This window comes from Mus caroli, chromosome 2, assembly GCF_900094665.2.
Source record: "Mus caroli chromosome 2, CAROLI_EIJ_v1.1, whole genome shotgun sequence".
NCBI classification, from domain to species: Eukaryota; Metazoa; Chordata; class Mammalia; order Rodentia; family Muridae; genus Mus; species Mus caroli.
Window position 1 is genome coordinate 115,577,070 of NC_034571.1, and position 67,943 is coordinate 115,645,012.

The 67,943-nt window shown below is 42.4% G+C and overlaps 1 protein-coding gene across 2 annotated transcripts; it reads left to right on the forward strand.

The window, feature by feature from the left end:
- The first annotated feature begins 15,306 nt into the window (after positions 1–15,306).
- Sqor (sulfide quinone oxidoreductase) lies at positions 15,307–56,821 on the forward strand. 2 transcript variants are annotated; one of them, XM_021186216.2, is made up of 10 exons: positions 15,307–15,400; positions 34,002–34,252; positions 36,462–36,632; positions 40,984–41,037; positions 45,556–45,750; positions 47,206–47,415; positions 51,660–51,843; positions 54,828–54,895; positions 55,198–55,376; positions 56,533–56,821. In XM_021186216.2, exons 2-10 carry the CDS (start codon positions 34,019–34,021, stop codon positions 56,588–56,590), a joined length of 1,353 nt encoding a protein of 450 aa, XP_021041875.1. In that variant the 5' UTR covers positions 15,307–15,400; positions 34,002–34,018; the 3' UTR covers positions 56,591–56,821. The 2 variants fall into 2 exon arrangements, with proteins under 2 accessions (XP_021041875.1, XP_021041885.1); XM_021186226.1 differs by lacking the exon at positions 15,307–15,400 and adding an exon at positions 20,872–20,931.
- Positions 56,822–67,943: the final 11,122 nt, after the last annotated feature.

Genomic DNA, 67,943 nt, shown 5'->3' on the forward strand with positions numbered 1-67,943 from the left:
GAAGTGCCATCCAAGGCTGGTTGGAGTATCCAACTCCATGAAGTTAGCTTTTCTTTGAGAGTAAATATAACTATGAGCTGGGCATGAGCACAGCCATGGGTAATGGCTGGAGAGTTGAATGTTTGAGGATAGCCTGGGCTACATACAACCCGAGACCCGTCAAGAAACCTGAAAGCCATCACTTTAGTGGTTTGGTAGGAAGTACTTTAAACCGTAACTGCCTGTGTAAATGCTGCCTTTAAATAGGAGAGTCCCAGCAGTAGAGTATTGTAGGTTGCATTCAAGGGTGATTGTCTTTGGAGAAGGCAGAACTTGGAACTTTCTCTCTATATATCTGTCAGTGTTGGCTCTATAGCTCTCATCAAATTCATTATATACTTAATACACATCATATATTTTACCATAGCATATATACTTTATTCCAAAGCCATGAGTTTTAAAATTGAGCCTCCAAACATAATTGTCCATATATTAAAAGTTGTTCAGCTTCTACATTTTCTTTGAAGAGAGTTCATGTGTCTTCTGTTATTCAGATCAGGTGGATGGGTGGGTAGCATTTCTGTTAGTTTATTCTTGCTCTTCCTGCGTGTGTGTGGCCAGATTCCATCTGGTAGGCAAGGCAGAAACTCTAAGTCAAAATTCATTCAGTTAAAACAAACAACAACAACAACTGGCTGGCAAGATGGCTCAGTGGATAAGAGCACTGACTGCTCTTCCGAAGGTCTTGAGTTCAAATCCCAGCAATCACCTGTAATGAGATCTGACACCCTCTTCTGGTGTGTCTGAAGTCAGCTACAGTGTACTTATGTGTAATAATAAATAAATCTTTGGGCTTGAGTGAGCAGGGTTGACCTGAGTGAGCAGGGCCGACTGGAGCAAGCAGAGGTCCTAAAAATTCAATTTCCAGCAACCACACGATGGCTCACACCATCTGTACAGCTACAGTGTACTCATAAATAAATAAATCTTTTTAAAAAAACAAACCTCAAAACCTCATGTCACCAAACAGCAGTTTGGAAAAACAAAACATTTTAATGCAACAACCCAATGACAAACTAACTTGGTATGTACTGAAGAAAGTTGGTAGGGAAATATTACAAGCCATCATTTTCTATAATTGAGCTATTACGTTTCTGTAGGAAGGAAAAGCTTTAGTGTGCACAGTAAAATCTCTGCAGCTTACAACATATAGTGATCTCGAGTCTCAGCCGAAGCATCTCAGGCAGCGTTACCTCTGTGCTGTGACAGTTTGTGTAGCGCAGACTATCTGTTGGGTGTTGAGTACCAAGGCTGCTATGAAGGATCACAGTGTTGGTAAACTCTGCAGAAACACTTTGGGTTCCTTATCTGCTGGATTTTTTTTTCTTTTCTTTTTTTTTTTTTTTTTTTTTAAATTTTTTTTTTTTTTTTTTTTAAAATTTTTTTTTTTTTTTTTTTTTAAGTACACTGTAGCTGTCTTCAGACATTCCAGAAGAGGGCGCCAGATCTCGTTGCGGATGGTTGTGAGCCACCATGTGGTTGCTGGGATTTGAACTCTGGACCTTCGGAAGAGCAGTCGGGTGCTCTTACCCACTGAGCCATCTCACCAGCCCATCTGCTGGATTTTTAATTAATTTTCGATTATTGCACATTCAAAGATATTTTACTGTTGCCAAATGTTTCATGGTCCCTACATTTAGTTATATGACTTCATCATACAGGTTCACAACTCACAGTTTAAGAAGATGAGGTTTCCACCGCTGCTTTTTGAGTTGTTGGCCAATTGGGCCACATAGACTCCCACACCCAAGCATTCCAGGCTATTGTCTATATTCTTGACTCCCCTCCATAACTTCATGGTAAGACCTTATTGTGAAGACATCACACACTTGATCACAGAACATGGAGAAATCATGCTAGCACTCACCAGGAACTTTGATCCCTTTGGCTACCATCCATGGTTTTGAATGGTGCCATGCAGGATGCTGGAGGAGCATCACTCTGCTGTGAAACCTCGAGCCTCAATGGTGACTTGCCTGACAGATCTGCCCACTGGTGTCATAGTAGCATGACCAACCACTCTGTGACTGGATCTCAGGTCCCCTTATGTGGGGTGACCAATGTCTAGCACTGTTAAAGATGCTCGTGGTTAGACAGGTAGGTCATAGGCCTTGGGAGAATCTGAAATTATTATCCTGCTAAATCAACATAGTATTGAATGACTCCTAATCATTTACATGGATGAGAGCATCTCTCGAGCTTCATCAGAGGAGTTTCTAGCAGTAGATGACAATTAACAGATAGATGCGCCACCGCCCCCCCCCCATGCCACCAAAAACATCAATGTGCGGAGAACAAGAGACTGTGGCATAGTTAGGCATCAATGGGGGCACATATATCACATACCCCCTCCCCAAGTGCTCTGGGACCTTTGTGGAAGAAAGGACAAAAAAGGTTGTAAGAACTGGAGGAGTTAATAGCATCAAAAAGTGCTTTCCAGGCACAACAAGGCGTTGTCCTCACAGTAATCATGATAGCATGCACAAGAATTGCACATGCTCCAGCCTGGAAGAAAAATCTCTGCACAGAGGGCAGAAGGTAGGTATGCTAATCCCACCACTAGCTGAAGAGCCATTGGTATTTGATAGCTGCTGAAAGAGTCCTAGTTCAAAGATGGGTAGAAGACCCTCTTCTTCCGGACCTTTCTCAAGAGAAATCCCCTTGGTGGCTAAGCCCTTCACCTCACTCTGCATTCTGGAGGGCGATCTGCTTCTTGAAAAAGGTATGCTCTGCTATCGAGGGAATCCACTGGGTGACATCTGAATAGGGCTGGGAAATTTCTTGTGATTGCTGAGACTCTGTGATACATTTTGCATGGATTCAGCACCAACACTGATGTGGGCTGTGCAGTTCTTGCCACCCAGGGGGCATGGCAAAGATGGGCTCCTCTGCTAAGGGAAGCAAACACCAACCTTCCCGAAGGGTCAGGAGAACTGGCTGAGTGGCAGGGTGGAACCCATGCCAGCAGGTCACAAATGGATGTGTGTGTCTGTGTATGTGTGCATGCTGAAGTCATACATGTTAGCCAGATTCACCACTAAACTACACCTCTGGTCACTCAGACTGGTTCTCTAATACAGAAGGGAGTAAAGCATGGAAAGGACATCTAGGCTCTGGCCAGTGCTATGGACAAACAGGTCTATGAAGATCTGTAGCTCTGGACGGAGATGAGGAACCAAGGTCAGCCACACTGGGTCCCCTGTATTCCAGACCAGCAAGCCAGGAGCATGAGTGATAAGTCTCTATTATGTTGTGTTCCCAAGGAAATATCTATAGGCCTACTCTGGTTATAGTTAATATATCTTTAAAAGTGTACTTACACATTTTAGTCTCATTTAAAAACATCTTCAGAGCACAGTCTAGACTAATATTTGACCAAATAACTGGGTACCATGACCTAATCAGGCTACCATGTAAAACTCACCATCACAGTTGGATTTTGGTGTATATTTGAGTATATATAATTGACTCTAACATCTGTCTGTCTGTCTGTCTGCCTGTCTGCCTGCCTGCCTGCCTGCCTGTCTGTCTATCCATCCATGTCTATAATAAAATGGATTCCATACATATAAAGAAAAGAGTATTACAATATAGTTCTTCAAACTTGGAGATAGGTAGGAGGCTTCTAATCCCTGGATAACCAATGATACTCTTTTCATGCCTAATTACATATATAATTAAGCCAACTAGGTTCCAAGATCTTGGGTATCAAATAAATTCAAAGACAACAAATGGATTAAAATGTAAAAAAATACCTGTCATATGTACTGTTTAGCATTATATCTTTTCATCAACAGAGGTCTTCTCAGATCTCTCAAGGATCAGCTTGAAGATGATCTGGGCAATTACATACTAAGCCCAGGTGAAACATTTTTAACAACTGACTAGACCACACATGGAGCAATGCTGCCATCTTCTGGTAGTTTGCAGTATTCCACGTCCCTAGAACAGACTGTAATAACTTCACTTGCTTTGATGACATTAGGTTAAGCCTTTTTGAAAGTTTTTTATATTACTATTAATTGTTTTATTTATTTACATCTCACTCTGCAAACCTCCCATCCCATACCCTTCCTCCTTGCCTCTAAGAGGGTGCTCCCCACCCACCCATTTGATTGTAGAAGAATGCAAATTAGTCCATTTTTACCTTCTTGTACAAAGCTCAAGTACAAGTGGATCAAGGACCTCCACATAAAACCAGATATGATGAAGAAAAAGTGAGAAGGAGCTTCGAACACATCAGCACAGGGGAAAATTTCCTGAACAGAACATCAATGGCTCATGCTCTAAGATCAACAATTGACAAATGGGACCTCATGAAACTGAAGGCAAAGGACACTGTCAATAGGACAAAACAGCACATCTGATAGAGGACTAATATCCAAAAATATACAAAGAACTCAAGAAGTTAGAATTTAGAAAATCAAATAACCCAATTAAAAATGGGTTATAGAGCTAAACAAAGAATTCTCAACTGAGGAATCTCAAATGGGCAAGACACACCTTAAGAAATATTCAACATCTTTAGTTATCAGGGAAATGCAAATCAATACCCCCCTCCCCCCCAGATTCCTCACACCTATCAGAAAGGCTAAAATAAAAAACTCAAGTGACTGCACATGCTGGCAAGGATGTGGAGAAAGAGGAACACTCTTCCATTGCTGGAGGAATTAGACGCTGCTACAACCACTCTGGAAATCAGTCTGGCGGTTTCTCAGAAAACTGGAATTATTTCTATCTCAAGACCCAGCTATATCACTACTGGGCATATACCCAAATGTTCCAACAAATAATAAGGACATGTGCTCCACTCTGTTCACAGAAGCCTTATTTATAACAGCCAGGAGCTGGAAAGAACCCAGATGTTTTTCAATAGAAGAGTAGATACAGAAAATGTGGTACATTCACACAATGGAATACTACTTGGCTATTGTTTGTTTGTTTTGATGCAGTCTTATGAACTCTATGATGGCTGCAAACTCGATGGTGTGGATGGTGCATGTGTCAGGGAGCACATGTGGAGGTCAGAGGAAACTTTGTAAACTTATCTCTTTCCTTTCATCTTTATGTGAGATCTGGGAATTGAATTCAGGACATTAAGCTTGCATGGCAAGTGACATTATGAATGAAGCCACCTCAAATGCAGTTTCTTAACATGAGATTTTGTTTAAACAGTGAGATATTTAAAGTATCCGTAACATAATTTAAAGCTACATTTTTCTCTAAATTTTTGAGTTTTCTGGTTTGATGTTGGACTTGAGGGCTTAATTTTTCCCCTCTTGAAATCATGACCAATTGATTTATTATCATACATCTATCCATTTATCTTTCTATAATCAATTCAGTTAGCTACCATCTATCTGTTTCATCACAGTCATTGATTATGCTTAGAATCCTTTCCTAAGAAAAGCACTGAGTGCCCGCTGTGGAGAAAGATCTGGAAAGCCTGTATCTTTTCATCTGCCTGGGTTGATTGGGCCTGGGGTGAGCACTTGGCTCAAGGGCAAGCAAACTGTGGGCTCATCAGTAAAGTACTGGCCTGGCAGAAGAAGTTCTGTCTACATGGAACCCAGAGTGACTCAACTTGTGGGGGACAACTCCTTTGGGGGTCAAATGACCCTTTCACAGGCATTACCTAAGACCACTGGAAAACACAGATAGTTACATTACAATTCATAACAGCAGCAAAATTACAGTTGTGAAGTATCAAGCAAAATAATGTTATGGTTGGGGGTCACCACAACATGAGGAACTAGAATAAAGGGTCACAGCATTAGGAAGGTTGAGAACCACCGGCTTAGAGGATTCCCTTTATTAACTGGAAAAGAGTGGAGACATAGAAGCTGAGTGTTAAGTGGGGACTGTTTTGCAATCCATGAATTTGTATTTCTTTTGAAGTGAACAAAGTAACACAGTGTCTCAAGATGCTTGGAATTCTGCCTAGCTTCTGTGAAACCTGGTACCAGGCTTCTTCTAGGAGTTAGATACTGGGCTGTTTCCTGTTTTCTGCATTTCCACATTTTAAAAATAACATATAATATTTCATATCCTGTTCCATTTATAAGATAACATTATCAATTATCTATTCGATATAGCCACAACCCACAAACACTTTTTCATTGTCTTTGGTAGCTTTAGCATTGTGATGGCCAGAGAGTGGCACTATTACGAGATGTGGTCTTGTTGGAGTAGCTGTGTCACTGTGGGTGTGGTCTTAAGACCCTCACCCTAGTTGCCTGGATGTATTCGGCTAGCAGCCTTCAGATGAAGATGTAGAACTCTCAGCTTCTCCTGCACCATGCCTGCCTGGATGCTGCTATGTTCCTGCCTTGATGATAATGGACTGAACCTCTGAATCTGTAAGCCAGCTCCAACTAAATGTTGTTTTTATAAGAGTTGCCTTGGTCATGGTGTCTGTTCATAGCAGTAAAACCCTAACTAAGGCAAGCATGTTACAGTTTTCAAAGAATTGTACTTGTATTGTTTAATAATAAAGGGGCTGCCTAGGGGATTGTGTATCTCTACACTCTTAAATTCAAGAATTCATAGAAAAATATACCAGTGACCAGGATCTTGATTCAGTCCTGCAGTCTTTATTATTTGTATGGCGTTTTACTGCCTTTATCTAATTTCATATTTGTATCTCTGGGCAGATTTAGATTTCTTAGATCTACTTCCAGCCGATCTGTAGATCTGCCCCAAGCCAGGGTTGCTTGGCTCTTATTACCTTCTAACAACAACAGGAAGGCATAGAAATAGAAGTGGGGTGCAAAAGTTGAAGCACACATGTGGAAGCAGTGGGGCTAGGAACTGATTCTGGGAAAAGCCCAACACTACTGCACCACAGCAGAATTTTCTTAAGTGGGAGCCTTAGGAGCAGGGGAGAAAATATATAAATATAAATTCCATCTGCTAATTTTATAGATTCAGTCTGGCACTAAGGAAGAACAAGGGTGGAGAGGGTGTGAGCTTCTCTTCCACAGAGAACTCAGCAGCAAGGCTGCTTTAACCCTGGACAACACCCCCTGTAGATATGCAACAACCAGACAAGCTGTGGAAGAGACTGGCTCTGGAGACTTCTTTTGGGATCATAATGTGACTCAGCCTGGCTCATTTTGCCCACTGTGTGGTATGCGTGTCATCCAAAACAACCAGTTCTGCGAAAGAGAAATTATATCAGGTGACCACATGTGGAGCTGGGAGAGCAAGTCTCAAATCCACCTTTCTGAGGGAGGATTTCATGTTTATTTCTCTATCCTAAGGGTATGAAAGGTGATGGGAAGGTGATTAAGAGGAGGCGTTGGGGGATTACATCTGAATGCTTTTTTCCCCTAATGCTTTGTCTTCTGTTGCCAAGACTTGACAGAGGTATATCCTAAGCACACGGGCTACCACTCACCAAGCCACTGAAGTGAGCTGATTAGGAGGGTTCCCACAGTACCAAGGAGGTCTGTAGACCATGGTTGATTGTAGAACTGGAGTTTGTGAACATCCATGGACATCAGATGGGCAGTCAGCAGGATTCATTTGCTGAGGGGCAGGAAAATGATCGGTGGCGTGCAGTGTCTTCTTTGAATCAGGGGGAAAAAAAGAAACATTCACAAACATTCACTAACATTCATCATCAACAGTAAGAGTTATCACATTATTAGGTAAGGAGTTAGATTGTAAATTCTTTAGGCGTTGTGGGGTCATAGGCCCCCAGTATAGCTGCTAAAATCAGCTGTTGTAGCATAAAAATAAACACAGAATATATTAAGTGGGCATGGCTACGTTTTAATATGATTTTGCTGATAAAAATAGGTGGGAGGCAGGCTTTGGCTCGTGGGCTATTAGTTGATGATCCTTGATCTATCTATATCTATATATTGATGTCTGGGAGAGAGATGCATGATAATGAAAGACAATGTGAGAAAATCCACATCAGCCAGAAGTCACGATGCTTTGCTCAACTCTCAAATGATTCAGCTTTAAGATCTGGAGCCCACCAACTGAAGAGGTGGATGAAGGAAGTTCACTGCCACATGGGCAGTAGACCCACGATGACTTCCCAGGCCTTCGTCAAAGGGATCTGTGCCATTGGTTTTCATAACACTATACTGGGGAAAAGGGGATAATTAGACATTTTCAGGACTATTGGATAGAGGATCTGAGCTAGCATTGATACTGATAGCAAATACATATTGCCTTTTTTTTTTTCTTTCTAGAGAGCCTTATGTGGCCCTTTTATTCATTAGCTTAGGGAATGGTGCAGAGCACCATTTATGTAGCAGAGCAGCACATTAGGGCACATTAGGGCTTCAACTTCAAATGAAGGAGGTGTGGACCATGGGAACTTCTAGTTGTCACAAATTACACCACCTTCCAGAGATAACTGGAGCTAATGTGCACAGTCACAGCTGAAACACTAGCTCGGAGGAGAGCTGGAAGATTACTGCCATTTTCCGGGACACACTGTACTTAGTACGTTGGTGATGGGTTTCCAGAAGCAAGGATACAAGGGTCTGGAACCCAGGCGTTGTGATGTAGATTGGCCTTATCACCACCACCACCACCAGTGGCTCTTACGAAGGATCCATGACAGTACTGGAGACCTACCCAGAATGATGGTTTGCGTTATAACACTAGGTAGGCCACCAGCACCTCCTATGCTGATATTTGAGAGCAAAGTAAATAGAGGAGAAGGTGGGTACTCATTATGGCCCAAGGACAAAATGTGATCATAAAGGACTATAATTCAGCTTCCTTTTTGAGTGGCATCCCAGGAAGGAGTAGGCTACAAGGGCTATGGAGGTGTTATTATTCTCTGGCCCTGTGAGAAGTAGATGTTTTGTGGCCCAAAAGGTGTAATATAGTGGTCACGAGAATATACTCTATAGACTTTCAATAACAGGGTGCCTATCTGACCACATAGCCTAGTAGTGTCTTTTCTCTGAGACCCTCTACTGCATTTGTGTTGAGGTGTGGTTACTGACTCCTGAGCTCAGTAGGGATGCTGAAGCAGGTTCAGCCCTGAGAGGAGTGTTAGCTACAGTGTTTGTGTAGAAGACGAGGTAGAACCAGAAGCAAGACTTCTGGATCACATATTACTAAGAATTTCAAAATGGCAGCCCCAGTGCATGAGTCAAGTGGAGGCCCCATGTGGCTTCTCATTAATCTGCTTTTACTTGGAAACCATGCATTCGGCTTCAGCTTTTCTGCATTAGCTGGGGTGATCTGTGTTTCTCCTCTTCATTCATTAATATTGTATATTACACTGATCAGCTTTTGTAAGGGAACTCTTCTTTGCATACCAAGAATAAACCTTACTTAATATTCATGGTGTATAATCCTATTGACTATGCTGTTGAATTTAGTTTGCTAGTATTGAGATGTTAATTATCAGAAACAGTATAACTTTTCTCATACCTTTGAGTGAGTTAAGAATTTAGTCCTTCCCATTTGGTTTTTGGGGAGAGTTTGAGAAAACTTGGAGTTAGCTCTTCAAATGTTTGGTAGACTTCATCTGGGAAGGCTTCGAGTCCAGGGCCTTTCTCTGCTGATAGATGTATAAATTACTGATTCAACCTGATTACTTGTTATTAGCCTATTTGGATCATCTATGCTCTCATGGTTTATGTTCTCTTGACTTAGTCTTGGTGAGTTTTGTGATTTTTTCTGAATTTGTCTATTTCATGTAGATTATCAAATTTATTACTTTATAATTATTCATTCTTAGAATCGTTTGCATTTTGGTAGAGTTGGTAGTTATGTTTCTCTCTATTAGTTTTCTCATTGCTGTCGCAAAGTATCTGGCAAGAAGCAACTTAAAGCAGGGTTTGTCTTCCTGTTCTGTTCTAGGAGACACAATCTGTCAGAGCAGGGCAAGCATAGCGGGTGGCAGATGTCGGGGGTAGGGAGGCTGCTGGTCAACCTTGCAACTGCAGTCAAGAAGCCAAGAGTGAGCAGAAGGCTTGACGACCTTCTGAAACAGTGCCACCATCTGGGGACCAAGTGCTAACATATGAGCCTACTGGAAGCAGCTCACAGTCCAACTACAATAATCCACATATACATTTTTATTGTAATAACTTCAGTGTTCCTTCTCTATATCTTCTTATGAGATGGGGAAGCCACTATGCTGCTCAAACTAGCCTTGACATTTTAATTCTGCCTCAGTTTTCCAAGTAACTTGAATCACAGGTGTTCTGCCTCAGTTTCACAGGTGTGCATCATTGTGCTGTGTCCTCTTTATAGCTGGAGAAAGATTTGTCAATTTCACTATCCTTTTCATTTTATTATTTTTCTGTATTCCTTTTAGATTATGTTTACTTTTGTTTTAAGTTTTGTTGTTTTTCTACTTCTGGTAATTTAAGGTTTGTTTTTTTTTTTTTTTTTTCCTAATTGCTGGAGTTATAAAAGTAACTTGTCAATTTGAGTACTTGGGGCTGAAATGCAAGAGTCACTTAGGGAAGAGTCACAGAAACAATAGTATTACAGGCTTCTTCAGTATCTAGATATTGGATCAGACATTGAAGGCTAGGGACAACCTGTCTCTATCACCTTTGAATGGCAGTTTTGATGGACATAGGATTGTTGGTGCATACTTTGAGTATATTGGCTAACTACATTATGATCTCTGATTTCTGGTGAGAAGCCTCATGACATTATTGTGGACCCCTTGTATGTGGTGAGCCATTTCAGTCTTGCTGATGACTTCAGGAGGCCTGGCTTATGCACCAACACATGCTTTTACCCATGGCTTCTAGAACATAGTCTTATATAATGCCTTCAGCCCTACCTATGAATGTGTAGTCCTCTTATCACAATCACCTCAAAGGTCTCACCTCTTATTACAGTTACAATGGCAATAAAATTCCAACATGAGGTTTGGAGGGGGCAAACATTTAAATCACAGTAATAACATAATAACACAGGAACTATAAAAAAATCAAGCAGTAACCATCAACTGGATACCTTTTCTATGCCAGGTACAGTGCCAGTCAGCTTTAAATATTAACTTGTTAACATTTTACAAGGATCATATGAGGCAGGAACTTTAGAAACAATCTATGTGCTGATGCAGTTAACTGAAGACAATTGGTACATTCTCCTAGAGAAAGGTGATGTGCCTAGGCCACACCCCTGCTCTGCATCATTCTAAAATGCCAGCTTTTCTGCATTAGCTGGGGTGACCCAGCAGAACCTGTTGTGGATGAAGGGCTTAGACCGATGGTAAATCATGTGCGGACAAAGACCTTGTATTTGCAAAGCCTATAAGAGACGTTGTTCTCTATCCCTATTATCTAGTATGCAACCCCTTCCCCATTTGAAATAGAACATCCATTATGGTAGTACTGGTGTGAGCACAGGACCAAGCATGCTCTCCTCCTGTCCTTACAGTGAGACCAAGCATGCTATCTTCCTGTACTGGCAATGAGACCAAGCATATTCTCCTCCTGCCCTGGCAGCTATGATGCTAGTCCTTCATGTACAGTCAGCCAAGTGAACACTTCCTTTAAACACTTGAATTCTTGATTCTTTTATATTTGTGGCACTCAATCATTCATGGTGGTGTTGGGAGTATCCTGGGAGTGGCCAGCTGCTTCTGGTAATGAGCGACATGATAAGATATACACAAAGATGCAATAGTGGCAGTCTTATCTTGGGGTCAACCAACTGTTGTCTAATCAAACTTAAGAATTACTTAATAGGATGGAATACATGATTGGTCCCGTGAACCTAGTCCCCAACTACCAATGGCTGGTGAGGCCATGAACCCTAGAGAAAAACCTACTACTGACGCTTTCCTGGAAGAGTAACACTCCTAACTCAATTCTAAATATTTACCTTTATGTTCACAAATAAGTATAATTCTCACCCCTCACCAAAGAAGCTTCCATTTGCAGCAGGTGGAGACCATCACAGAAAGCCACGTAAGGCTCAGGACACATCATGGAAGAGGGGGTGAAAAGATTGTGAGTCAGAGGACTAGGGTGTCTGCTGTGAGATAGTGTCTTTCATATATGATAGGAGCTGCACCCATGCAATTTCAACAATACAGTTGGTTACCTAAGCACGACGTACACAATGACAACACCAGTTGACATCCCAATGTGGATGGAGGAAATCTCATAGATCTTAGCATAAATGAAGAACTGCAGGCAATGAATGGCTGCTGAGAGAAGGGAAATCAGCTTTCTTCCGGGGTGATAATGCTATATGTAGATATAGTATCAATAATAAAGAGAAGAAGTCATGAATTTGAGGGATATATTCAAGGAGTTGGAGTGAGGAGAAGGTAGCATGGAAATGATGTAAATATAATACTAACGTACAAAAGTCTCAAAAAGAAAATAATTTTTTTTAAGGAGAAGAAAAATAATACCAGCAAAAAGAAGTTGTTTGGTCTCTGCCTTAGTTAGGGTTTTACTTCTGTGAACAGACACCATGACCAAGGTAAGACCTATAAGGACAACATTTAATTGGGGCTGGCTTACAGGTTCAGAGGTTCAGTCCATTATCATCAAGGCAAGAGCATGGCAGCATCCAGGCAGGCACGGTGCAGGAGGAGCTGAGAGTTCTACATCTTCATCTGAAGGCACCTAACAGAATACTGACTTTCAGGCAGCTAGGGTGAGGATCTTAAGCTCATACCCATAGTGGCACACCTACTCAAACAAGGTCACACCTCCTAATAGTGCCACTCTCTGGGCCAAGTATATACAAACTATCACAGGCTCTTTGACGCCTTAGAACTTTCCTAAGTCAGGTTTGTGTCCCTGGCCACTATCACTCCAGCATTTGATGGAAGCCTTCTCCCAATCTCTCTTGAGGTGTCCATAGCTGGCTTGTGCTGATTGGGATAGAGCTCTTTGTATTTGAAGCACCTGTGTATACATTAGTGCTTTCTGATTGGAATATAACTTGCTCTTCTGTGATACAGATGAAGAAACTGTAACTGCGCTGTAGCTTGATACAATTTTGGTTATTTTATAAGCAGTTTGGCTGGGAGGAATGCAGCAATCTGGGAGAGATTGGAACTGCCTATTGGAGGCCACATATGAAAAGATAATATACTCTCCGTATTTCTGCTCACTTCCCTTCTGGTTAGGAGACTTCCTGTTGGTCTGTCAGGAGGGACAGTGTGTGCTGCTTGCTCCAGAAATCCCCACCCCCAACTTCCCAATGAGTCTCATAGTAGTTCGTGAGGATTGGTGTCTCTCTGGATGAGTGGCTATCACAGGTAGGAAGGTTTACTGGGGCAGAATAAACCACTTCTCTAGCTACACATTCACCCAAGGAAGCATTTGCTTCAGGGATGAGGGTGGGGCTTGTTTAATGGGCTCCAAGCAGGTGCATTTAAAGCAGCATGCCTGGAGAATCCCTCTGCCTTGTCCTTACTCCAGTGTCTTTGCTTTCGACAGTCTTCCTTTTCCTTTCCACTCTCTACTGCTGCTCATTCCTGCTAGTGCCCTTCCTAGTATGGGTCTTCATGGCTTCCTGGGGGTCGCCAGTCTATATTTCATTATGCCTGGATCTTCTTGGATAGGTATTTGTTCCTCACCATCATGCCCCCTCCCCCACTACACCCCTTCCCCCACCATGCTCCCCCCCCACATGCTTTCTTGCCATCCTTTAATATTTCTCTTAGTTTCCCATTTCCCTGTCTGCACACTCACTACTCTGGAAACCTCATATGGATGGGAATCAAGTGTAGGTCCAGGCAGCAGCAGCCACAGGGCTCACTTGACACTCAGCGGACAAGGTAGAGGATAACCATCTGAGGAAAGAATGAACTGGGCTGGTGAGATGGGTCAGCAGGTAAAGATGCCTGCCTGGTTCTAAGCCCGATGGTCTGGGATCCATCTGTTGGAGGACAGAATTGACTTTGGGAAGTTGACCTTTAACTTCCACCTGTGCCTCATGACACACATGCACATGTGCACACATGCACACAAAATAAGTAAATAAAATATTATAAAAAGAAAAAGGGGAATGCCAATGGAGTAAATTCTCAGTCTTAATGTCTGATGGGCAAGGCACTGATGGAAAGAAGGGACTTCAGTGGGGTAATAGAACGATACATAGATGCCCCAGCGTGTGGGAACTATTCAGGACACGGCCTTTAACTCGATTCTCCAGCCATAGACCTCCAAACACCCTGCAAGCAGACTGCCCTCGATTCCTTCACAGGAACCAGGACTTCTTAATGAGGATGGAGAGGAAGGAGAGATGAAGAATAGCACGAATTGGTTTGGAAACATGCGTGTAAAGTTTTGTTTTTGTCAAAACTTTGGGCTGCAATTGTTGGCACTTAGAGGGTGGAAATCAGGGTTATGTTCAGCACCATATAACAATTAACTGTTCTGAGGCCTGAACATTTTTTTTCTGGTGCCCCTTGCCTCAACTCTCAAGTATGTGAAACATTTTATTGATAAAATAAAGTCAGTTTTAGTTTAGAGTATGGCAAACATTAAGGGTTATTTTTACATAGTCTTAATATGCTGTTTCCAGCAATAGATTTATCAGTAAATACAGATTACATTTGGTTTTGTCTCCAAGTTCTTTACTAGACTTACCTGTTGCTGCACAAAGTCACAGAAAATTACTAGGGAGACAGTGTTGCAGGTGCAGGTGCCAGCAAGTGCCACCAGGCTTATCATCACACCCGTAGTCCCTGTTTGCGACCAAGCAATTTTTCTATAGATTCTTCAGAGTGAAGACAGAAAGTTTGAAATAGGTGATTCAAAAACTATTAAAATGCATACAATCAAACAAGTGCGAAAGAAACTTAGTTATGCTTTTAAAAAAAGTTGGTGGCATTTGCGTGTTCTTTGAGTTTTTTTTTTTTTTTTTTAAAGTTGAGACCTTAGCAACTTTTGGGGACTGTATTTGTTTTAACACATGAAGCCATAAAGCCGCGGTCTCTGGCTTGTGCCTTCAAACAGTCAGTCCACCTTAGAAGGGGCAGAATGGTGACTTGTCAGGCACCAAAAGAACAACTCCTAGGAGCCAGCAGGTTCCAGGGGAAGGTGCCGCGCGGTTCTGAGTAGAGGTGGCCTTGTCTGCACCCCAGGTAAGAAAAGCGTCTAGGCTGCGTGGGGACAGTCGCGAGGCATGGGGAGCAAGGGCCACCCATACCACCCACGCCTCCTCCGGTGTCCGTGCCTGCCCCAAGGTGCGCATTTCCCTCCGGGTTTGTTGTTGGGCAGCGCCTTTCCTCCTAGGGAGGTTAGGGGTGTGGGGGTGGTGGCTGTCCCCGCCCCTGGCCTCCGCCTCCCCGCCCCGGCGGCCAGGCGGGGCTTTGCGAGGCCAGCGCTCCAGCGCCACAGTAGTTTCTGCTGCGCCAGCGCTGGGGCCCACGGTGTCGCTCAGCCCGGTAAGACGCACCCCACGACGCTGTCCTCCTCCCACAGCCGCTTGCTGTCGCCTCACTCGTTTCTGTTTCCGCGCTCCCGGCCGCCCTTCTTCCTTTCCAACCCCTGACACACTCCCCTTTGGTCTGGGACTCGGTGGACTTCAATGCTTTCTCCTTAGTGGCCCAGCCTCAGCGATGCAGAGAGGATGGCCCTGGCACCCTCCCCACCCACACCGCTTGGATGTGTGGTCTCAGTGCGTGGGAATTTCAGAAACGTTAGTTCCACTTGTTGTCTGTCACTCAGCACCTTGCCCTGCCTGCCGGGTGGGTTGAGACTGGCATCGATCTGGGGGGTACCCAGGGCGCTGGGGGTGGGGGGTGGTCAGCGGAGGAGCACAGGCCAGGCTGATTGGCAGTTAGTACAAGGGAGAAAAGGCTCTTTGGTGAAACTTTTCACCTTACTGTTACTTACTTCTCTGAGAGCCACCCAGCTTCTAGGGCTCACAGACTGAAGCTGAGTCAGAGAGTTTGCACAGGCTGTAAACCTCTGTAAACACAGCGTTCTGATCCAATTTTTTTTTTTTTTCTTTAACCTGCAGATACCTCTGGCAGTTCTGAGTTTTTGGGAAAACTAAGGACTCTTTCTTAGAAGATTTTCCTTTTTGCTTTAAACTTTATTATTTTATTTCATGTGTATAGTTAGTTCATTTGCATGCATGCCTAATGCCCTGGAACTGGGGTTATAAGCTTTCATCTGGATGCTGGGAACTGAACTCTATTCCTCTGGAAGTAAGCCCTCTGTAAGAGCTCTTAACCACGGAGCCATCTCTGCAGCCCCTCTCAAGAGACTTTTAAAAACATAAAATTAAAGGCAGGCCATGATGAAAGAAAACAGCCACTAAAGTATTTAAAAGAATACCATATAATTTTAAAAAGCAAATAACTATTATAATTTTGAAAAGCGCAGAATATAGAATTCAAGATATAGGCACTACCTGTAAATACATTTCTAAAATGTCATAAATAATACTGCTAATATTGCTGTGGCCAGCTGCCTACACAGTACTTGACGAGAATGTTAAATTTCAAGTAGACATCAGTGGAAGGTGAAGATTTTTTTCTTTTATTCAGATGAATGGACCTCAATTTAGATAGAAACCCTGTTAGAAGAAAGGGTGTTGATTACTTGTTAGGCAACTTAGCTTCTTGGGTTTAACACTTTCTTGAACTACCACTATGCCCTCTATCCCCAGCTTCTTGGGGCATCTGCTTCTCCTAAGGAAGAGAAAGAGAAAAGCCCGACACTCTTCCCCCAAACCAAACAAGCCTAATGCCTTCTCACAGGTGAAATGCATCCCTACTGAACTTGATTTTCCCAACTCCTCAGATCTAAGCTGATTCTAAATCAGAGAGAGAGAGAGTGGGCTGTTACGTTTAAGAGAACTAACATGCCCACCCCTTATATTCAAATCAAACTTCTACCTTCAAAGTGACCTACCCATGGTCCTATAGGCTTCATTTTCTTATGAGAGGGGGCCAACAATTCCCTCTTCAGTGATTGCCATGAGAAATTACATACAGTACACATTGCAATAACTCCCACAAATGATCTCCATGCCCCCACACCATGCTTTTTCTGATACTTTGGAGCATGCACTTAAGCATAGATGCTTTCCGGGGAATCAGGCATAATGGTACAAGACATAGGATATCTGGTTTTTATTCTGATTATGTCACAGGTCTAAGCATTTTATCTGGCTGTTCTCTGCTACAGAAATCCCAAGGAGTCAGTAGACAAATATCCATATTGGCTGTCTGTTTGAACACCCACCTCTCCTTCCTTTACAATGAGAATTGAATGTAGTTTTAGGAAGTAAGAAATCTTTAATCCATCTAGTGGAGTCCTTTTTCCTGGTGTGAAGAAAGCATGGCATATAATGGTTAAAGATGAACCCAATTTGGTACTACTAGTCATGAAGACCTGGGTGTCCTTCAGACAAAGCTTCGTTGCAAATGGGTAACTGTGCTATTAGGTCCAACATAGGAAAGATGTGAGCTGTTATGGAACCTGACATACTTGCTACCTGTGTATTTCCTTGTGTCCTAACCATCAAAGAACTGAATTCAGCGTCTAGATTCAAACAACATATATATAATCTGTAATCAAAGAGTCTTTTGTCATTGAGACCTTATGGGCTGGATTCCAGGTTAAGGCAAGCCAAAGTAAGTGACCAGTTTGTTTATAGTGACACTCCGCCCCTCATAACTTTCCTGCTCGTACCTTTGAATCCCAGTGTCTTTTGGTCTGATGAGTAATTTTATCCTGATCATTTTAATGATTCAGGAAGCCAGGTGTGGTGGCTTGAATACCTATAATCCCAACATTTGGTAGATGGAAGTGGAAGGATTTGGAGTTCAGTGTTATCTTTACTTATGTATCATGTTAGAGACTTTCCTGGCCATCCATCCATCCATCCATCCATCCATCCATCCATCCATCCATCCATTCATCTGCCACACCACCTCCACTAGGATCTGTGTGACAAGTTCCACAGACTGAGGCGATTGATCTCAAAAGGGGGAGGCCTCCTGGAACCGGTTGTGGAACTCTTTCCCAGAGAAAAAATATTGAGCCGTACGTAGATCTCATGGCAATCTATCTGTTTTGTTTTCTCTTATTCCTTTTCTTACTTACATGTTCCTAGTAGCCTAGGCCAAAATTTTAAGTAAGAATAATGGGTAAGAAACCATCCCTAAAGATGGGGTCACTAACATGACCTTATCCCTGGGGAAACCAACGCTTTACTTTTTAAATCATTTATAAAACTTATGATAGATAAAAATGTTCCCAACAATAAAATTTCATATGGCTACACGTGTGTCATTGGAGGTGGATTTTGGTATATAGTAAAGAAAGCCTTAATTAGAAAGAATCAAAATATTTTAAATTTACATATTGAAGATTTATAAAAAATCAGGCATTATGTGTTAAATAATAATTGACCATGGGGCTGGAGAGTTAGTTCAGCGGTTAAGAGCACTGACTGTTAAAGATTTATTAATCTGCTCCTGAAAATATGCCACTAGCCTTGGACAACAGCCCCCACTGAATACATCCTTTTAGAGTTGTTATATTTTGATGATTTATAATGATGTTACCTGTTCTGTTTGTGATTCACTGAATACATAGTTTCAGAGTTGTAATGCTTGGATGATTTTTGTGCTTTACTGTGCCAAATGATTTTTGTTGGTATTTGTGATTGTTTCACTGGATATAGTTTCTAAGAGATGTAATGTTTGGTTTTTAATGTATGAAATCCCCTGCTTGAGAGCTGCAAAATACACTCAGATTCAAACTGCCTCTGTGTTTGTTTCTGTTTGTCACTGCCAAATCCTTATCCACCTAGCTTCGAGGACCCTCATTCCAGGGACCCCCATACCCGACTGGGGTGGTCTGTGGCATCTATCCATCCATCCAAAGAAACAAATGCAAGATTCATAAAATCTGGGCCTAAGCTGACCCTTGCTGTGTGACCCAGTTACTTCACTGGAGACCTCCATTTCCAGGGGGGTCTGTAGCTGGGCCAACACAGGTTTGTAGAGCTCTTGACAGGAAAGCTGACTACAAATCTACTGTGGATGAGGTAGTAGATGGGGAGTCATTTGTTTTTGTTTATAGTGAACTAGACTGTGAGGAGTCAAGTACCCCTCACAATTAGGAAATGGGAGCAAGCTTAAGACAAGGCTTATTTATTTTTTTGTGTGAGCCAGTCAAAACCCTTACCTTTCAGTTAAAACAATTAAATTCACTCATGTGCAGTATCCTTTATTAAAGGCAAAACCTTTTCCTTATGTAAATATAATTTTTGTTTTCTGCTTGGTGAAATAGTCAGTTTTATCATTATACTGTTTGTTTTGATCATGAAATAAATTATTAAGTACTTAAGCTTGGAGGGACATTCTTGGCAGCAAAGGGAGTCACTGCTTCTTTGCAAAGTCCTCATTAGTAATTTTTTTCACTTTTTCTATTTTTTTTCAAGATTTTAATTATATCACATTCCCCTTCCCTTCTCTTCCTTAAACCCTCCCATATACACCTCAGGACTTCTTTTTATTACATGCATATATATATATATATATATATATATATGAATTCCATGTATATATGAAATCTTGTTCAGCTCATGTTTAGGCAGTCAGGTTGGTGAATGTTTTATGGGTATAGCTTCTGGCATTACTAGGAGACACCATCTTACAGAAAACTTCCTGCTCCTCTGGCTTTTACAATCTTTCCATCCCTCTTTGGAAATGTTCTCTAAGCCTTTGTTTCTCTGAGTGTTTTGTAGCTGTTTCCTTTGGGACTGGGCTCCAGAATTCTGCATTTTGACTGGTTGTGATTTTTCTGTACTGGTCTCCATCTGTTGCAAAGAAAAGAGTCCTTGATGAAGGCTGAAGACAACACTTATCTGAGGGTATAAGGACAGTGTTTAGATTATTAGGGATTATGTCATTTTGGTAAAGTAGTGGTTGTTGGTTCTCCTTCAAGATTCATGACAACACTATTCTAGAATAGCTGGCTAAGTTTCCACTGCCAGGCATGGTATCCATCTTGATGATTAGGTCTTACATCCAATTAGAGAGCTGATGATGATCACCAGCATACTCGTGCTGCTACTGCACCCTTAGGGTTATTGTGCCATGTTGATTGTTGTTCTGGTTCATAAGTATCATAACTGGGTAAGACCCTTTGCACTTATTAAAAGATAATTCTTACAGGGCTCCCTGAAAAAAATTAGGGACCCAATGTGACTGCAGGCCTTGATAAAAAGCTGTATGAAATCATTCCTGTTTCTTGGACAGCTTAGTTTTGGTCCACAACTGGAGCTCTTGCTTCACAGCTTCATATTCCAGCAAGTGTTTGGGCTTGGATTGGATTCCAAATAGAGTGTCCTATCATGACTTGCAGCCCCGAGTGAAGATTGCTTCATTTCCTTTATTTGTTAACAATATAGTAATCCAGTTCCTGAATATGTGGGCAGGCGGGGCCAGCCCCACCTTATGCAAGAGAAGTTGGGCCAAAAGCAGGGGCAGGGCCTGTGTGATCCCTTCTGTTTTCAAAGGGCATAGTTTTCTTCTCACACCATACTTTGGACCGTTGCTTCTCTCTGAGTAATCTCTTAGGACTGCTTTTGTCTTTGTTACTCCAACTGAAGAAGTGGATGTAATTTCAGTGTTTGAATTTGCCCTTCTCTATCTTCCATATATGGTCTTTTCCTCTTGCATGTGTTTCACATTCACATTAGTGCCTCCCCCCTGCAGTTTTAAGAGCCACCCAATGGATCATCATACTCCTGTCTCTGCTGTGAAGGTATACCAGTTCTTCCTTTTCATCATTTCTCTGTGCCTAGCAGAGAGAACACACTTGAAAATGCTAGGTATTCCAACCCATTCTCCCAGATTCTCTGTCTAAATTCCATTCCATTAAGACCTCCCAAGGCTCTAACTTCCATGAGCAGGGCACAGAAGCTGAAATCCAAGCCATGGAACAACAGGTAACTTACATGACTCACCCAGGCTAGGTGGGGCAGTGAGTTAGAACATTTTGTAGGGTGGAGATGGCCCTGACTACATAGCTCTAGCTGAGTGTTTCTTGTATGAATGTGGGCTTCCTGTTGTCAGTAAGACCATAGGACCATTATTTTTAGGAGATACCTTCAAACTTTTCCACGTTGGCAAGTAAATCAGAATATAAGAGGATACTGTAAGCTAAACAAAACAATCTAGTCTATAGGCGTGGGCTTTGGTTACAGCTTTATGAACACTGCATGGTTGCCAGTGGTCCTGAATTGAGTTTTGTATTAACCAGGGTTCTCTAAAGTAGCAGAACTTACAGAATGGATCTCCATTTATATATATGTATAGCCTTTAATAGAATCACTTTCAGGCTAATGTCCAACTAATCCAACAATGTCTGGCTATCAATGGAAAGTGTAAGAGTCCAGTAGCTGCTCAGTCTTCAAGGCTGGCTGGCTCATCTGGCCTTTAGTAGATTCTGGGATCCTGAAGAAGTAGGCTCTAATGGGAGTGAAGGAATGTACTTGCTAGTAAGTCAAGAGCAAGCAAGCAAAGAGGAAAAGCTTCCTTTTTTTCTGTCTAGCAAGGTGTGTCTTCCTACCTCAAGATCCGGGTTAAAGATGTGTGACTTCCTGCCTCAAAGGTCCAGACTAGAAGTAGATTCACTCCAAACCAAGGAAAAAATCTCTCACAGGTGTACCCCTCATTGTAGTTCATCCCAGATGTAGTCAAGTTGACAATATCTTTCAGCTTTCGATCCTCACTGTCAGAAACATAGGTCTACCCAGTCTCTCCCCACATTCTTTCTTCCCAATGCACACCTCCCCAGGGGTCCCTTCTTTTCATCTACAGCTAAGTGATTCCCATTCCAAGAGAGTCTTCTTTGTGACCCTCAACTTCAACTGTCTAGCTCCAGGAAGCCCTGGATATAACCTCTCTATTCCATTTACATAATCATTTCCTTGACCTCCATACCTACCTCGAGAGGCCCTTTCCACTCCTCACCTGCTTATTCTCTCTTTTATCTGTATTTATTTGCATTTCAAGCCCTTATCACACATATTCATTAAATGCAGTAGACTCCTGACAGGCTTACAGGACTGTGTAACTGGGTTTATTGTTTCCCCCTGATTAATTTACCCCCTCTTGTCTGATATAGAGATATACTTAGTAAAACTACTCACCAATGAACTCATTCCTTCTGAACTTCTTCATTATAACAGAGGTTGCCACTTACTGGAACTAAAACCATGAGAACACCACATCAGGCCTACCTAACAGAGCTTATGGGAAGTAGAACATAGTTTGTGTCAGCTCCCACCCTGCCTCTCCCAAGACAGTCCCACCTTCCTTTGACTAGAGTCTTATTACCTCCCCAAGCCTCCTTGTGACTTGCATTTTTTGTTGTTGTTGTTGACATTTTGATGCATATCTTTTCTCCAGAGACAGTGAATTTTCTTTGTGGGTTCAGACTCCAGCTTTATGTCCCAGTCTATCAGAACTGATATTATGGAGGATCTGGGCTCTTCTTGCCAATCCCTGAGGCACTCTGGATGGTTAGGTAGACAGGCACAGAATCTGTGCTTTCTACCAAGAGAGTAGCATCAAGCTTTTCAGCTATGTTTTTAGGAATAGTTGTTAGGAAATGCTGTATCTTTACTTTCAAGTCCATCTCCTCTAGACTGGCGGAAAGAATAATGAGGTTAGCTTCCAAAAGAATCTAGGTTCGTATCCTATCGTACACTTAACTAGGGAGTCATTTGGCTTCTTTTGAAGCATAGTATCAATATCTGTAAATGGAAATAACAGCACTTAACCTCTTGTTGATTTGTTGTGGATACAAGATGATGAATGCACAGTGCCACAAAACAGGGGGGAGGTTATGTGCCTATATTAGTCAGGGTTCTCTAATCGCAGAACTTATTGAATATCTCTACATATTAAGGGAATTTATTGGAATGACTTAGTCTGTAGTCCAACTAACCCAACATTGGGCAGCTGAGAATGGAAAGTCCAAGAATCTAGTAGTTGCTCAGTCCTACAAGGTTGGGTATTTCAGCTGTCCTTCTGTATAAGCTGGAATCCTGAAGAAGTAGGTTCCAATGTGTTCTCTGTCTCGTGTCTAATATATATTCGTTTCCTGAAGCTGCTGTAACAAACCACAGACTTTGTGGTTTAATGATACTGTGATGGCTATTCCTGGTTGTCAACTTGACTATATCTGGAATTAACTGCACTCCAGAAAGGTACATCTGTGGTGTAGATCTTGAGACTGGAAGACACAAGTTTCTGACCTGGATCTTGACATGGAGATCTTGAGGCATAGTGGCCATGAAAAGCTTTGGCACAGACAAGGTAGTACATGTCTAACCCTAGAAGACCGAGGCAAGCAGATCTCTGAGTTTAAAACCAGCCTTGGACAAAGCAAGTTTTAGATCTGGGCATGGTGGTACACGACTTTAATTTGGGCCATACCTTCTTCTGGAGGCTGACATAAGGACATTGGAAGAAGGAAGGCTCACTCTTCTTTTCTTGCTTGCACTTGCTTGCCAGCACATCTGTTGGAACCTACTTCTTCAGGATTCCAGCTTATACAGAAGGACAGCTGAAATACCCAACCTTGTAGGACTGAGCAACTACTAGATTCTTGGACTTTCCATTCTCAGCTGCCCAATGTTGGGTTAGTTGGACTACAGACTAAGTCATTCCAATAAATTCCCTTAATATGTAGAGACATTCCATAAGTTCTGTGACTAGAGAACCTTGACTAACATAGGTATATAACCTCCCCCCTGTTTTGTGGCACTGTGCATGCTAAGTAATTGCTGTGCCAATCAGCTATGGCATCAGCTCCAGCAACAGAATTTATTATTTTACAATAATCTACTTCAAAGGTCCAGTGCAGATCTCACTAGGTCAACATCAAGGTTCTGGTAGGGCCATGTGCTTTCTGGGAATTCTATAAAGGAGGTTCTGTTTCCTTGTCTTTTCCAGCTGCTTTAAACGGTCTGCATGCTTGGTTCATTACCCTTGCCCTCCATCTTTAAAGCTGGCAACCTTTCATTTTTATGACTAGTCTCCCATAATCATAGCCTCCTCATTACTAGAAAAGCCTCTCCGTTTTGAAAGGATTTAGGGGGTTAAGTCGTGTTCACATGGTTAATTCAGGGTAGCCTCTTAGTGATGATTTAGATATTTTCTAAGGTGAACTGTGTTCTCTGTCATTTTCTGAGTCTTCACTAACTGGATTTTCAAGACAATGTATGACATTTCTATCATGCTTCAAAGAGTCTTTTAGCCTCTGTCCATTGTCCAATTTAAAATATGGCCCAGGGAAGGAACAAACTAGGGAAGAAAATTCCATCTCAATTTTGCTTTATTTCCTTTGAGATCCTGTTAACATCCCCCATTAGCCTAATCCAAGCAGAAGAAGAAGAGAGACCAAAGGATGGGTCTTGGAATAGGAGGGTAAGAACTAAATGCTAGAGAGGTGGTGTGTGTGTGTGTGTGTGTGTGTGTGTGTGTGTAGAAAAACTAGCAAAAAGGTAATAAAAATGTTGCCAAATCATTGATATTTTATCTGACTTGTGTCTTTGGTGTTTGTTAAGCAAGTTTCCATCTTGCTAAGAATGACATAAATGTTTACCTCAGTTTTCTTCTAGGATGTTTGTGGGTTTACTTTCAATACTTAAAAATTAAATTATGTAACGTCAACAAAAGATAGCCTTTGCCCAGGGTTGGGTCCACCTTCTTCTTGGTCTGTTTTATCAGCAGCTGCCAAGCTCTACTGTTCTTTTTAACACCTGAAGTTGATAAATTGGGTGTGGGGCCAGGACTAGAATGAGCAACCATTCTGCTTCTCAGCCCAGATCCTCACTAACTCTAATGGATACTAGGGCAACATTCTTGAGTAGTGGAGTAAGCATGACTGTGCATAATTCACATAAACCTCTGTTTCATCAGGGTAACTTTATACATTTAGCCAAGTAAAAAGTTAGTGCATATACTTTTATGCAGGGAATAGATCCTGTAAGTTAGAATATTGATTATATTTCTTGTCTTCCACATTTGAAAATTTAGCTACTGCATGATTAAGATGAGCCTAAGATAGGCAAGAAGCCAATCTCATCCATCATCTTCCACCTTGCAGAGAGCTTAGTCCTTGAACCCCTGTAATGAACCCACCTGGATGGTGCCACTTAGTTGTCCAGGTTAAATGGATCAAAGAGATGTGAAGAATTTCCTTGGTAGAGGAGACACTGCCAAGTTACATTCAGTAGAGTCGATGCTAGAGTGGGACAAGGGAAGGCAATGCCAGGTGCCTATTCTTCCAGATTAACTATTGCTTTAAAAAGTCAAACTGTAGCTTATGTTATGGAGTTGCAAAAATTGGCCCAATCACCCAGGTCATTACAACAGTCTTCAGTTGTATGTAACTAAATTGCTTTTTAAATGACTGTTACCTGACAGTTCCACACATACATAAGGAGAAGAAACCTAACAAAACTTTGTTCAAAAGTGTAAACCTTTCATGGGGCAGAGCAGTTGGCACATGCATTTTAATGTAGGTATATTAGAACACACCCGGAATTCATTTTTTATCAAGTATGGCAAACACCACAGATTGCAAGGGGACTGCTGAGAAGGAAGACATTTCTTACTCACAGTTCTCAAGAGACCAGAGGCACAGCACCCATGTTGGGCCCTGTGAGAAGGGCTTGTTGGAAGGCAGAAATTGGAAGAAAAAGCATAAGCAAAAGCCTGTATTGTGAGGCAGGCAGAAAAGCTGACCCGCGTTAGGACTGAGCAGTTGGGACTCTGTGTACCCTCAGTGCAAAGACTACTTCTGGCTGTCCGGTGTCTAGTGCCAACGTGATTATATGACTATTATATACTGATTATATGAACAATTATATGAATATAAAAGTCAGACAGACAAGGAGGCTTATAGGCTAATTAATGTCTTACAAGTCAAAGGTATGAGGGTGGGCCAGACCTTCACAGTCTGAAGTTAGCTGGTTCTGAGAGAGACAGTCTCTGTAGGAACTAGCCAGGTCTCAAAATGTCAGTTTATCATGAGCACAGAAAAAAAAAAAATACTGTAGCTAATACAGTCGGACTCAGAATATCTCCAGGAAGGGGAAGCAGCCTGCTGTCTTGTTCAAACCATGTCTATTGCTATGAATAGCAGTGTATGTGTTACTTACAGTACTTCAAGGGAAGATGGGGCTGTCTGAGGGAAACACAGCACCCCTGCAGCAATGCAGGGCATTTCCTTAGCACACCTGCAGTGCTAACCTTGGGACAGCGGCATTTCCTTCTTGTGGTTGGACTGGGCCTTCTTCTTTTCCATCACATGTGGTGGCATCACTCATATTTGTCAACTTTACTTGGCAATGTGGTGCCTAGACATTAGGTCAAACTATTCTGAGTGTGACCGTGAAGGTATTTATGGATGAAACAAAACTTAATGTGGTAACTGGAGAACTCAGATTGCTCTTCCCTGTGTGACAATTGCTGTCTGAGTGTTATACGGTGGAACATTGTTCTGCTTGTGTGAGACCCATTTAAAACACGGCCTTTTCCTCCTTCCTGGATGAGTCTTTGGATCAGAATCTTATCATAGACCAGAGGTGGGCTGAGTCTTTGGCTTGCTGACTAAAGAGCCTGGGACCTGTTAGGTCCCATGTAGTGGTATGAATGAGAACATCTCCCATAAACTCAGGTAGATGAACCTTCAGTCCACAGGTGGTGGTGCCATTGTGAGGTTTAGGAAGTGTGGCCCTGGTGGAGGAAGTGATCACCAGGGGTGGCCTTTGAGAGTAAGTAGCCTTTCCTACATCCAGTCCTGAGTTCTCAGCTTCCTGCTTTGACTGCCATACCTGCCTGCTGCCATGCCTCCTGCCATGTTAGGTTCTTATCCCCCTGGAATTATAAGTGCAGATAAACTCCTTTTCATAAACTTTCTTGGTCATGGTGTTTTATCAGAGCAACAGAAAAGCAGCAAATACAGACATAGGAACTATTTCCCAGAAGCACTTCCAGGTAGTAGGGCGTGTGGAACAGTTTGCTTCGGTTTCCTCCCTAGTTTTAAAATCTCCTCCCTATGAATGTTGGTCTAGTTCTGAGTTGGCTGTGTAATCTGGAGGAAAGAACTACTTTTCTTCAGCCTCAATTCTCAAAGCTAGAAAATGGTCATAATACCCACCTGAGTGCCCGGCATTGTACCTGGCATGTAGGACTTGTGTCTAGGGCAGTAATGAACAGATTTATGTTAAGGATTGTGACCTAGTTTCAGATTGTTCAGGAAAACCAGGCTATATATCTGCATGCTGATGGGGGGAGGTAGGAAGGGCAAAGGTCAAGAGGGGGCAGCTTCAGGGAGCCCCCTGAGCAGCGGTTGAGTAGAGTATACTAGAGGAGACTGTGGACCTTAGAGACAGCTTTGCTGAGAAGTGAATGAAATCTCTGTTTCTGGACCTCCATCCTACACAGGACAAGCCAGGGATGGAAAGATGGCTTCTAGTCAGGGAGATCTCTATGTATGTATTTCTGATAAATCACCTAACAGAGATCTCCAAAGAAAGAGTGCTGGATTTCCAGGGATCTGTACATTTGTTAGAATTTATTTCCTCATTCAATGTAAATATAAAATGTTGAGTCTAAATTTATATTCTAGGTTTTAGATTCTTAAATTATTTCAGTTTCAAGACCATAAATACATAATCTGCTCTGTCTAAAAGCTTGCCTCTTGCCAGGTGTGGTGGTGCATGCCTTTAGGGTCAGCACTCTGGAGGCAGAGGTAGGTGGGTTTATATGAGTTCAAGACCAGCCTGGTTTATTTTGTGAGCTCTAGGCCAGCTAGGGCTACATAAAAGAGGCCCTGTCTCAACAAAACAAAACAAAACAAAACAAAACAAAACAAAACAAAACAAAACAAAACAAAACGCTTTCTACTTTGTGAGGATGCGTGTATGTGTATCAGTGTGTGAATGTGTATGTATATATGTGTATCTGTGCATATGTGTTTATGAATGTTGTGTTTATGTGGATGTATGATACATACACATATATTTGTATGTGTGTATGTATATGTTTGCTTGGTCTGAATGTATATGATTGTATGAGTATGTGTGTATGTATGTGTGTATGAGTGTGCATTATGTGTTTATGTGTGGTGTGAATATATGTGTATAAAAGTGTGTTTGTGTGTGGATATATGTGTGTATGTGTGTGTGTGTGTGTGTGTGTACGTGCCTGTGTATGAATTTGGCGATGCAGCATTTTTCTGCTCTGCTAGAGCCTGCAAGGGGCTGCTGTTCTGAGTCCTGGATCTGGAGAAAGTTCCAGTCTGGGGTGTTCTCTTTCTGGGTTGGGCTGCTGGCTGCTGCAGATGTCTCCACTGCTGTTGCAGAGGACATTTGGAAAGAGTTGCTCTTCATAAAGGGGTTCATTATAGATCGGGCCCTACTACTTACACCTTGAAAGATCACTGCCCTCCCTGAGCCTCCAGTTCTCCATCAGTTCAGTGTTTTTGAAACTCCAGTGTTGACTCAGTTGTGGACATTGTGATGAGCAGTTCTAAGTTGTGTTGCCAGGGCAGTATCCTCTTGCAATTATTTGAAATATGCCCAGAGTTTAACTTTTAGTGATAAAAGCCTGCCACCTCCTTACACGGGTTTGTACTTGACCTGACTAGATGCCATGAGGGAATGAAGATGTGACAGACACACAGACACAGAGAAGCTGGGATTCGATGGGCCATGCTCATTCTGATGGAGAAGCCAGAACACACTGAAGCTTAGGGTGCTTATACACACAGTTGAACGTGAAGGTGGGGTTATTGCACACAGATAAACAGGCAGAGTTATTATGTATAGTGGAACCAGGAGGCAGGAGTGTTCTTTGTCTTCAGGATGTAAACATCCATGGAATAAAGCTTCGGTGGGCATTTTTTTTGCAACCACCATCAACACTCAAACTCAGATCTGAAGAATGCTTTGCCACCACTCTGACTGAGTTAAATTTTCATATCCCATAACTCTTTTCAGTATTTGGAATACAATACAGCTACTTTCTGCCAGTGGACATTTTGTTCCCCTGTATTATCGAAGAGTCAGTTTGGGTGACTCCAAGCTTGAAGAGTTGGTGGACCTTACATCAAGAATGCTGTAGATAATACTTGCTGGGGCGCCAGCTCTGTATGAACTCAGCTAGGCATTCTGGCTGCTCTCAGCCCAATGAGAGGCGTGTCAAGTGACATAAATCTGAAGACCTTTGGCCACAGGCAGTCTGTACTGTTTGTTTAGGAAGGGCCAGCAGTGAAAAGGTTGCCAGTAAGTGATGGAAGTGGTGATGTTCGGGCAGTTGTTGACACCTCGATCAGCAGGGGTTGTTCTGTGTCCATGTGTCTAGTTCCATCTTTTGGAGGAGGAACTCAGTTGATTTAGGACCAACTGAGTGATGTTTATCTAGCTTAAAAGCATAGTATCATTTAATCAAAAACTATATTGAATGTGCCACTTGCAAATGGAAGTTAAGTTAGTCTTATTTATTGATTTGTTAAAGTGTGTGTCTCACTTTATAAGGATGTAGCGATACAGTGGCTGCTTCATTCTGTAACATTGATAGTTAGGGCATTTAAACTAACAAGTGTTCAGGGTCCAGGCTGTTTACTGTGGAGTCTGGGAAGCTTGTTAGATTTATACTTTGTTCTAACTTGTTGACAGGGCTGTCCATTTTCTCTCTGCTGACCTCAGGGCCAAGTTTGGCCTTCCTTTTTTTTCTCTCTTTCTTTTCTGTCTTCTAGTTAAGATCCTGTTGCCATCACTTCTTGATGTCCTGGCTGTTGCATTATATTTGGTTTAGGTCAATGTCAGAACTCCACATGGGCTCCTCAGTGGTGTTCTCTGACATTGCTTCTAACAATAAATGTCTGTTTTTGCTCATCAACACCAATCCATTCTTTGATAAGAATATAATATTTCAACAATTCAATAAAATAATTATGTCAACATTAAGAATTCTAGTCTTGGCCCCCCATACCATCTTCACTTTTGATTCCCCCCAACAAATGATTACCCAGATTACCCACACATTTGTTTGGTTGATACAAATTCAGAACTTCCTGTGATAAACTTGCAGGTTTAATAGCTATCTAGAACTTTTTAGAGAATTCAGGAAGCCACTTAGCTGGCACTTACTGGTTTATTATAAAGGACACAAGAATGCCTGAGTGGAAGGTATTGGAAACACAGTGCTTCTGCGCCTTCTCTGGACTTGCCATGGTCCCAGAGCCTCTGTGTCTGTAGCCACAGGGAAGTTCTTGGAAGCTTATTCAGGATTTTTACTAGAACCTACTCTCCAGTTTCACTGCTTCTCTTCCCCTCATGTGGGTCAGAGGGTGAGGCTCAAAATCTCAACCCTGTAATTGCAATCATGTTTGGTTTTTCTGGTCCTAGTTGAGTCTAGGGGTCCTACTGTGAGTCACCCCAATGTTGCAATGCCAGAAAATGTTTAAGGTTGAGGAGCTTTAGTCATAGACTGTGGGATAAAGTCACAGATGCATGCATGTGCACACATGCATTCACGCATGCAAGTATGCTACAGTTCTAAAACGAGGTATTAAATATCATGCTTATGGAAGCCACTGGCTTCTTCCTAGCCGTTGACAATGTTCCAGGCTTCGTCGTCTTCATTCACATTTTTGGATGAGGGTTCTGCTTTTTAAAAAATTTGATGTTACATAGCTAGAGTGAAAAGGATGTGGAGATTTCAAGTATTCTAGGGCATTAGATATTTACTCTAATACATTTGTGGTTTGGAATTGGACTTTATCAACTGGAACACTCTGCTGTTTATTAATGAAGTTGAAAAAAACTGGCTTGGAAGGCGTTGTGCTTAGATACACTGAACCCAGAAACGGACTATTAGTAAACACCGAACTAAAACCGACATAGCTTTCTTGGCAGAGCAAGAGAAACATTTGTGCAAATTTCAAAGAACTGAGGTCAATTAACTCAAGTGGGAATGGCTGCAAACCAGAAACTTAGCTCTGCCTTGTTTTAGGTTGCCTTAAAAAAGGCAAATGAAGTGAAACCAAACTTCCTGTGGATCTGAGCTGCAGTGTGAGACCAATAGGAAATGTTTTCCTCTTCTGGGAAGTTGTGGGAAATAATTTTTCTCTATTTAATATTATCACCCGGTTCCATCCCTGTGATGAAAATCTGAGATAATATAACAGCTCATGCCTTCAGAGGCCTCTGTCGGTTGTCACTTGGCCTCACTGCATTAGGTCTGTGCAGAGGCAGAGCATCACTGCTTGATGGAGTAGCAGAGAGATGGGTCTGTGTGGAGGATGTAGAGCTCAGGATCCCAAGGTCTCTTCAGGTGTATGCTATTACCTAACTTCCTCCAACTCGGTCTCACCTCCTAAAACTACCACCACTTGCCAGTAGCGTCAATAGGCTGAAGACCAAGCTTTAATACTGGAGACTTTGGGGACCTTCAGGATCTAACAGGTATGTTCAACATGTGTCCTAGAGACTGCATGCGTCCCAGGATAGCTATGAATGTGGCCTGACACATTTGTAGGTGACAAAAGACATATCACAATGTAAAAATGACAGTGCTGACAAATACTTGTCCTGAGGGTCACAGATGCAGGATAATACAGTGACTTGAAGTAGAAGTCCCAGACCTAAGTCAGCCTGCAACTTTTGGAAGAGTCACAGAAATGCTATTTGCTTCAGTTTTGTCACCTATCCATTAGGATGACATAGCCCACTCAGAAGTTCAATGCTGACAGAAAAGACATCACCAATGTCACTTATTATCATCTAAATGAATATTTTATTCTCAAATAGGTATTTAGTATAACATTTATAACATACATAAAACCAGAAAAAAATCACAATCTTTCATTGTTCTAAAACCCAGGGGAAGCACTTAGTGGAACATTTTGACTCTTTTTTCTTTTTATAATGCATTTTCCCTTACTTTGTTGGGTTAATGTATATACTTAATATGCCATGATGTAATATGCTCATTTGTATCCAAACTGTAAGCATATGGTATGTTCTTTTAATATATTAAGATTTTAGAGGAGCTCATGAGTCATTGATGTAATCATATTTTACCCAAGCTCTCCTTAATATTCAATAATCAGAACATTGTTTTCATATAAAATTGAAGTGATGAGAAATTAATGTCTGTGGAAACAGTCCAGGGCCAGGACTGCCCCAGCCTGAGTGGAGTCTGTTGTTTGTCCGAGGATTATCAGTATTGATCCACAAACTGTTAGCAGAGGGCCGGGCATTTTATGAACAAGTATGCTAGAGACATCTTTGTAATACTTTCCTTTTCTTCCACATTAGAAGTTTCTTCCTTAGAAGTGCAGTGGGGAGGGACGGCAGGTATTATTTTGTAGAGCAGTTGCTTTGCTTTTAGACTGGAGGCAAGAATTTATGGGCCTGCTTTGCTTTCTGTGAGCCTTGGACTGGAAAGTTTAAGGAGTGTTCGGATTCACCAAAGCTCTGCAACTGAGCTAATACTGGCATCTGCTCCCCAGACCCCCACCATTTCCTCCTACAGGGTTTTCCCTTATCCCTTTCTCTTTCTCTGTCTATCTGTCTGTCTGCCTGCCTGCCTGTCTGTCTGTTTCTGTGTGGTATAATTAAGTCAGTGATGTTAGTTAGAAGTTAGTGATGTTACTGGCCAGGAATCTTACTCCTCTGGGAGTGTTTGCATTTTAATAAAGCGTTCTTAGACTCTGTTTGAACTCACAGAGATGAAAATGATAGGAACATCTGGGTCCCCAAAGTCTGGACCCCTAAGTTGTACAAGTTAATGATGTCCTTCACACAAGGCCAATGCTCTGCATGGGAGCACAGGGCAGCTCTTGAGAAGTCTCACTGGTCTCTCTACTGAGGAGCTGACTGCTCAGAGTGGCTGCTTCCCTTAGTAAGGGCAGGACATCTCTGGGAGAGTCTTAAGGAGGAATTGTTTGTGAAGTTGATGCAATAAAAGAATGACTAGCAGCAGGATCAGATTCTTTACATAAAGTACAACTTTATGATGCCAGGCAAGGATCCCTTTATGGCTTACATGAATCATCTGTTGGAAATTGCTCAATGTACTGAAGGCCTTTGCTTGTACAGCTAATGAGTTTGATTTAACTGTGTTTCCTTGGGTAAGCAGAGCAGGGACCTTACCTGGGAGCTGATACCCTGATAGCCATAGTCAGAGTGAACTCAGTGGCAGAGAGCTGGGCTTTTATTCAACTGTTGCTCTTTTAGCAAGGTCACAGGTGCTCTTTGTGGCAAGGAGCACTGCAGGTCTCTAGGTGCAGACCTGCCTACCCACTTTAATCAGCTTAAAAGCCAATGAAACATTTGGATGTGCCCAAGAGAATGGATGACAGCTGGAGAGAAACAAATGGTACCCTAGATGAACAAGGATGGGTAGAGTCAAATGCTTAGTGAGATTCTAAACGGGGAGGAGGGCTGGAGAGATGGCTAAGCAATTAAGTGCTTTTCCTGCTTTTTTAGAGGGCAATCTTCAGTTCCAAGTGCCCATATAAAAGCTTGTAACCACCCATAAAAGACTGTCAAAATGGCTCAACAGGTAAAGGCACTTGCTACCAAGCCTGATGACCCAATCTGATTCCCAGGACACACATGGTGGAAGGAGAGAATGAATGAAGTTGTTCTCTACCCCTACGTGGGCATGCATAGGGCACAAATAAATATAAAAGGGGAGGGATACTTCTTTAAATAGTCCTAGATAGCCTGGTATAGCAGGTGGAAAGGAAAGGAAAGGAAAGGAAAGGAAAGGAAAGGAAAAGAAAGGAAAGGAAAGGAAAGGGAAAGATCAACCATTAGGCAGCCATCAACCCATAGCTCTCAGAAAGCTAGCTTCCTGGAAGGAAGTCAGACTTTAGCAAAAGACAGTAGATACCAAATAGAGCTGATCTGATGCCAGTCTCTCTTTCCTAGGGTCACAAAGTGAACTTTCTTTGGCACTTACAGTCTCATCTGCTTCCTTTTAGCCTGATCTATCCTGGTGATGGCCCCACTGGTCGCTATTGTCTCCAGGCAACGTGCCCGGCTCTTTGCCTGTTTCCTTAGGCTGGGCACTCAGCAGGCCGGACCCCTCCAATTGCATACAGGAGCCTGCTGCACAGCCAAGAACCACTATGAGGTGCTGGTACTTGGTGGGGGATCTGGGGGGATCACCATGGCCACTCGAATGAAGAGGAGAGTTGGAGCGGAGAATGTGGCCATTGTTGAACCCAGTGAGGTAAGTGTCCCTTGGTGTGTGTGAGAGCACGTATGTGCATGTGTTAGGCTGTGCGGGCACAAGGTTTTTATGTCTTGTGTTTAATGCTTTTCATGGGCATAAAAAAGAAGAGGTGGCAATGATCTGGGAGAAGTTTGGGGAGGGGAAAGAATATGATGAAAATATATTGCATGAAAAAATTATTTAGAAATAATAATTTAAAAAGTCCTGGAGGAGAATGGAGCATCCCGAGAGCTCTAAGCTTTTTGTGTCTTGTATTTCTGTCTCATAAGGGATGCCACACAAGTTACTACGACATGAGTGGCTTAAAACAATGAGCACAAATTCCCTCACAGTTTTTTTGAGGCTACCAGTCCCAAACTATTGAAAGAGTCAAGCTCCCTCTGAAGGTTGGGTGTAAAAGAGCAAAGGGTTTGCTCTACCTCCTTCCTAGGCTCTAGCAAAGATTGCTCATAGAGCAATCCTTGTCAACCCAGGTTTGCATCATAATCATCATTCCTGGTCCTAGTGTTTGAGTGGTACCCACTGGTGTCTCTGTGTTTGGGAATTTTCACCTTGGGGTGGACTACGGTTAAGAATATTGTTCTCCACCCCCATAAAGTCCCAACAATAAACCAAAGTTTGACTGCAGAAACTAATGAGTTTAATAAGGCTACTCAGAGATCACTGGGGAGGGACTTTGAGCAGGAGCATAGGCAATCCTGAAGCAGCTTTACTGCAAGGTCTGCATTCAGCATGGATGATGATTCCCTCTGTATTACAGAGTTCTCTCTCTAGTCCTTACAAACCCTTCCCCGGGATCCCCATGGCCACGTGGAATTAGGGAAGAAATGTGTACAACTAGTTGGGTGGAGTGGCAGATGCTGTATCATGGCTGCCCCACAGTGGGTCTCCTACTGAAGCTTTTCTTTTGCATGTGCATTGCTCTTCTGGGAACAGAGCAATCATTTCCTTCCTTCAGATCCTCACCAGGTCTGACCCTGCTTAGTTTCCAAGATTAGACAAGATCAGGAGCTTTTGGGATGGTATGGCTGTTAGGCTGGGCAATCTTCTTTGTCCTGCCCTGTAAGGAAACACTCATGGGACTTTTCTTGAAAGAGCTTGTCATGTTAAGGCTTTGCTGTGGTTTCATGATTGCTGGAGGTGATGTTTGCAGACCGAAGAAACTCTTGAGCTGATGATTTTGTTCCATTTTCTCTTCAAGACAGACTCACAATTGATGAGCTCTCATAGCTGGAGACCTCTGCCCTCCTCTTTCAGGATCATAGTCATTATTGACCTTAGGGATGTTACAGGCTATTCTTTACCACCCTCTGAGTTCTAGGCTGCTCTGGCTAGCCAATCTACCCAAATTCCAGAAACATTTTGGCAATATGGAGAGTTTTGGTTTCTTGGTCCACCCAATGAGTGAATTCTCACAAGCCATTAAGTTTATCTACCCTTTGCTCTGAGCCCAGAACAATGAATCAAATTAATGTAGATTGGGGCAGTGATCAGGTGCAAAGTAAGTAAATAAATAAATTAATGAAAAAAAAAAAGACTATCTGAAGCAAGATCATTGCAAAAGACCATGAGAATTTGTGTCTTGTGCTATTGGCTTTGGGTATAGAACTTCTGAGAAAGAAAGGACAGATGAACCAGAAGCATCTGCAGTCCTTTGTGGGATCATAGTTTAAAAATAATGAGGTTTTGATAACCCCTAGAAATGCCAGTGAGCTTCCAGACTCTCCATAATCCTCACATTCTTTCAAGGAACCATGGATTACTTTTAGATTTAATTTTCTTTACTATCTATGTACATAAATTATATACATAAGTAGGTATAAATTATCTATCTATCTATCTATCTATCTATCTATCTATCTATCTATCTATCTACCTACCTACCTACCTACCTACCTAACCACCTATCTAACAAAACATCAAGTCAGCTTTTAGCAATAAATAATTGTGGCAAATTCAGTAGTCATTAAAGACAGCTCATCATTTTGTTTTGTTGGTCTTGGAATTATTCTTGGTTGGTAACAATCTTCCAGAGTTATGGTAGTAGAAGACAGAAGAGTTGGGGATTAACCCTCTGCTGACTTCCCTATGCAGTGCTCTAAGGGTCAGGAAGGAATGATTGCGAATCTAGCTGAAATAACTTCAACTAAAATGCTTTAGATAAGGCTCATATGGAAACAAGATTCCTTAATATTTTGTTTTGCAGAGGCACTTCTACCAGCCAATCTGGACACTAGTGGGTGCGGGTGCCAAAGAGTTGTCCTTGTCAGTCCGTTCCACACTGAGTGTGATTCCATCCGGAGTGCAGTGGATTCAAGATAGAGTGGCAGAACTGAACCCAGATGAGAACTGTATCCGCACAGACAGTGGCAAGGAGGTAACCATTGGGGCTGCTGGGCTTTCTTGTTATCTGGGAGTGGCATAGCCATTTCCAAGCTGCACACCCTCAGAATGGAAGCTGGCACAGATGCCCATGTTTGTGTTTACAGCTGTGTGTTAAAAGCTGCATGACATGGCAGTGTATAGTATATGGAATAGGTGGAAGGATTAAGTGGTTTTGAACATTCACTGTGTGATACGGTGGACCTCATTGATTAGTACAGCATCTCCAGACTGAATTTTTGTTGAACAAATGTTATTTCTATGTATTGAAATAGCAGCTGCGTTTTCCCTTCCCTTTGAAGTAAGCTAGTATTTCTAACTGACATCTGGCTTTCCATAGGAGGCGAGTTTTGGGAAATATCTACCCAAGTCACAGTCCAGGCATCCTTCCAGACAGTTAGGAGAGTCATGTGACTAAGGTTTGTCCCAGCACTAAGGGGACCAATGCTGCCAGAGGAGAGGTTCAGCAGTGCTTAGCACTAGTTAGAGGTAACCTTCTACATGAGACCAACAAAGTTTTCAATAACTGTTTCCTCCATATTTGACAGATCCATTGAAGTACAATGGTGAGACCACAGGCTCAGTATCAAGCTGCAATTTCATGTTTTCTATCTGCTGCTGAGCCCAGAACTGCAGCTGCCAATCAGTTCATCAGGGAACTCACCCTTGCCACAGGTCCCTCCTCAGTGAGCTTGTTGTACAAAAGCCATACCTTCCCTTACATCACAGGTCACCCCCAGAGGATGAAGGTTCCATTTTCTTCTCGCAGTCCTAGAACTAGCAAGGACCTCAGCAATGCTTGCTGGATGAGTGAATCTACAAACACTTTCAGCTGCTTGTGAAAAAATCGAGTTTTATCCAAGTAGACAGATAATAAAATCAGTCCTGATCTGTACTCTGTGCCATCCAGACAGTCGATACCTTGAATGTCTTGGTTCTGTAGGGAAGCCAACCATTAGAGGGCCTGGGATCTGTGGTGATGTCCTAAAGGGGAAACACAGGCACTCTGTAAAGGAAGGATACTTTGCTCCACACATACCTTGGTGGTTTTATCAAAGTGTAATATCGATTATTTGTAAGGACTGGGCACGACAAGCTTATGGGAGGGAGGTTAATGAAAGAATAAAGCCCTGCTAGAAAGAACACAACAGCAACATCAACATCAACAAAACAAAACAAAACAAAACAAAACAACCCCTGCCCTGACCCCCCCAAAAAACCCAAAAGGTTCAAGCCTTTTGAACCAAGTTCCAAGTCTGCTGACCCAAACCCAAAGGAACAGCAAAGCTTGTAGACTTGCCATTTGAGTAATTCCAGAGAACGGCAGAGACCTTGCCAGAAGGCTTAATATGGACAAAGATTCTCATTTTGTAAATGAGGTCGGGGTGGGGACAGGGAGAGAGATCCTGATGCTAAGAACCTAGTAAATCAGCAGCCAAACCCTTGCAACACTCCAGGCTCACCAACTAAATAACTGTCACATAGTAATTTAGAAAGAGAAGGGTGCCAACAAAAGGTTCAAAGATGACAAACCCACCCTCAGCCAGCTACTAAGCTGTGCTGGCTCATACTGAACATGCAGGCCACATTTCCCCCTTTAATGTTCTTTAGAAAACAGTAACAACACTTCCTGAGCTTGCACCTGTGCAAAACACAGCTCTAAGTGCTTTACAGGTTTCCGCTCATTGAGTGCTCAAAGCAGCTCACCAAGGCAGGTACCGTTCCCATTTCACAAATGAAACCGAGACGTGCCTTCCTTACAAGTATTTACTACCCACTTTCTATGTCCTAGATGCTAGTCTGAAGACTGAACTTAACAACGAGAGAGTTTATCTCCTCCAGGAACGCAGTCTGATGGGAAAGATAAGGGTTTTAGGTAATAACACAAGAAATTATTAAGTCACAGCATGACAAGAACCAGTCAGGCTTGTTAGGTCGAGGAAGGCTTGCCTAAAGGAGTTCTTTCTTAGTTAAAGAGTTAGTAGGCATTAATTAGGGTTAGAGGTAGGAGCTACATGCAAATGCCTTGGGGGCAGTGAGGGAGTATTGGGGGAAATGAGCCAGTGTGGCTAGAATACGAGGGATAGGAAGGAAAACACTGGAGTTCAGAGAAGAAATAAGGCTTGTGGTCTAGAACACAGACTCCCAAGGCAAGGGCATCAGAGAGACAGGCTAGGTCATAGCAGTGCCCACAAGTCCACTTTTATTCTGGTGTCTGTGACAGGAGACAGGATACTAAGAATAGAAGGATTTGGTAAATTGAATCCTGTTTGCTAAAGAACACTGATTAATTTATGCAGTCTGAAGAAGGCTCTCGAGGGACCTGCTACAAAATTAAAACTTGAACTTAAAGGCTCCCATCTGTGGTGAAAATTGCTAAGTGGGTGACAAGAATCATAATTCCAAAAGACTCAGACAGAGTGGGAGGATGGATTAAAACCAACCAGATATGTACTGATTTCTGATGCCATCCGCCTGGGCAGTGCTATGCTCAGTGAGGTCCTAGAAGAACCTTACCAGATTCCCCAACTTTTTCCTCAACCTCACAACAGCGCTCTAAAGTTTCCCCAAGTTTCTGAGTCTTAGAAGTCACAAATGATACATGGTCAGACATCTACTGGGGCTCTCATTCTTCAGAGATGTAATAAATTTATAATCCTCAAGACAATGAACCCCATTACAAAGACACTGAGGAATCCCCAGATCTCCAAGAGATCCACTCAGTGAGGCAGGCCTGGCTGCTGTATCAGCAGGGAGAGGCCTGCTGATCTATGAGCAAAAGACTGCCAGGTAAACAAGCCATGAAAACAAAGGGTAATGATATGCAATTTAATCTGGTTTCCTGGAGATACCAAGGAAACGAAGGAAGTACTGAGCTAACACCAGAGGAACAACAATATATAAGCCTTTAGTTTCTTAGAAAAACATATGCACATATATTTACTTATATGAGCTTATATGTATGCCTTTCTGCTTTTGGGTAAGATTAAGAGCAGCTTTACACTCTTCCAGGACAGGAAAGCCTGACTTGAGCAGGGATCACATAGAATTGTGAATTGACCTTGAATTCAACATGAATCTGCACTACGCTGATATTACTGAAAAAGGCAAACACAGCGCCTGACTATGGGAGAGAACAGTCCTGCTGTTTCTCGGCCATTCTGTTGTGTCCCCATGCCTTCTTCCCGGGTATTTTGTTTATAATAGCATTAATAACCCAAGTGGTATTCCAGGTAAGGCAAAATACCAGACTCCTGACACTCCTCATGCCCTTCAATGGCTGTTTTCCCTATAAAGCCAAGAGTGTCAAGCTGTTGACTCTGTGGACAAAGTATACAGATCTGGATAGTCCCCCCACCCCCACCATTAACCTTGATAAACTTTTTAAAAAATGGAACTAAAATTATTCCTTCATATGTGTATGTATTCGTACAACCAGCATTGTTGAGTTCCTTTCTAGGTTCTAGGACTGCAAGAAGAAACAATCTTTATCCTCTGGGAGTGTTCTGTGAAGGGAGGGAGGGCATGACCTCTGTATCACATGCTTACTGCCAAAAAGCATTATGGGTGCTATGCTAAGGGAGCTCTGGCATAAGTAAGAGGCATAAGGAAACCTGGACACACTGAAGTCAAGTCTCTTTTATGGTAAAGTGGGTCCTCTTCAACAACCTCTCCTGGATAGAGTGGAACATTCTCAGGCCTTGGTGCCTACTCTTTTCAACTGGGGTTTGCTCTGCATGCTGCCTGTCCTTTTTAGTATAATCTGAGATCAAGGAGATTCCCATCCATATCTCCTTGGTGGGCTCCTGGGTCTTATCTAATTGCTTTCTCTGTTTAGCTTTTTAAAAGGATGTTCTTACACTTCGATCTTACAGTTTCTCCCACTATATCTTCCCCTTGATCCTAAACATGCATGCTCATTACCATATTTATGGCTATCATTGTCTTCATCATGAACAACCACAATCCCTATTTGAATCATTAAACATAAACAATTGTATAACACACTTTTCGGTGACCTTTGAAGAAAGTTTCCCAATTGTGATATTGGTTCAGTTTGATCAGATTCATAAAATTATGATATATCATAAAAACAATCATATTCTAAAGATGATTGCCTATAATCTGAGATTAGGAAGTTGTTCTTAGTAGGTTCTAAGGCCGAAGATTTTTGAAACAGTGAGATGTGAGGCAACAGAAAGGGAAGAAGGGTGGTGAGCTGTGGGGCATATCCACCCCTGCCTACCCTGTCCACCACCATCTACCTGGGGACACTCGTGGTGACAGATGGAGGCTTATTTTTGAGCATTGGTCTAACATTATATATTTTTTGGTTTGTGTTGTAGATCTTCTACAGATACCTTATCATCGCTCTTGGAATCCAGCTGGACTATGAGAAGGTACAGTCTTCAGTTATACTGTGTATACTGCTGTGTTATACCCTCCAATTAATGCTAAGACAAAACTAAGATACAGTATTCTTTCCTTACATTCATTAGCAATTGGGAAATGACAGGGAAATGGTTCTGAGATACCCATCTACCCCCAAGTCTAGCTTATTTCTCAGAGTCTTTTCTTTATGATGCAAAAAGTCTTCTCTAAGATTCTGCCAATGGTAACAGTGTGTTTTAGCTTTAAGTTTAAGTACAGTTCAGTATGTCTGTGCCCTGATCGTGTTCCTGGCAGAAACAAGCTCTTTCCGAACTCACAGGAAGCCTGCCTTGTTATGCAGTGCTGAGCTGGCCACACAAAAGAATTGGCTTTCCTCTGCAAATCAGATCTAGCTTGTGAATTCTTAAGTGGACTGTAACAGCAAAACACAGCTATTAGTTCATCAGACTCTGGAAGCATGTTTAGGTTTTACTGTATAGAGACTTGAGTATCTTGGGTATGAAGTGACTAACACAGTATAAATGATACTTGGAAGTTTCTTAGATGTGTTTTCAGCAGGCCAAGGAACTACAAGTTCCCTGAGAACTGTGAGATTGAAGTTGATTTTCCCAAAACACTTTAGAGTAGTTCATTTGTGTTTGTGACTCCCAGAAGTATTTAGGGGATGGTAGACAAATAGTTACAGCACATAAAGCCTGGTGCTCACACAGGCTGCAGATCCATGATCCCAGCTCATAGAGGTGGCTCATGGAAGGTCTTTGGGGTGTGTTTATATGTGAAGAATTATGACATGCCTGGGGTGTGGGGAAGGTAGTGGAGATGTGTTGGGATATGTTATATGAAGGTTCTCTTGAGGTTCTGTGCCTTATAAGGAGGGAGGAAAAAGCCAGGATTGGGAGTTTGTATCCCCTCTTTTTCTAAACAAATACATTAATTATTATTATTATTTGGAATAGCAGCAACTATTACATTTCGGATACCTGATGCATACGGGAAACTGAGTATGTTATACATTGTATATAAGTATACAATAATCCCAATATATAGCTACTTTATCTTCACTCTCAGTTTTATTTATTTATTTATTTATTTTTATTGGGTATTTATTTCATTTACATTTCCAATGCTATCCCAAAAGTCCCCCACACGATCCCCCACCCACTCCCCCACCCACCTACTCCCACTTCTTGGCCCTGTCATTCCCCTGTACTGAAGCATATAAAGTTTGCACGACCAATGGGCCTCTCTTTTCAATGATGGCCAACTAGGCCATTTTCTGATTCATATGCAGCTAGAGACACGAGCTCCGGGGGGTACTGGTTAGTTCATATTGTTGTTCCACCTATAGGATTGCAGATCCCTTTTAGCTCCTTGGGTACTTTCTCTAGCTCCTCCATTGGGGGCCCTGTGATCCATCCAATAGCTGACTGTGGGCATCCACTTCTGTGTTTGCTAGACCCCTGCATAGTCTCACAAGAGACAGCTCTATCTGGGTCCTTTCAGCAAAATCTTGCTAGTGTATGCAATGGTGTCAGCGTTTGGAAGCTGATTATGGGATAGATCCCTGGATATGGCAGTCTCTAGATGGTCCATCCTTTCGTCACAGCTCCAAACTTTGTCTCTGTAACTCCTTCCATGGGTGTTTTGTTCCTAATTCTAAGAAGGGGCAAAGTGTCCACACTTTGGTCTTTGTTCTTCTTGAGTTTCATGCGTTTAGCAAATTGTATCTTATATCTTGGGTATCCTAAGTTTCTGGGCTAATATCCACTTATCAGTGAGTACATATTGTGTGAGTTCCTTTGTGATTGTGTTACCTCACTCAGGATGATGCCATCCAGGTCCATCCATTTGCCTAGGAATTTCATAAATTCATACTTTTTAATAGCTGAGTAGTACTCCATTGTGTAAATGTACCACATTTTCTGTATCCATTCCTCTGTTGAGGGGCATCTGGGAAAAGCCTCGAAGATATGGGTACAGGGGAAAAATTCCTGAATAGAACAGCAATAGCTTGTGCTGTAAGATTGAGAATCGACTAATGGGACCTCATAAAGTTGCAAAGCTTCTGCAAGGCAAAAGACACCGTCAATAAGACAAAAAGACCACCAACAGATTGGGAAAGGATCTTTACCTATCCTAAATCAGAGAGGGCACTAATGTCCAACATATAAAAAGAACTCAAGAAGGTGGAGTCCAGAAAATCTAATAACCCCATTAAAAATGGGGCTCAGAGCTAAACAAAGAATTCTCANCTGAGGAATACCGAATGGCTGAGAAGCACCTGAAAAAATGTTCANCATCCTTAATCANCAGNGAAATGCAAATCAAAACAACCCTGAGATTCCACCTCACACCAGTCAGAATGGCTAAGATCAAAAATTCAGGTGACAACAGATGCTGGTGAGGATGTGGAGAAAGAGGAACATTCCTCCATTGTTGGTGGGATTGCAAGCTGGTACAACCACTCTGGAAATCAGTCTGGATGTTCCTCAGAAAATTGGACATAGTACTACTGGAGGATCCCGCAATACCTCTCCTGGGCATATACCCAGAAGATGTTCACTCTCAGTTTTTAAAGGCAGCCATTACTATGGAATCATCGCTACATATCAACAATGAATTCTAATTATGTCTGTGCTAATACTCATATGCTTTCTTGTTCTGGACTGCTCCAAATTTACCCTTTAGCAACTGTACCTCTATGTACTCCCTATCAGCTTTTATAAACCATGTATGGGAAACCATGTATGTAGTTGTAACCTCTAAGTGTCTCACATTTCTCTGGCCGTATTTAAGTCTAAAAAATAAAGAGTATAAAAGTATGCATAAATATACTGATGAGGAAAAAAAAAGATGCAAAGGATTAATCTTTTACAGATTCTGGTGAGGAAGGTCTTTTTCCTCCATCTTATAAGTGAAGAAACTGAGGCTAAGAGAATATAACTTGACTGTGGCTAGCGCACTACTGGGTACCCGTTGCTTGAAAATTCTAGAAAGCTTCCCAAGTGAATGTAAAGCAAAAAAGAAGCTAATCACCTGTAGATACAGGATCCCTGTGGATCACCTGCAGATACAGGATGGTTTCTATCAGGCTGGATCTCCACTCTGCCTGTTGGCTGTATGGGGCTCTCATGCTTGATGCAGACTGTCTGTCCCTGCCCTTTCTCATGCCAGCTCCACTGAGTGTCTTCAGCATGGTGTCCTGCTCACTGCCCTGTCTCGAGGGACAGACAGGATAGTCCTCAGCCTCCCTCTGTACTATCAAAGGGCAATTCATTTCTTCTCTTCCCTGATGCTCATGTGTCTCCTCTCTGCTCTCATCTTTTTGCCCCTGAAAGCAACAACGGTGGATGAGGGAGCATAAAACACACTTCATCACCACTCCGAACTTCCAGGAAGGAGTCTGGCTGCCAGGTTATGGCACCCTTTCTCTTAACAGTGGCTTTTAAGTACAAGGTAATGTACTCAGTTACAACACTGTTAAGTAGAAAAGGTGGGACGGAACCCAGGACTTAAATATTCCAAAGTCCATGCCTTCATTGCCTACTTTACATCTCACCCAGAGTTTTATCTGCACAACCCAAGAGGTTAATTTTAGTCTTTTGCTATTGGCGTCATGGATGAACAGCTCTTGGTCATTCCCTGCCTCTCCTCAGAAAGCCAAGTGGTTTTCCTGAAGGCAGTTTTGGCTGGCATCCTGTCCTCACTCTGGAGGTGGGAAGAGCTGTATCCCAACTACAGCCTCTTGTCCAGGGAGGTGGGAAGTGGGTTCTTCAGAGCTGAGCCCATTCTGCAGCTTGACAGGTGACTTCAGGGGCCACTGCTGTGGTTTGATCCTCTCATTTGCCTGTCTGTTCTGTGCCTGAGTACAGGGGGAGCTGATGCTACTGTCAGCTGATGCTATGTCTGAAGGGCTATAGAAAAGGAAAAGAACAAGGGCTCCAAAAAGCATTGGCATAGCTTTGTTTTTTTTTTAAAATATGCAAATTTGCTTTAATCTTTGATAAATGGTAAATTTGCATGTATACCACAAAAGAAATGTACTTATTTTTTAATTTTGTGAATTAGCATGAATCATAATGAGGAGATCTCAATGTGTTTTGATATCCTGATCTACATTATTAGGCCTCTTCTTTCCATAAAATACTCCTTCCTTAGGTCTTCATGTCCGGTAGACTACATTATTTCTCTTCCCTTCCTATCCCTTTCTTATGGCCTCTTCCTTTTCTCTTATAACTTGTTTTCCACTTACTTGATGTATGCACACATGTGTGCATACTCACACACACACACACACACACACACACAAACATAAGTTTAAATCTATAATAGGCATATGAGAAAAATGTTATTTGCTTTTCTGAGTTGAAGTATTTTGCTTAATACAACGATCTACATTATATTAATTTTCTACAAATGTCATGATTTAATTCTTCTTCATGGCTGAGTAAAATTTTATTATCTATATGTCTCACACTTTTAAATCTATCGTTTTAAAAAACATATTTCCTTGTGTTTGGTTGCAGATTAAAGGACTACCTGAAGGCTTTGCTTATCCCAAAATAGGGTCCAATTACTCAGTGAAGACAGTGGAGAAGACATGGAAGGCCCTGCAGGATTTCAAGGAAGGCAATGCCCTTTTCACCTTCCCAAACACTCCGGTGAAGTGTGCTGGTGCCCCCCAGAAGATCATGTACCTATCAGAAGCCTACTTCAGGAAGGTACGGCTCCTCGTCAGGACAGAGTCGACAAGGGCAGGTGCCAATTGAGCACCTGCCACGAATCCACTTTTATCTCTGCCATGTGACCTTTCTGTTTCTCAGAGTTTTGTTTCATTTGAACACAGTTACATAGCTGGATGTAGAGACCACTCACTATGCATATTCTTTCACGAAGCTGAAGCTGTTCTCACAAATTAGAAGAGGTTTTTCTATAGACTTAAAAAATATGGTGACAACCATACTGTATATACAAATGAAGTATACCATTTAAAGCTGTGTAAAAGCTCATTGGCAAACTATGCTAGTGATTGTCCAAATACTTTAATATTTGTAGTTAGGCCATTAATGATTTTTTTCCTTTTTCAAATAAAGCTTTTATTCTTTAATGCAAGGGGTATACACCTATAGGCAAAATACAATCCCTATTTTGTTGCTTTTGAAAACAAACTAAAAACAAAGAAACAAAAAACCCCAAGTTGTTTGTATAATGGGAACAAAGGGATCTGGTAAATCTTTTTTAGGTAATATAGATATTTTTAGATAGTGCATTTAGATAGTATAGACCATTTGTGAACACTATTCATGTTGAACACAAATTATCAGTGCACTGAGCATGAACACTTTATGTTAATATAAAATGTTCTTATTTTGGAAGTGAGGATGAGAGAAAGAACACTTTAACAAAGGCTTCTTGTAGGCCATTAATTACAAACTACACATATATACATTTATAAATTACATATATAAATCACACACATATGTATATGTGTGTGTATATATACATCCATATCCATATCCATATCCATATCCATGTATATAGTAACTGCCAATTGCTTTCACTCAGGCTCAAGGTTATGAGTATTTTTTGGCTTTTAATATGTTGTGTATTTGCAAAAAGGCAAAATGCCAATTTTAAAGGTAAAAAAATGTTCACATGGAGTTTTAGATCTTCTGTAAAGAGGTTTTGCTTTTTGTAATGAGGGCCAGGGGAGGTTTGCCCAAACACCTTCTGTGTGAGAGCAGATGGTTGCCAGTGGCGTATACCTGGTGTCAGGAAGTGGGGGCTGTTTCTGCTCTCCCTACACTTTACTGAGGTATGATATTATGTTCACTGAGGCATAGTTTGGCTGGAGCCATGGCAGGACTCAAAGTGACTTGTGCTGCTATAAAAGGACAGGAAGGGAAAAAGGGGGGGGGGGGGGAGATGGCCTGAGGACTGTGGGCTGTGTTCTTGGAACCTGGCGCTAGGCATGTGGTCCCATGACTGTAAACTGCAGTGGGTCCTGTGAGGTGGTGAGTTAAGAGACGGGGGTTGGGAGCTTTTGAAGTTCTACCAGCTTGACTTGTGAGAAAATCTCTACAGAGGGTTTTAATTCTGGTCTGGATGAAAAAAAGAGATGAGAAACAAAATGGCGGTTGGATTAATTGTCTGGTTTCCTCTTTGCTTTTTCTTAGACTGGAAAGCGACCCAAGGCAAACATCATCTTCAACACAGCTTTAGGAACAATTTTTGGAGTTAAGAAGTACGCAGATGCCTTGCAGGAGATCATTCGGGAGAGGGACGTCTCTGTCAACTATAAGCACAACCTTATTGAGGTCCGACCTGACAAACAGGAGGCCGTTTTTGAGATCCTGGACAAGCCTGGGGAGACGCATGTGATTCCTGTGAGTGGCGGGTTAAGCTGGTTGCCTGGAGCCTCATCTGCTGCTCTGAGCCGGAGACAGTAGGGCACCTCCCCCGGAACCACCATTGCTACTTGCTGGGGAAGGCTGCTGCTGACAGAGAAGGCGAGGGAACTGAAGAGGGCAAGATGGGAGAGACTGTGTCAGCAGGGAGCCCAGAGGGCCGGTCCGCAGTGATTTTTTTTTTTTTTTTTGTCTTATTCTTTAACTCCTCTTTCCCTGACACTCAAATTATTTCACTTCTTTTTATTATTTTTATTTTATTTTATTTTATTTTATTTTATTTTATTTTATTGCCTGAAGAGTTTAGGAAGTGCTTCTTCAAATGCCCCGTGAATGTCGAAACCTTTGGTGTGTGAGACACAGGCCTGCTTGTGGACTGGAAGGGAGCTGTGGGTTGCTCCCGACAGACAGGAGTGTTTGCTTTACATCTGTGGAAGAAGCTGTCTTTACACATCCTTCACCTGTGCAAACACCCAACACTTAACTTCCTTCTCAAGGGACTTGGCAGAGCCACCACCTTCCTTGGAAAGATTTCAGCATGTGTTGGGGCTCTGGGTCTTGGGCATCTGTGCCTTTCCCCACAGAGTGAGAATGCTATGTTTATGGAAGAATTACAAAGATTAAGCATAAGATGCAATGGTAATGGAGAATATTTGTCCATTCTATTTTGGTAAGAGCTGTCAGCAGTGAGAAAGCATGAACTAATCACATTGTGCTCTGTCTTTAATGACGATGAGTTCAATAAAAAGGAATTTTGAGTAAACCAAAGATTGGTCTTCTAGACATCAAAAAAATTAAATAAGAACCTTTTCAGCTTAAGCATTTTCTAAAACTCACTGCACCCATTTTTTTTGTTCTTAAACAGAATATATTAAATATCATTAAAATGTTACAGATGGCTCAGGGGCATACTTTAAAAATCCTTTACTTGAAAATATCCTCAAACTTAGAGATGTTCTAAAAACAAAAATAGCAGAAATAAAATTGTGCACATCTTTAGCCAGATTCATGTACAGAATCTTACAGCCTCGCTTTAGCTTTATTATTTGATTTCCCCAGATACAGGTGACAGTCATCATGCATTATTCTCCTGAGCTCTAGATAATTTTTCCAGAAAAACTTCCTAAGATAAGGGTACTTTCTTTCTTTTTTTTTTTTTTATGGTTTTTCGAGACAGGGTTTCTCTGTGTAGCCATGGCTGTCCTGGCACTCACTTTGTAGACCAGGCTGGCCTCGAACTCAGAAATCCGCCTGCCTCTGCCTCCCGAGTGCTGGGATTAAAGGCGTGCGCCACCACGCCCGGCTGAAGGGTACTTTCTTATGTAACCCCAATAGTTAAATTGCTAGTTACTATATGCCTAGTAAATTTGGTAAATACATGATATTTTTATCAACTACATGTATGCAGTTTTGTTGACTGACCCAGTAGCTCTCCAACACTCTTCCGTGTCTAGCACAGTTAGTCTGATGTCTTTTTAGCCTCCATCAATCAGGGATCTTTCCACAACTTTCCTTTCATTTTGGTACAAGATTGCCTTCCTCTCTGCACTTTGTCAAAAATGGAATTTTCCTCACCTCTGGTGATGAGTTTTGCTTTATGAGCATAAGTAACTTGTAGTCCAAGGAGCTCATTGCAAGCATACAGGAGGTCTGGTCTGTTCTGGTCTCTAGTTCAGATAAGGCGTAGTTTCTCCGCTGAATTACTGTCCTTTCTCCTTCTCTTTAGAGAGGCCCTTTCAGATCAAGCATACACTCTACTCTTTTCAGTAACACCCAGACTTGGTACCCACTGAGGAGACTCATCTGCTTGGCTGTCAGTGTGATGATTACAAAATGACTTTTTTTTGACTACAGAATTTCATCCACACTTAGCAGGAAGCCCTTGGCATTTTATTAGCAAGTTCCTTTTCTTTTGTGTTTATCAATTAATTATTGGTATGAACTCATGGCTGCTCATCTTCCCTAATATTTTGTCATTCATTAATGCTCGCATAGTTATTTTTGTTATCAAATTGTCCCAGATTTGGTCAGAAGCTCCAAATTGGTTTCTCTGTCCTTGTGACACAGCTCTTTCTTCTTTTCCCTAGCACTTCTGTGATGTCTGCTCATCTGGTTCTGTCTCCCCCCCAACCCCCCCCCTCCCCAGGACAGGATCCTCACTGTGAGCAGCTCTCAAGCAGCTGTACCCAAATGAGCCCAACTGGAGTTTTTGTATGGACACTAGTTATCATTTTACACAAGTTGTTGTCAATATTGGTTTTTTGCTTTCCAGCTTTTCTGCCTGTCACAGTTCAGAGGTTTGGAAGGTCCTTCCTCCTCTAGATTTTTAAACTTGTGGCTCCTGATTTTTTTTTTCCTGAAAAACAAGTGAGCCAAAAATTGTGAATTTTACACAAAGCAGAAGTGAATGGGCTTCGAGGGGCTGACTGTCCAAAGCAAACTCCTCTGAGAAAAGTGTGAGCGTGAGCGTGAGCGAAGGAACTTGTTTGTGTGATGTTTTAAAACTGGCTTGCGGCTGAGCTCTGGGAGCTCTGGGAGGCTGCAGGTGGAGAGCTGGGTGGATGGGAGGGGATTTTTCTCTACTAAGTTTGTAGGGGGGGTGCGGTATTTTGTGTCACCTCTGAGTGATAAGATTTCAGCTCAGATATTTCAGTTAAGCAATTAGACTATGAATACCAGAAAGCCCATTGAAGACTTTCAAGGAAGTGCTAGATTCGCCCAGAGAGCTTTTGAAATGTGCTGATTCCTGGGTATCCATAACACACATTTCGATTAATTGGCCTGGAGTGTGGACTGAGGAACTCTGAATTTCAAAAATTACCCTAATGATCCTCATGTTCAACTGAGACTGGGAACGGCCATGTAAGGAATTATATATACCCTAAAGCCTAGTGGTTTTGGATACTTTATTATAGAGAGTGCCTGATCTGGTCCAGGCTTCTCCATGCTCATTAACAAACAGACCTGCTGTCAGGGACTCATGCCCCCAAAAGGCCCCTCAAGGGTATAATGTTCAAGAGCACTAAACATACACAACTCCTTCCTGAGGTTAAATAAGCCTATAGCTAAGAGTCTGAATAAATATAACTCAGTGTTTTGATTTCTGGACCCTCAGTAATTGTTGAGTCCCACAGGACACCAGAGGCTGTTGGCATCCCCTTTATACCTTTACACAATGTTGAGATGGCCTTAACATATAAACACTTTTACCCTAATGAAACATGATTAATGAGTAAATGTGTCCTGAGGCAGACCCGACAAGACATTGAAGTTGCTACATGGGATTGTAAAATAAAACAAATAAAAGGCACAGCCTTCAAAAAGAGGAAGAAAATTACATAAATAAAAACTGAACGAGTGGATGAGACCTCAGCAGGGGTCATCTGGGACAGGCTTTATTTATGTGTTTGGGAAAAGGAAACCCATCTCTGCGTTCAACACTACTTCATACACACTGAATGCTAGACAAGATCTCTCTTTACTGTTCCAGGATGCTGTTAGGGAATTTTATCCCTCAGTTTGTCCTCTCACATTGGTGACTTGGAACGTTTCTTTATGCAGTTTTAGAGTTGAGTCCCTTGGAGCGGTGATGTTTTAACATGATCTTTACAAGTTTCAAGGCTCTAAACATCTCCTTCCAGAATACAACTGAAGAACCAAACCCAGACAGCAATAAGTTGACAGTGGAGGGCCAGAGAAAGTTATAAACAATATATGCCACTCCTCAATTTTTACCAAGACTGGTAGCATCAATGGAGTATTTCAGAACATTAGTGACTTCTACTTCAAAATATTGGGTTCCCCATCTCTCCTATTGAAGGTATTTGTCAACTAAGTTGACAGTGGAGGGCCAGAGAAAGTTATAAACAATATATGCCACTCCTCAATTTTTACCAAGACTGGTAGCATCATTGGAATATTTCAGAACATTAGTGACTTCTACTTCAAAATATTGGGTTCCCCATCTCTCCTATTGAAGGTATTTGGACTCCGTATAGTCAGATCATAGCAACCTGAGAGGACATCTGTTTAGTTTCTCATTATCCTCCACTATAGTCCTTAAAGTCTTAGAGAGCATATGGATTGACACATTCACTAATGCATAATGCTCCTTGCGGTCATTATGAAATACAAAACAAGGAAGACAGAGAGAGAAAGAGAGAGTCTTGTGGGTTGTAGACACACTGAAAAGATGCAAATGTGCATGCTCTTTCTTTGTGTAGTATGAAATGCTTCATGTCACACCACCTATGAGCGCACCAGATGTCCTCAAGAGGAGTCCTGTGGCTGATTCTGCTGGCTGGGTGGACGTGGATAAAGAGACTCTGCAGCATAAGAAATACCCGAATGTGTTTGGCATCGGGGACTGCACCAATCTTCCAACTTCAAAGACTGCTGCTGCAGTAGGTAGGTTACCACCTCTGATTCTCCTCAAAGTTCCAGAAAACCAGAAGTTTAACACAGACTTTTGTAATTCAATGATTTGAATAATATTCTATTTATAATGGGTAAAACCTTTTGTGACCTAAAAATGACTTTGGCTTCCTCAAGGCAGGCAAAATCAAGTCCTCAATGAACTGCATGTTTTATGGAGAAGATAATAGCTTTTAAGGACTTTATAAAAATACCAAAAGAGTGTGTCCTTACCTGTCACAGGGCAATAAAGAGGTGATCTCTCCCAGCTCTCTAAGCAGTAAGTTTTGTGAACTGCCATGCTTACATCTCTGTTACTCTTGGTCCTTGGTACCAGGCAGCCTGGCTATTTTTCTTCTGCCTAAAACCCTGCAGAGCTCGGGAGGCATTTGCTTCTCTAGGAAACACATGCAAGTCAATGAAAGCTTGCAGACCAGAAAATTGTTCTGTATAGACAAGCACAGCGGAGCGTGCCCTGATTGGGACACGATTAAGGCCTCAGCCTGGAAAACTAAATCCTTTACCTGGATGTTCTGCACTAGCAGTGATGGGGAGAATTGCCTTTTAGATTCCTTCCTCTACAGACAGTAGCTGTCTTCTGTGGACACCATAAAACATGGGCCTCTCTGCTGATGGCCAGATAGCATTGTATGTGAATCGGATACCTTTCTGTGAGATCTACCAAATGTCTTTTTCATTATCAATGATATTTCTCTCCTGCCTCTTTAATTTCAAAAATCTCAACCAATGAAAATTTTGAAAAAATACATATTTGATTTATTACTCTTTACACTTTTATATGTTTTTAGTGAATCATTTGAAAGTAGTTGAGGCATCATGATACTTCTTTGCCTTAAATAACTTAAACCTGCCTCTCCTAGAAAGTACAGATCCCTTCATATCTACAGAACCTTTATTATGACCAAGAAACTTAACACTGTATAATAAATCTGTCTCACATTCAGTCCAACTCATATCTTCTAAAAACATCCTTGTAGCTTTGAGGTGAGATTCCATTGTGTTTGGTAAGCCTGGGGCTCATTACTTGGTTAAGGTGGGCCATGCCTGCTGCATTTATATAATTACATTTATTTATTTGTTTATTGGCATGAACTTACAGAGGTTAGAGGACAGCTTGGAGTTGGTTCTTTCTGCTCATCCTGTGCATTCTGGGAATTGAACTCAACTCCTCATTCTTGGTCGCAAGCACCTCTGCCTGCTGAGTCCTTAGCCTGTTTTCTTTTGGTAACTAATGGATAGTGTGTGAGACAGTACCTTTAATTTATATCCACATTACATGCATTTCTGAGGTAGAAAGACCTAATATGAGATGTCAGGTTGTCTAGCTTTTAGCCTATGCCAGACAAACAAATATTAATTCCATGCTTCAGATATAGTTTTAAGTATGATCAAACAATAGTTATCAAGTGAAGCCTTCTTCCCTGCTCTGTCATCTGGCTGGCATTTACATTCCTCAGCCATGTAAACAGTGTCTCCATTGTTATCACATTTTCCCTTTTACAAACCATGTCTCATTACGTGATTGCTTCAAATCTTTCTAGAAAGCCTTACTTGTATTTGACTTGTTTTCACCAATTTTATTTCACAGCACTGCTGTGAATGTGCCACTGTGTCACTTCTCATGGATACTTGCTTGTGTCCTTCATGACTAAGTAACAATGACTCTAGCTTCCCCCCCAGCATTTCTCACTAACTTCCCTATCCTAATACCTGCACGTATCCATCCCTCCTTGGTTCTGCTTGCCTCCCAGCCTCTGTCCAGACCATTGTGAGCAAAGCATGTTACCGTGCTGAATACAGCGTCCCTGTGGCTTAGATCTCTTTCCTTGCTTCTCTCCCGAGACTCTTGGGCAAAACAGGAGATTGTAGTAGAGGGAAGGAACCCAGCTAGGGGCTGGCCACATCCACACACTCTTTCCATCTTGCTCTTTCCAGTTGTCTGTGACTACTTTCAGGCCTAGTCTCTCTGCAGTGGCACCTAGAGACAGTTTTTCTCCTTTGACAAAGAGGTTGGCAGCCTGAGACAGGGCTTCCTCATATCTTTTCAGTGCAGTTTCTTTATGCCCTTCGTGATATCTAATTCCCCAAAGTGGGGCAGGATCTTTGCAGATATTACTTTGTTATCAGTGAAGACAGCCATTCAGTAGTTTCATTCAATTGTCCTGATCACTTCTAAAGCCAACAACATCATTTTTTTTTATTTGAGTGCCAGTAAACTATAGATTTCAGGCAAAATTAGTCTGTGGCTTGTTTTTGAATGACTGGTTAAGAATGGTTTCTGCAGGGGAACATTTGTTCAGTTCAATGGTAGTTCCTCACTGTTTCTTTTACCCAATCTCAAAAATATTCCATTGTTCTACTAATGAGAACTAGTAGATCCACATCATAAATATTATTTGAATTGTATCAATAAGACTTTTTTGTGGAATGTTTTTTTCTCTACTCTTGCCATATATACATGCACAAACACATCTATAAAGACTATCTATCTATCTATATATCTATCTATCTATCTATCTATCTATCTATCTATCTTTCTATCTGGTTTGGGCTCAGCCAGGCAAAACTATAGAGAGGAAAGCCCAGTAATTTGCCTTAGTGGGTATGACTGGGGCTACCAATGTAGGTTTTCTGTGATTGGGGATACAAGGTGCTATACAACATGGCACCCAGACCAAACCTGGAGCAAGAGGAATGGGATTTGGGTAGGGCTACCCTTATCATCCTGTGGGAGAGAGCTGGGTTCTTAATTTCAAACTAAGAGTGACAGCTGTGTGGTCTTTGATGAATTGAGGGCTCCTTCTGCTAGTCAGAACTTCGAGTAAAAGGAAGAGTCATGATCTACTCACAATCTAGAGGGGTGTGGATGGAATCACCATTATCTTGTTTATATTAATGTTATATACAAATGAGTTTTCTTGGAAAACCTGATCCTTAGACTTTCTGTTCTCTTTTAGCTGCCCAGTCTGGAATCCTTGATAGAACAATGTCTCTGATTATGAAGAACCAAAGACCCATAAAAAAGGTTTGTATACCTATAGGGGTTACTGCATCGTTTATCACCTCCCCTTCCATAATTCTGGCACTTTCTTATTAGCTTATACCATAAGAATTTAATTTGTCTATAGTATCATTACATAATTTTCATTTTTCACAGTCCAAAAACCTAGAAGCGAAGACACACACACACACACACACACACACACACACACACACACATTTCAGTCACTCAGCAAATAATAAATTATGACAGAAAGTCCTTTCTTGCTTATTCTCACAATTTCAGTATGATGGCTATACCTCTCTTGCTTATTCTCACAATTTCAGTATGATGGTTATACCTCGTGCCCACTGGTAACTGGCTACAACCGAGTGATTCTTGCTGAGTTTGACTACACAGCTCAGCCCCTGGAAACCTTCCCTTTTGATCAGAGTAAAGAGCGAATTACTATGTACCTAATGAAGGCTGACATGATGCCATTCCTGTATTGGAATATGATGCTCAGGTGGGTGTGCAGAGGGCACTGGCTTGTTTGGGGGTGGGCTGTTTGAGAGGGTCCTTCTAGCTTCCACTCAAAGCAGGGCTTGCTAATGAGACCTACTCTACTGCATCATTTCTCAATAATTAATGGTAGCCCTTGAAGAACTCCTGAGCCTCATCCATATTTGGGAAAGAGGGCTGCCCTAGGTAAGGGGGAGGTTTGCAATATCTCCATCTTGTGGTGGGGGTGCCTACTCTTCTCTTCATTCTTGGGAGGAACCGAGTCTTCTGTTTTCCATTCTCCATTTCTTCTTCTTTTTTTTTTTTTGTTCCCAGGTGAATTAGATAAATAATAATGCTAACAATAACACAATAATAAGAATTCTTTTACATGCCAAGTGCTTTCTAATCTTCTACCTTCCTTTGGTTTTACTATGTTTGAGAAAAATTAAAAATAATTAAGAGAACAGAGATAGACTCAAGCTCTGACATAATTTTGAATAACGTTTCTACCATTTACGAGCTGAGAAAGTTGATTAGACTATGTTTAGTTTATTATTCAAAAATTGAAAATAACATTAAGGAGGTAATATAGAGTCAGATAATGGTAGATATTTAATAAGTAGACTACCACAAATTAATAACTCTCCTATGCTTAAAAAAAGTACCGTTTGAGTTTTCCAGACATATATGAGATTGATAAATTAGGATATCCACACCAGTGATCCTCAATCTAGAATGATTTGGGACATTTGGCAATATTTGGAGACATTTTTGGCTGTTATCACTGGAAGGATGCTGTTGACATCTAGTGAGCAGAGGTGTGGGATACTGCAATGCACAGGGCATCCCATGATAAGGAACTGCTGGGTCCTAAATGTCAGTAAGGTTCAGAGACTCTGCCCTCCTTTGAAATCTTGAGGTGAAGGTAATCAGGTAGCAGTATGCATGTAGCAGCGGCTTTGTGGGTGTATGCTGAGTTTAGTCAGCATGCTGAGCTCACACAGCAAATTCAGTGTCAAAGCTAGGACTCATCGTAGGTTGTTCCAGACATGACATCCTTTCCACTTCAGTAGACATGTCTTGCCTTATGTGCTGATAGGCATCCCTAGCGACTTTTTATAACATGATGTCACCTCATCTCCTTTGTCTCCATGGCTTCTCTGTGTTATTTCTTACAGAGGCTACTGGGGAGGTCCAGCCTTCTTGCGAAAGCTGTTTCATCTGGGCATGCATTAAAGATGTCTCACAGCTTGCTTTTCTTGGATGGCTTCTGGACCAAAATCGCAGTTACTGATTGACATGACAGATACAAAGGACTCAGAACCTCACCCTTTAAGGAGTTTGGACATGGTGACCTTTCTAGGCCTTTGAATAGCTATCATGTGGACAACTCAGAATGAGTCTTCGGAAACATCCAAATGAAATAGTAAAACTCTATTTTCTAAATAAAACTTGGTCGTTGATTTACTTATTTGAGAAAATATCTTGACTAGCAGCAATGGGAAGTTGTAGCACTTGGGAGAAGAAGCTGGTGTTGGGGCGATGGCTTTCTTGTTGTCTACCTGGTATGTTCAACTTACAGCTGGCACTACTTTCTAGAGACTGAGTCACTGGACAGAACTGTCCAATGACATATCAAAGACTGTGTCACAGCCTTACACAGGGCTGCTTAGAACTCCTGCTGCAGGTGACAGCATGGAGATTCTAGAGCCCAGGTGCCTCCCCTTGGGTGCCTCAGGGACACTGAGCTCAGCCTGTGTTTTTCCAGTCTGTGACAGGTACTATGGTTTACTAATACCTGCCAGTTCCAAGTCCTCTGCTGGGCAGTTTTGACTCTGGGAGCCCTACAAACTTGGCTGAACCTAAGATTTTCCTTTTCTCTATATTCCATCAGGGATACCACCCACATCACAGTCTGAAGTTCAGTCCTTCCCGCTTCCCCTTCAGTCTTTATCTTGCAGGGCATTTTCCCCTACTAAATTTCTTGTTAACCTAATTCTGTCATGGCACCCAGAGTTTTAAACAATTTTCCAAAGTTTCCCTGAGAACTTATACAAACACAGTGGTGTTGGATCTGAAGAATTCCAGTGGCTAAGGTAAGTGTTGTCTCAAGTCATCCCCAGTTTGGCCAATAAAGTGTTGAGTGAGTTTGGACTGGAAACAGCTCCAGTTTGCTTGAAGTTCAATAGTAGCCCCAACATAATTCATTCCCAGTCAATTGATGGCGGAAGTTTAGTTTCAGGCAGTCTAGAATTTTAAAGGCATGTATATTTCATTTTCATAAAAGACTGATTTTTTAATAACATTTTAGAATTCAAACCCTTTAATGTGTTACCAAATCTCTCTGGGTTTCTGGAATTCTCCTTATGACTCTAGAAACCTTATTCAGACATATATGCATTCAATGACTTTTTACCAGACACCTACTAACTGCTACTTTCAGCCTGGCGGATACAATGAGGAACCAGAATAAGAACTCTCTCTCTCTCTCTCTCTCTCTCTCTCTCTCTCTCTCTCTCTCTCTGTGTGTTTCCCTTGTGCTAGCTTCTTTCCTGGGGGTGGGGGGACAGGGGAGCTTGCTGAGTTAGACATGAGTTGATTGGGAGGACACTTTCCTTTCAGTTCTGGGATAAAGTTGAGCACCACCCTAGCAGGAGGCCCCATACTGAGGGGAATGGAAGACTTTCCCTGATGTGCATCAGGGACTTAACTCGATCAACACCTGTTCCTGCCCAGGTATCAGTGGCAGTCCTTTCAGTCTCCAGGATGCCCCAGTTTAGACAATAGCCCGTGACTCCTCCCTCATCCTGCTCTCAGGATGCAAAGCCATGCTACACATGGTGCTCATATTGGGCTGGCTACTCACCTTCAGGTGGTACACACAAAACAGTTAGCCAAAGTCAGAGAAGTCCTGCGCCCTCCTGGAATCCCTGCACCTGCCTCTGCACTCCTGCAGGGTAATAAGTTCCCTCCAGTGGATCCTTCTCTACAGGCTCTAGGAAGAATCCAGAGTGGCTTCCTGGGTGTGGAAAGAAGTGCTAGAAAGAATGGGGTGTCCGGAGCCTCTTGGTGGAGGGAATTTGAAATCCTTTGCAGACTAAACACAGCCTCCTGGGTCTGCTTATGCTAATGCATTCTGAATAAAACCTCCAAGCAGACAACTGCCTCAGAGATCACGTATAGGAGTGTAACTTACTGCCACTGCCATGGGAGCAGTGACCCTACTGGTCTGCACATTGGTCTCCAGATTTCAGTTTCTCCAGCTGGAGAAGATAACACGTGTGCTCAATTCTAGAAACGCTTAGCCTTTGAAACCTCACTTTATTCATTAGTATGGGGCTGGTCAAAGGAGAGGGCATTTTTGGAGTTATCTTTGAATCAGGAGTAGGGTGTAGGAAGAGGCATGTGAGGCATGGTGTGGGCCAGGGGTGCAGGTTTCTCTCAGGGCAGTGTCTTTGGGCAGGACTGAGTCACAGGTTCTGTTGGTAGACATATGCCTCAGATATATTCCCTCAGAATCCAAGAATCCATAAGGGACAGGCTGGGCCTGCCGCACTGGGGAGTCCTTTGTGCCTGCAGTTAGCTTTACCTTCAGAGGTTCTCCCTTCTGGTCTCCTAGGACAGGACTTACAGATGCTATGAACTACAGTGTGAGTGCCCGGAACTACAGTGTGAGTGTCTGGTTGCTACCCATCTTGGTGTGACACATTTAGGTCACAGTATAGGGAGCATTGAGATAGAGGCAGGAGGCTGGCCTTAAGCCAGTGAGGAATGGCCAAGGTTTGAGATTTAGACGTTTTCTTTTATCTAATGTATGAGAAAGCTTTTCTTCTATTTAAATTTTGTAGAAAATGTAGAGAGCAGAGACAAAAGTGATCATTTAATCCAACATCAAGTAAAGACAGGAAACAGCAGGTAGATGTCTCTTTTTCAGCTTAATATTACAAATAATGTTCAGACTGAACAGGCTATATTTAGGAATATATATATATATATATATATATATATATATGCACGTTTGTGCATGCAATAGCAATTAGTGAAAAAAGAGGCCATGAATTTGAAGGAGTGCAGCCAGGGAGGGGCATATGGGAGGCTTTGGAGGGAGCAAAGGGAAGGGAGAAATGTTGTAATTAAATTATAATCTCAGAATAAATTTCAAAACAAATTAGTCCTCTTTTTGAGGAAAGTGGCTTTTGTAATGCAATATGTAAAAGCAGTTCATGTTATTAAAAATGTATTGGAGAGCTCTGATCTGATTTCATTTTTTTTCCCTGTAGTTCTGGGAATTGAAACCAGGGCCTTGTGCATGTCAAGTAAACACTCTACCACAGCAAGCTCATCCCCAGCTCCCTGATCTGATTTTCTTCTTCATGCCTTAAGACCATAGGGCTTTCATCCAATATAGTCTTACTTTGATTATCTCAGGAAAGGAAGAAACAAGAAAAATGTTTGGGTAAGATGAGGCATTCCGATTAGGTTAATAAAAATTAGATCTACTTTGTTTGCTTAACTGCCAAGTAGCTAAGGGAGGTGCTTGTCCACACAATGGGAGAACTTGAGGTCAGTATCGTGTAGCAGAAATATCCCACAAGGTTGAGAAAGGGGGAGAGGGAGATAGTTTTCTATCCCAGTATTGCCTTTTTTTAAAAAAAATATTTATTAACATGTTTCTGTGTGTGTGGGTGTGAGTGCCGTGGAACACACATGGAGCAGAGGACAACTTACAGGAATCAGTTTTCTCTTTCTGGCATGTGGGGCCTGGAGATCACACTCAGGTGGACAAGCTCAGCAGCAAGCACTTTATCTATTGAGCCATCTTACCAGTGTATTCACTAAACTTCTCTTCTGACCTGTAGCTTATGCTGTGGCACATGTGTGCACATGCTACAGCACACATGCACACATGCTTGCTCCCGTGTGTGCGCTCACTCTCTTCCCACCCTCTGCCCAAGGAACCCACCAAGTGTGATCTGCATCAGTGGTCTCTTCTGGTGCCTATTTTATGGTTGGGTTTGACCCTTCAGTGATGGTGAGAGAAGACAGCGGGATGAGGGAAGACAGGTAGTCTGTTGGCCCTTTGTTCCTCTGATCCCACCCTTGTCTTGACCCCACAATGAGGTTAAAAACAAAAATTCAGACTATAAGATTCATGAAGTTTTATAACAATTTAATATAGATCTTTACCTGTTGAATCTAATGGTTTAAAGAAATTGAGCTTGCATGTAGTGTATAATTTTCAATCTTGTTTTTCTAATTAACTTATTGTTGATTAGTGAACAGAAAACCCACAAGCCTGATCTTTTAGATCGATTGTTGGCCAAGTCCTGCTCTGGGTCCTGGTACCTGCTCTCTGCCTTCTGATGGGCTGGGTGTCAGAAACAATGCATAACTGCAAACCCCGAGTGACAGCATTGAGCCCATACCTGTGTCTCCCCTCCATCTAGCTTCTGCCATGGTGCATCAGCCATCTTGAATTGTTCCAGTTAGATTCCTTGTCTGCCCTTTATTGGGACCCAACTGTCCCAATAAAGGAAAACCTAAAGCAAGGCAGGGATGCTGACAAAAATGTATGGAGGGGTAACCAGAGATTGTGGAACCACAATGACTGTGCACTAGAGGGAAGCTGAGATGAAGATGGAGAGAGAGAGAGAGAGAGAGAGAGAGAGAGAGAGAGAGAGAGAGAGTTTTATAGCAAGAGCCAACTAACTTCAAGATGACTAGGGCTTAAGATAAGATCATGTCACTAAACAAGCAGGGGTGTTCACAGCTCATGCTTGGGCTAGATGTCATATCAGCAGGACTGCTGAAACCACTGTATGGCAAGCATAAGCAGAAAACCTAAACACTGTGGCAGGTATGAAATTATAATCTGTGAGACATACACAGCCTACTATTTTTAAAAGCACACACACATTTCTTGGATTATGATTTTATGCGATGATTACAGGTATAGGTATACCTTATAGGCATAGCTGGGTAGTGATGAGAGAGAGCCCACGTGTGATCTGCAAGTCCTGAAATATGTACAGTCTAGCTCTGGAGAAGAAGTTAGAGGACTCTTGACTCATGGAGAGCAAGTGATCAAGAACTCTGGAAACAAGAACCTGGAGAGATGCTGGTTTTCAGAAGGTTGTGGAGCTACAGAAATTGCCAGGATTCTGGCCCCAGTGGTCCTGGTTGTTGACCACATCAAAATAGGCAGTTACAAGGCCTGGGAGATGGTCTAAACCTTACAGTTTCTCGGCTGGTGTGGATGCCCTCACAAACATTCTAAATGAATCTAGATTGTGTGTGTGTGTGTGTTTGAGAGAGAGAGGGAGAGAGAGAGTTCAGGTGATGAAGAGATGACTGAGGAGATGAGTGGGGAAGACTTTTGCTTTTTCTTCTGTTGACTGCTTCCTCCTGCAGGTCTTCTTCCTGTGCTGATCATAATGGGCTGTAGCTTTCATGTTTTGCACTGTTTATCACTCTCCCAAATTGATTAAAGATCTATTCTTGGGGAAGGGTTCTGAGTTGGCTTTGACCTGAGGATGGAGCTCATCTTCAATGAGAGACTTGTTATGAGGACAGGAAGCTGCTGATGACCTGTCTGCCCACTTAACAGCGTTTACTTTTCCGATTGTTTTGAAGTTATGAACTGTCTGGGTCTCTGGCTGCTTGGGGCTCTTGGGTAATTCAGATGAGAACCAGCCTTGGAGGAGGTGGGAGGTGCCTGTGGTTTAAGAGGAATCCAGCTTCTCAGGGAAGGAGCCTGAGAGCCTTATCTGGCATCCTCCTGGCCAGGCAGAAGGAGTAAGGCATCTGCAGGGAGGTTGGGATTCTGCCTGCTGGCACCTTGCTTCCAGGAAGCCCCTGTTTATAATACATGGTCACAGGAGCTCCTGGTGGGCTTTCTGCTCCAACCAGTGACGTAATGGTCTAAAGAGGAGGAGGAAAGGTCAACAACCTCTCTGCTTATTCCTGTTACCTGGCAGTGAGCACTCCCTGCCAGAAACTGCAGGCAGAGCCTGTTCAGAAATATGCTCTGTCATTATTCTTCCTGATCCACTTTCATGAGCAATGCCTGACTGGATGGACACATGTCATGCCAAGCTGCTCATCTCAGCTGCTTTTCCTGGTTGACTTGAAGTTCCATGAGTGCTGCTCAGAGGATCCTGGCCACTGAAGACCCCAGCCCATCTCCCTAGGCCTCCCTTCCCATAATGCACGAGAACCTGCATCTCCAGATGTGCAGTATGCTTTTGTTTCTTCACCTTTCAGCTGTCAGGATGCTTGATCCCTTCTATATGGCAAGATCCCACTTATTGTTTAAGACTCTTTCCAAGGTTAATTATAGGCAAGAAAGATGCCTTTGTCTATATCCTCAGGGCATCATCCTTAAAGCGTTACTCATCTTGATTCTAGTCCCGAGAGCACAGGCTTTGCTTCTCTATAGTTACTCCTTACACAAAGGGATGATGTAAGAGGGTGTAAGGGGTGTGATCACCACCTCACAAATGGTCACCAAAGCCTCATACTTACAGAAAAGGCATTTACGGTAACCTGATTAGCACAGGCGTCTAAGTTTTCTTCTAGGATAAGACATGATGTTTGGGAGATGAAATGCTATGTCTGTAAGCTAGAATTGTGCTCAAGGAACTAGTAGGAGCAAGACTAACTTGTTAAGTGGGACTGTTTTGATTAAGTCCTGCTGGTGCTGTAAGGAGGGCAATGTGGGTTCTTGTGAAGCTGAGCTTGCTAAGTCCTAACCACAGTGAGTTGAGATGGATGGGCAGGCACTATGAAGCATACTGCCCATCAGGAGCTTTGTATGCAATGTCTTCTCTCATCCCCAGGACCTCAGTAAGGGAAAGCCTGTGATTTAGAGAGGATCCCTGGCTGAAAGGAAGTAACTTGCCTGGGTCATGTGACTATGAAGTGACAAGGGCAGTTAGAGCCTTCTTTCTATGGAGCTAAAGGCAAAGCCTTTTCCCAGTCCCTAGTGGAAAAGCCTTTGATGAGTACGAATGACACACCTTCTCTCTCCTTTCCTCCTTGGCTTGTTTAAGTCAGAGGACTGGCAACACTGAGAGCTGGATGGGGGTCACTTCTAGAACTGGAAATTATACCACTTCCTGTCTAACAGGGAACAAAGCATTTCCACGGAAGAGTCTTGTAGAAAGCTGGGCTGTCATCTGAAACAGATTGAAGCTAATGCCAAGGGGCCAGGGGCCTTTGTAAGCTGTGGCTGGCAGGTTACATGGTGTGTGTGTGTGTGTGTGTGTGTGTACACGTACACATACGTATGTATAAGCCTGCACAGTTAACTAGAACACACCCCAGGCCTATTCTGGGTTCTCCCTGGGATTGATATCATTTAGCCCCAAGCCTCATTCCCCTCCACTTGTTTGCTCCCTGTGTGTGTCCTCAGTGCTGTTTGTCCACATTCAACCCCTCTCCACAGAGAATCAGCTTTGGTTGATTCTGTCTGTGACTAGCCATTCTCCACTCTGATGAGCAGTTTGTCAAGTGATGGCTTTCAAATTTGCTTTCTGTTTTTGTTTTTGTTTTGTTTTAAATTTATTATTTTTCCCATACAATAGATTTTGATCATATTCTTTTTCCTCCCCCAACCCCTCCCACCCAATTTTATTATTTCTCTTTAAAACAAAACAAAAACAAAGATGAAAATCAAACCAACAAGAGACCAATAAGATAAAAGAATACCAAACCAAAATAAAACATAACAAAACATGGAATCCATTTTGTGTTTCATTAAAGCCACTTTAAATACTTTAACTGTCCCACCATATTTTAGACATTTGGAGGACAGAACCCCTGTCCGGGGTAGAATCCTTCACTGTGCCTGTGTTGGATGACTCCCTATCCATGCTTCTAAATGTGGTAGCATATTGTTTTGTGAAATATTAAAAAACGCAATCCATGCTATCACTGTCAAGGCACCAGCAGGCCTTGTGGACTCTCTAACCCGGAGCTCAGAAATCATGCCACCTGGCTTGCTAAGTTTTCATGGTGGATCACCACTACGCCAGCCCCACACTTCCAAATTCCCATGGCTGGCTGGGGTGCCCCTCCATTGTACCTTTCCTCTGGAACTCAGCCAAGTTGCTGCATGAAGGAAAACACCACACAGTCTTAGTTTAGAATCAAAAGGCAACACAATCGTTGGGCACAGCAACTAGCATCCTAATAGTAAGCCATTCTAAGTTAAATCCTCTGGTAGGATCCAAACGGATCTTCCACCTGAAACTGTGGCGACCTTCGCTACCTATATTTTCCCAGTACCTCCATGCTCCCATCCCGGAGCCTGTCCATCCCTTCTCCTCCTCCACAGTCCCTGTCTCACCCGGATTTCCCGCCTACTCACCCGGGAATCCATTTCCTTAAAATCTTTATTCATTAGAAGGGTCGTATGAAGTCCTGAGTACATGAGTCACTCCTCATCCTAGGCTGCCCCTCTTGGGGAAGTGGAATTAGCATCAAAATACAAACAGCACCAGGACTATCTGCAACAGCACATCCCAACAAGCTTGCTGTCATCAGACCTGTGTAATGTGAACCGGGGCTGCCATCCACAGGCATCTATCTCTGCATGGAAGCCTCATACCATGCCCCTCTGCTCATACTATGGCTTCCAGGGCAGGCGCGGGGCACCTTTGAAACTTGAAAGAAAGCTTGGATCTGTCAGCAGGGCCAGCCCCTGCCTTTCTCTTGAGTGGTTTTGAAGGATGATATGAGGAAATTCACCACTGTGGGAGAACTGTGGGAGTCTATGAGCCAGATATTTCCATGTCTCTTCAGTATGTAGGAGGTGGGGCTGGAGAACCTATGTTCTAAAAGCTCTTTTGGTGAGGTGAGTTGGTGCTGTCCCAGGCTTGGAAGCCACCTGGGGTGGAAGAAGGTGCAGCATGAAGCAGAAGGAGCCACAAGCGAGTCCTGGGGCCACAGCATCCCATCACAGGCAGGAGCCTGTTGTAGCTTGTTAAAAAGATCCTCACCAAAAAGAGCACAGAGACCGCCATCGTTTCAAAACGCATGAGGATTTTACTTATCCAACATGTTGGGGAGCCTGAGTGCTCTTAGCACTCAGGTGGGAGGAGAGACACAGAACAAAGAAAGAACACATTTTTTATAACTTTGTAAGGGCTGGATATAGGCACCAGGGTAGTTTGGCTTATTTTAGTTGGTGTAGCCAATAACCTTTTTAGACATTGGTTGGTTTGTATAGGGTGACTCTCATTTTGTCTGTTCTTGAGGTTTTTAGTGTGAGGCGGGACAGGGGAATTGTTAATTTTATTTTGGAAGCTTAGTAATTTTGACCGTTAAAACTATGTTTCTATATTTGTTTAGTCAGCCAGCTTTTTATCTGACTCTGTTCTTGTCCTGCTAGTACAGTTTTGAAAGTCCTTTTGAAGGGGGAAGGTACTGGGTAGACTTAAATTTATTTTGGATATTACAAGTCCTGGGGCCATAGCATCCCATCATAGAGGAAGGAGTGAGTCCTGCACCCACAGCATCCCATCACAGGCAGGAATGAGTCCTGGGGCCACAGTATCCCATCACAGGCAGGAGTCAGTCCTGGGGCCATAGCATCTCATCATAGAGGCAGGAGTGAGTTCTGCACCCACAGCATCCCATCACAGGGCCAGGAGTGAGTCCCGCACCCACAGCATCTCATCACAGGCAGGAGTCAGTCCTGGGGCCACAGCATCCCATCACAGGCAGGAGTCAGTCCTGCACCCACAGCATCCCATCGCAGGCAGGAGTCAGTCCTGCACCCACAGAATCCCATCACAGGCAGGAGTGAGGCTCTGCAGGATTGGCTTGTTTACTCTTACTATTTTCTTATTCATAAACTTGAGGTCAAGATATCAAATGGGTAAGTGTATGAACCATTATGGAATGTGTTAGTATATGTAAGGCATGTAAAGTAGTGTCTGAATTTCACAAGAGCCTTGTAAAACATTAGCCATGTTTATGCAAATGATATTGTCATTGTTAACAGTATTAGAAAGAGGCAGCAGGGAGATCAAAGGAGGTGTCTAATTTTTTTGTATTCATTGGTTCTTCCAGTCCCCTACTGGAGATGTGACTCCTTCTTTCTCTTCCTCTTCTGGCATCTGAAAGTCACAATAAACGGTAAACTTGATATAGCACAAAGAACAACTTCACTCAGATTTACCTATTGGAACATTTGATTTAATGCCCTTACCTGCTGGTTCATTTGACTGACCTAACAATGACACCTTTGAAGGGTACATGATTTCCCCTCTTTCTAATTTGTCGTTATAAAGCATTATTTTATTTTATGTTGTTTTTAGACAGAATGTCTCTAGTCATCCTGAGCTGGCTTCAAACTTGCAATCCTCATGCCTCAAAATCTGGAATGATGTAATTACAGGCATATGCTACCATCTCTGGTGGTCCCCCTAATTTTTAAATAGGTATTTGGACTTTATGATAGGTTCCTACTGTGTTTTGGCCACTACACACTATAGTCTGGGGTCCTATTGGGCAGGGATGTCATTTCCGATCAGATATAATCCATAGCTGCATTTGGTCCTCTGGCCTGGAACCGGAGGGGAAGTCAGGGAAGTCAGAGTGGGAACAAAGCTACAACCATCAGGGAATCCTGAATACTGGCTTATTTGAACCATATAACTGCACAGGCAGAAATAAATGAGAAATCAAGTCACTAAAACCAATCTGATCAATGCCATCCTAGGGTTAAAACCAGCCACACATTTCTCATTTTGAACAATGACATTCACAGGCTATAGAATAGATGGGGTTGGCTTCTACATATTCCAGCCCAGAATTTCTATCTTTATATGCATCTTAAAATGAGAGAATAGGATTGGGGGGTAGAGAATTTTGAGCAAGGCCCCATAATAATCACCAGAACTGGAGTCAGAGTCCAAGCTTGCCCGAATGCCTGGGAGGGGAGGGGCAATTCTTTATATAAAAATTTCCACTGTTAGTTTGAGGACAAGGGCCTGTATCTACATCAGTGAAGCCCTGATAAATACTGACTGTCCAGGGTCACTAAATTCCTTGCCTCTTTTTAACCCTTACTCTTGATAAACCACTGTGAAATGTCTTGGGTTCAGAGATTGTTCCTTATGGAAGAACTGTTTAAACCAACTTCACGGTCTGCACTACACTCTGTTTGCACATTGCTTTCTGGTTGCCGGAACTATGTTTGCTAACTTCAGCTCAAGAACTTATTCTTGGGTAACTGTCTTAGTCAGGGTTTCTATTCCTGTACAAAACATCACGACCAGGAAGCAAGTAGAGGAGGAAAGGGTTTATTCAGCTTACACTTCCACACTGCAGTTCATCCTAAAGGAAGTCAGGGCTGGAACTCAAACAGGTCAGGAACTTGGACCCAGGAGCTGATGCAGAGGCCATGGAGGGATGTTACTTACAGGCTTGCTTCCCCTGGCATGCTCAGCTTTCTTTCTTTTTTTATTTTTTATTTTTTATTAGGTATTTTTCTCATTTACATTTCCAATGCTATCCAAAAAGTCCCCAATACACTCCCCCCCCCACTCCCCTACCCACCCACTCCCACGTTTTGGCCCTG

Coding starts and splice junctions, on each gene's coding strand:
- Sqor (XM_021186216.2), top strand. CDS start 34,019: ATGGCCCCACTGGTCGCTATTGTCTCCAGGCAACGTGCCCGGCTCTTT. Junction 41,038..45,555: donor TCCAGCTGGACTATGAGAAG/GTACAGTCTTCA, acceptor GTTTGGTTGCAG/ATTAAAGGACTACCTGAAGG. Junction 51,844..54,827: donor AAAGACTGCTGCTGCAGTAG/GTAGGTTACCAC, acceptor GTTCTCTTTTAG/CTGCCCAGTCTGGAATCCTT.